Genomic DNA, 67,553 nt, shown 5'->3' on the forward strand with positions numbered 1-67,553 from the left:
ACCCTCCGTGCAGCTGGGAACTGACTTGGCCGGGTGTGGCTGCCTGAGAACAATCCCAGGGGCACTGCTGTGTGGCTCCCACGCCATGGCCAGTGTGTACGTGACCTCAGTGCCCACAACAATAGTCTATAAACCTGTCAATCAACCATGGGAAACAGGGGCCTGGGAGCCGTGGGTCTGAGACCCTTGCGAGTGACCTTGGGCCCCAAAGAGAACAAAACAGAAAGGGGGCAGGGAGGCAGGGGGAGTCACACAGGAGACAGAGAGACGTGGCCAGAAATAAGACAGGACAAGCTCTGGCCTGGCATGTTTGTCCATTCCCAGGATGGGACTGGCCCCTGAGTCCACTAGGATTGATCCCTGAGCATACAGCCATGAGTGTGACCCAAAATCAAAAAAGAAAAAAAAATTCCAAGGGGGGCACCTAAGCTGGGTGCATATTCCCACCCACTCCGCAGGACTGAGGTGGTGACCCTGTCTACCCTCCCGGGTACAACCATGTTATTTCTCGTGGTCCATGAAACCATGGTCCATGTTATTCCTTGTGGAACACTTGTTGAAATTTAGAAGCTAAACCCAACCCCAAGGGTAGGATAAGGAGTGTGTGTGAAGAGCCCTGGAAATGCATATTGCAGAGTGAAATAGAGCCATATTCAGAACGTTGTGAGATCACAACGAGGAGGGTGTTGGCCTTGCACACAGCCAACCTGGGTTCAATCCTTGGCATCCCACAATGATGGGATGATCTCAGAGTGATCCCCAGCACTCCCAGGAGTGATTCCTGAGCAAAGACAGGAGTAACCCCTAAGCGCCAACCTCATCAAAAATGTGTGGTCATCGCCTCAAAGATGTGCCCTTCAAGGAGACAAGCTGGGTGGGGGTATGGGGAACATACCAGCACAGAAGTCAGAGGTCAGAGAGGGGAGAGCTGGGGTCACTGCCAGTCAGATTGGTGCTGGAACACACTATTCAGTGGTCCTCAAACTATGGCCCGAGGGCCACATATTGTATTTGTATCTGTTTTGTTTCTTCATTGCAAAATAAGATCTATGCAGTGTGCATAAGAATTCGTTCCTAAGTTTTGTTTTTACTAGTCAGACCCTCCAATGGTCTGAGGGACAGTGAACTGGCCCCCTGTTTAAAAAGTTTGAGGACCCCTGCATATTCAACTATGAATAACTTAGATTATAGTTATTTAAAAAAAATCATAGGACAGCAGGAAGGCTGTTTAAATTGCCTTGCATGAGGCTGACCCAGGTTCTATCCCTGGTGTCCCCTAGGTTCCCCTGAGCACTGCCAGGAATGATTCTTGAGTGCAGAGCCAAGAGAAACCCTTGAGCACTACCAGATGTGGCTCCCAAACACCCCCCCTCAAATCAGGAAACTTGTGAGCTTTTCCCCCCCTTTTTGTTGTTGGGGGTGGATGGGCCACACCTGGGGTTACTCCTAACTGTGATCTCAGGGATCACTCGTCTGGTGGGGCTCAGGGGGAACATATAGGGACCAGATAGTAACCATATAGGGTGCTGGGATAGAGCCCAGGTCAGCTGGGTGCCCAGCAGTCCTATCTCTGCAGCAAGCGCGTTCCCACCACACCCACTATCTCCCCAGCCCTGACGGAAAAGCTTCTGAGAAAACAGACTCAGAAAACAACTGACCCCCTACCTTGCCCCCAGCACAGGGGGGAGAGTAGAGGACTGTTTTCCCAGCCCAGCTGTCCTCTGGCTGGACATAGAACTTTGAGAGGACCATCCCAGGGTCAGGGAACCCTCCCTCCAGTGTCCCAGGGACCCTGGAATGGATGGGTCTAGGGTCCTGGGTAGGAGAGAGACTGCATGGTTGCAGAAGTGACGGTGCAAGTTTATATGCAACCCCACAGGGAGAAAAAAACTGAGCTGGGGTGCAAGGCAGGCCTGGGGCAAAGTGAAGGCCTGCACCCCAAATTGGCAGGACAGGGCAGGGCCTGGGGGTCAGTCAGCCAGAGGGTGGGCACGCCTGGGCTTCAAGCTGAGCAGAATCGGGGAGTGCAGGAGTCACAGAGGACCGTGCAACAGAACCGAAAGCAGCGCTGCGCCCCGTCTGCGGAGCGGGGAGACCTTCAAACCCCGCAAGCCAAGTAGGGATTCAACCCGCGGCCTCCACGCGGGCTCCCAGGGCCAGCCCGGGCCAGCCCCGCCCCGCTCCGCTCCCTCCCTTCGCTTCGCTTCGCTCTGCGCATGCCCGCGCGCGCGGGGCGCCCTCGCCTCGCTCTGCGCGCGCGCGCGGCTGATCCCGCGCCCGCCTTCTTTGGCCTCTGATTGGCTGCGAGGGCAAGCGTCTACTTGCCATGCGCGCCTCCCGCCCAATCGCGCCGCGCTTTGCTGGCGAGAGGCGGGGCCTCGGGGCGCCAGCCAATGAGACGCCGCGTTGTTGGCGGCCACGGCGGCGCCACCCCGGGCGGAGCGCAGCCACCGCCGCCACTGCCGCAGGAGGCGCGAGGAGCGGACGCGCGGCTCGGCCGGAGGCGGGTAACGGCGCGGGGCGGCGGCGGGGCGGGCCGGGGGTCGGGGCCGGGGCCGGGCCGGGGGGCGCGGGCGGCGCGGCGGGGCGGAGGCGAGGCCGGGCCCTGGCTCGGGGCGGCGCGCGCGGCCTTTTGTTCGCGGCCTCGGCGGGGCGCGCCCCAAGGTTTCGGGCACCCGCGCCCCGAGACGCGAAGCGGCCCCGGAGGTGCCTCCTGCCCGGGGCCCCGCGCCACCCCCTTGCAGCCCGCCTGTTGCAGCGAGTTGCGGGCCGAAGCAGCAGCCGCCGAGGAAGAGGAGAGGATCCCGGAGCTCGCCGGGTGGTGCCAGGCTTCCCAGCACCCTGGGGCTGCTCGCGGCCTGGAGTGGCACCCCATCACACACGACACACGCGTGCAAAACACGCTGTCCACATGCACACATGTACGGGCACACAGGCGCGCACACACACACACGCACACGCACACGCACGCACGACCCTGCAGCCCACCCCCGTTGCTGAGTGTGGCGGGAGAGGCAAAAAGCGATGGTAAAAGAAGCCAGAGACACGGTGTGGAGGTAGGGCGCTAGTTGGCCTGTCACGCATGCAGAAGGACGGTGGTTGGAATCCCAGATGATCCCCCCGAGCCTGCCAGGAGTAACCCCTGAGCGCTGCTGGGTGTGTCAACCCCCCCAAATGATGATGATAAAAAATGTTTTATAGGGTTCGGAGAGATGGCATGGAAGTAGGGCTTTTGTTTGCCTTGCATGCATGCAGAAGGACGATGGTTGGAATCCCATCTGGTCCCCTCTTGAGCCTGCCAGGAGCGGTTTCTGAGCATAGAGCCAGGAGAAACCCCTGAGCGCTGCCGAGTGTGACACCCCCTCCCCAATGATGATGATTAAAAAAGTTTTATAGGGTTCGGAGAGATGGCATGGAAGTAGGGCTTTTGTTTGCCTTGCACGCATGCAGAAGGACGGTGGTTGGAATCCCTGCATCCCAGATGGTCCCCCCGATCCCCCCCGAGCCTGCCAGGAGTAACCCCTGAGTGCTGCTGGGTGTGACACTCCCCCCCCCCAATGATGATGATAAAGTTTTATAGGGTTCGGAGAGATGGCATGGAAGTAGGGCTTTTGTTTGCCTTGCACGCATGCAGGACGGTGGTTGGAATCCCGGCATCCCAGGTGGTGGTCTCCCTCTTGAGCCTGCCAGGAGTGTAGAGTCAGGAGGAACCCCTAAGCGCTGCCAAGTGTGACTCAAAAAAAACAAAACAAAAATGATGGATACAAAGTTTTATGGGAGCCCGAGGGAACAGCACAGCGGAGAGGGCTGTTCGCCTTGCATGAGGCCGACCCGGGTTCGATCCCCCCGACATCCCCATAGGGTTTCTCTCCCCCACCCCTACCCGCCCCAGCCTGTCAGGAGGGATTCCTGAGCGCAGAACCAGGAGGAACCCCTGAGCACCACTAGGTGTGGCTCAAAAATGTTTGAAAGTTCTGTACAAGCTGCTGCTCCTCTTAACAGAGTGACCAGCTGGGGTTTTAAAAAGGAAAAGTGATTTGCCAGGTAAATGACCTTCGGTTGCAGTGTAAAAGGATCCTCCGGTGAACGCTATTGCAGTGCCCGTGTTGCAAGATTCTAGGGCCTTGCCAGTCAGTAAGAACAGGAGCAGCGCGGGAACTCCCCAAGTTTACTACGGTCCGCCTCCCCACTGGCATGTTCTGGCAGCCCCTTGTGGCGCGATTGGGTGTTGTAGGAATAATCTAGAGCACAGTATTGAAGGATTAGTCCTCCAGAGCTGTGGTATTGCATTGTCTGTGCTGGTGTGGACCTGGCCTCCCTACAGCCCTGGCCCAAAGTGGCTTTGAACACCTGGTGGGTTCGAGGTTTATCAGAAACTGAATAGTGATTGAAGAAATAGAATAGCCTTGCATTAGAAAGGATGGAGGTTGGGGGTGGGATCCCATCCTGGATCACTGCTGTTGGTGTCAGCGGGGACTCTGGTGCAGGGCTGGAACCCAGTTCAACTGTGCAAAGCAAGTGCCTTCCCTGCTGAGCTCTCAGTCCCTGAGAGTATTTCTGATCAAGTCCAGAGGCCGAATTCTGGGAAAGGTACTGAGGTGAGGACTGTCCTCCTGGAAAGTGCAGGCATCAGGCCACGGGGGAGCATCGGTCTGGATGGTGTTTGGAGTTTGGTGGGGACCTGTCATTTATTTTTTTTTTTTTAATTTTTGGGTTTGGCCACAACCGATGGTGTCTGTGGAGTCTGCAGATTACTCCTGGCTCTGCTCTTCGGTCATTCCTGGCAGTGTTTGGGGGACCCTGTAGGATGCTAAGATGCCAGGGAACGAACCTGGGCAGGCCATTTGCAAGGCAATGCTGTGCTATCACTCAGGCCCTAAGTGCCTTCCTCTTGTATTTATTTGGTTTATGTTTGGTTTGAGTCCCACCCAGCTGTGCTCAATAGGTACTCCTGGAATCACTCAGCAGTGTGTTGGGTGTGTGTGTGTCTTCATCTCCTGAGAACTTGGAGCCCTTGAGTGGCAATCTTTGCATAGCTCTTCTGACATTTGGACGAGTGGCCTCCAACTCAATGTAGGTGTAAAATGACACGAAGGCCAGGAGGTGGCTCGAGGGTGGAGTGCCTGTTTTGCGGGGTTCAATTCCCAGCACTAAGGTGGAGGGCACACCCACCCTCCAACAATAAATAAATAAATAAATAAATAAATAAATAAATAAATAAATAGAAGGAGCAGCATCATGAAGGAGGTTGAGGATGGCTTTCTTTTAGGGGCCTGGCTGTGTGGAGCTTGCCCAGGAATCTGGTTTTCCTTTCTTCTCATCCAATCACTGAGAGTTACAAAGTTACAGACGCAATCACAAAATCTCAGGTTGTGATTAAGTTTCAAGCAGATTGTTTCAGCTCCTGTCCCTTCCCGCCAACAGTGTCCCCAGGTTCCCTTCAGCCTCTGTTGTAGGCGCTTTTTACTTTATTTTTGGGCCACACCAGCTGTGCTTAGGGTTGCCTCCTGGCTCTGCGCTCAGAAATTAGTCCTGGCAAGTTCACAGGACCGTATGGGATGCTGGAAATCGAACGCTGCTTCCACCCCTTGGATCCTTTCTTTCTCTTTTGTCTTTTTTTTTTTTTTTTTTTTCTTTTAAGACACTGTAGTTTGTAAGAGTTTATTTTAGAATTGTGTTGTCTGTAAACTTTAAAGTGGCTTGAAACCTTTTAAGCTCCTGTTTTACTTGCAAAAGTTTTGCCAATGATACTGTGGGAGTCGGGTGCTTGTCTTGCCCGCAACTGGCCTGAGTTTGATCTCTGGCATCTCTATTATCCCCCACAACAGAACCCAGAGTAGCCCCTGAAGTGTCCGAGTACGGCTCAGAAATGGGGGTGGGTAGGGGCTAGAGAGATGAGTTGGGGGGGGCGTGTTTGCTTGCACATGCTAGCCTGTGTCCAATATCCAAATTCCTGTAAGAATGCTGGAGCCCCCTGGGAGTGAAGTATCCCTGAGCTCAGAGCCAGGAGTGGAATCTACCCCCAGCACCACCATTTGTGGTCCAAAATCCAAAACCAAAAGAAAAAGTTTTTTTTGTGGCCCCAGGAAAGAGGTTTGCGGACTATTGATAGTTCCTGGGCCTGTGAGGTTCTCTCTGCAGAGGGGAAATGCAGCGAGAAGCTGCTGCCACGCAGCCCTGACGCACAAGTGGAAAGTATTTGATAAGACCGGAAGTGGGACAGGAAATGCTCCCTCGGCATTAGCTTACTTTGCAGACTTTTGGGGGGAGGGCGTGCTGTGGAATGCTCTCCCACACCTGGCAGTGCTCTGGGCTCACTCCTGACCAACTCTGGGACAGACACATGGGTGCCGTGCCCTAATTGGCAATGTGTTCAGAATAGACTTTCCTATCCCCAGGATGGTTGGGACTTGTCTCTGGATACCTAGCAATGGGAAAGACCTTATTAAAAGGTGGGTTTTGTTTTTCTTTTTAAATAACTAGTTTTATTTTATTACTTTGTGTGTGTAAAGTGAGATAGGTTTTGGTTCTTGTTATCAGAAGATACCAGCCTGTTCAGGGCTTATTCCTAGCGGTGCTCCAGGGAACCTGTGGGATGCCAGGGATCAAATCTGGGTCAGCCACATGCAAGGCAGTCACCCTACTGTCTCTGGTCCTGGCAAGAGACAAAAATTCTTTTTGTGGGAAGGGTGGTGCACTCCTGGTGGTTCTCAGGGAACCATTTGGGATGTTGGGGATCGAACCTAGGTCGTTAGCTTGTGAGCCAAGCACCCTATCTGCTTCTATGCTTCTGGCCTCACAAGGTGAGTTTATAGAATGAAACTTGCTTAGAGAGGTGTGAGAGTAGAGATTGCTGGGTATAGGACCAGGGATGACCCCTGAGCATCAACAGCTGTTCCCCCCCCCCCCCCCCCCAGAAAATCTTCAAAAACACTTCTGCAAAAGTGGTGGTGGATAGTTTGGTTTCCATTTGACAGCCATTGGGTTCCAGCCCTGCATCCCACAGAGGAAGAGGGGCCTTTTCCCTTGTTTGCCCTGGGTTTGAAAGGTCAGGCAGATTGAGTAACAGGAAAGGCAAGAAAAGACGACAAAGGAGCCCTTGTCACCTGTGCCTTTGATCTTGACCCTGGACTGTCCTGTAGCCTTAAATCTTCTCATCGCTTGTGACTTAAAAAAAAATTTGGGGCCGGGTAGGTGGCGCTGGAGGTAAGGTGTCTGCCTTGCAAGCGCTAGCCAAGGAAGGACCGCGGTTCGATCCCCCGGCGTCCCATATGGTCCCCCCAAGCCAGGGGCGATTTCTGAGCACATAGCCAGGAGTAACCCCTGAGCGTCAAACGGGTGTGGCCCAAAAACCAAAAAAAAAAAAAAAAATTTTTTTTTTGTGACCACACCTAATAATGTTTAGGGCAACATGAGGTGCTGGGAGGGGCCATGTGGACAGAATGTAGGGGCCTCCACAACATGCTTTTCTGTCCCTCTGCACTGCCTTTGGGGGACCCCTTTGCTCGAAATCCGTCTGGGGGTGCTTCCCAAGCGCTTAAGCGCTTGCATGTTGTTCCTACTCCAAGCTTCTGTTGAGAACAAGGTGCTTTCATTGTTTATGGTGGAGGGGTGAGCTGCCTGCTTGTATGCTCTAGTTGTGTCTGGGGGCTGTGCTGCGCTGCAGTCAGGGATCACTCTTGGTGTGGGCTTGGGGGACTCTGTAGGGTCCTGGGAATCTAACCCAGGTCTACCTCTGCACTGCAGCCGCCCTGTCTGAGAATAGGGTCCTGCTGTAAGCAAAAAGATTGCTTTCTCCCAGAATGCTTTGCAGTCCTTCCTGGGCTGGTTTTTCTGTGGCACGTACACTTGTGGGTACTGGGGTGTCTGCGTGGACAGGATCACATAAGAGGCCTTTCCTCTCCATCTTCCCTTTGAACCCCAAAAACAAGGTAGGTGGTAATGCCTTGGTAGGGAGAGTGTAAGAAGGAAGGGGACCTGGTGACAAGGCTGTTAGGTACAGGGTAAGAAACGGGTTTCAGGTGTTGGCCTCACTGGGTCATGTACTGGTAAAGTGGGGGAGGGAGCCGGAGCCGAAGGAACATGGGGCCCCCAGCCAGGAGGGCAGGTTGGGTGTGGACAGGCCTGTGCTTTCTCACTTTCCTGCACCCCAGGACGGGCCTGCTCAAGTTTCTGAGGCCTCTGTGGCGGGGAGAGCCTGGCTTAGCACTTGTCTGCAGAGGTGGGGGAGGCTGAGCATGTGCAGGCCCTTCATGCCACTGTGCAGGCAGGAAGTTGAGGCAGGAACTGGTGACAGTTCCCCAGAGAAGACAAAGGTGTCTTATTCTGATAGTTTGGACATGGTAGTGAAGTTTTCTGCCTGCCTACTAGGCAAACAGGCATCGCCTTCACTCCGGGGCTTGGTTTTAGCTGAGGTCACACCCAGCTGTGCTTAGGGTCGACTCCTGGGTGGACTTGAACGGAATGGGGTGCTTGGGTTTGAGCACTGGTTGGAGGTGGTGTGCCAGGCCAGTGCCCTCCCTGCTGTGCTCTCTGCAGCCCCCGCTCCATCTGTTTTTGATAAGTGACACAGTGAAAGGAAGTGTGCTTGTGTTGCCATTTTGATCTAGTACGTGAATGCAATTGAAATCAGTTGGAGCACAGTTTCAGGACTCCTTGAGTTTAAGACCTAGATGGCTTTTTTTTTTTTTTTTTTTTTGGTGCCCTCTCTGAGGCACGATAGATGACTTTTCATTGCTAAGGGAGTGTACTTTATTAACAAGAATTTTTTCATTGGCTTGCAAATTTCTGGATGTGTGGGCAGAGACTTAGTACAGGGGTTAAGGCCCACGCCTTGCCTGTGGCTCCTGGAGGAGCCCTCCTCCCTATGTGCTTGGTGGTTAGATGGATAGATCATTCCTTACCTTATCTGCTGGCTTACTGAATTCCACCGAATTTCTCAGAACACCTCAATGGCCAAATGAATAAGTACAAACTCTCCTATTCAGGTAGGAGGCGCTATAGACCAGCCCTGTACAGCGCTTTGGCCAGGTCTAGGTGGGACAGGCCTCCTTCTATGGGGTGCCTGGTTCCCTTCAGAGCTCAGAGCAACGCCAGGAGGCCTGGGTTTCCTGTGGGGGGAGGAACCCACCTGACTGGACAGGAGCCAGACTCGGGAAATTGGGCATTTCCGAAAGCTTTGGTTCCGTCCAGCTTTCATTAGTTCTTGACCTCCTGGAAAGGCAGCGAAGCACTTGGGCTTAAGACCCGTAATCAGCATGTACAAGTTGACTGTGCTAAGGATGAGCCTGTTCCCCCACTTAGGCCTCCTGTTGTCTCAAAAGTAGCCCAATTGGGGCCAGAGAGAAAGCACAGCAGTCGGGTGTTTGCCTTGCCTGCAGCTGACCCAGGATGGAAGGTGGTTTGCATCCTGGCATCCCATATGGTCCCCCGAGCCTGCCAGGAGCAATTTCTGAGCACAGAGCCTGAATGACACCGGTGTGACACCCCCCCCCCAAAGTAGCCCCATTTTAAAATTATAACTGGTACTGAATCATAGCAATAGCACACAGATAGGGTGCTCGCCTCGCACGCCCCTGGCTGGGGATTCCATCCTCAACTTTCCAGGGTGATCCCTGAACACAGAGCCAGGAAAGCTCTGAACACTGTGGATGTGGCCCCAAAATCAAAAATGAAATGACAGTTGGATTATATATTAAAAGTGTTCAAGTTGGGGCCGGAGAGATAGCATGTTTGCCTTGCATGCAGAACGACGGTGTTTCGAATCCTGGCCTGCCAGGTCCCTCGAGCCTGCCAGGAGCAATTTCTGAGCATAGAGCCAGGAGTAAGCCCCGAGTGCTACCAGGTGTGAACACCCCCCCCCACAAAAAAAAAGTTTTCAAGCAAAAATTAGGAATTTAAAGATACAGTGGAAAACTTGCTAGAAATGTGAAAACTTGTGAGAACAAATGGGTTAAAAAAACGAGTCTAGAAATAGGATTATGAAGCAGAACATTGATTGACATTGTGATGGGGGTTTTCTGTGGGTCCGAGTTGGTTTGCCTTTGTGCAAGCTGAGAGCTGACGCGAGCTGTGCTTTGTATTTGGCAGGCCTGTGTTCACCAGCACAATGCTGGTGCTCCTGAGCACTGCAGGTGTCACCTCTAAGCCAAGTGGGGGGTCAAACTCAGGGCCCCAGGCTTGATGGGAAACAGGTGCTCAGCTACCATTTACCTCCCACTGCCCAGCTGGGTTAAATGAATTCTGAAATTCTCTGCCCCGTAGCATTCAGTTTGTTCTTTCACTTGCTCGCCCCTTTCGGTTTGGATGTGGCTTCCTCAGATTGAGAAACTGCTAAGAGGAGTTGTAAGTGCAGCTGGCTGAGAGAGGCCCTGGAAAACCAAGACTAATGAGGACCGGGGGACCGACAGTCTGCAGTGCTGGGAGCCTGGTGCGCGCCTGGTGGCACTCAGGCTCTGGCGGCCTCCCTGCCCTTCCTGAGTGCAGCTGTGAAGGAGGGAAGCTTGACCCATCCTGAGGTGTGGGGTGCTGACTGGGTGTGTCTCTTGTTTGTAGGAGCAACAGACATTCAGATGGCAGATAACAGGTGAGTCCAAACGCCCTTTTAAGAAATGGGGGTTGCCCCCCTTGCAGTGCTGGGGGAGGCTTGGGCCATGCCCGGTGATGCTCAAGGATTACTCCTGGCTATGCACTCAGAAGTCGCTCCCGGCTTGGGGGACCATATGGGATGCCAGGGGGTCCAACCGCGGTCAGTCCTGGGTTAGTGCTTGCGAGGCAAACACCCTACCACCTGTGCCACCGCTCTGGCCCCTGGCACTTTTGTCTTATGGTAATTCCTTTTCAGAAATCATTTTAAATATAAAAAATGTCTCAGATAAAGATGCTTAAAACATTTCTGCCCTTTGGTGTCCGCTGGCCCAGCTGCCAGTCTTGCAGGGCCTGCATGTGCCTTGCCCCAAGCCCCGCCCGAACCTAGGGAGGCCGCCTTTGCTTTCTGGTTTTTGGCAGTGTGCTGAGAGGCCACATGGGGGCGCCGTCGAGCCCCCTCCACACGCTCCCCATGATTCTCACCCTGGCGCCATATCCAGCGGGCAGATGCCCCATGCCCTGTGAGGAGTTCACTCTGCTGGGGTCTCGGGCGATCAAACCCTCTCACAGGCTCAGGGCCCCGTGCTGAGACACACCCCCCCACAGCTGTGCCCCACGCGGCCCGGACCCCCTCCCCCTGGGTTTGCTTTGGTTTGCTTTGGTGAAAGGGGCTTTTCTAGGTGTCCTAAGTGCTGCGGCTATTTTGGTGAAACCACGTTGGTTTCTGAGCCTTGGGCACCGGGCAGAGCCACTGTGGGCCTGTGTGGCACAGGAAGAGGAGCTCCCCCGCTTCCCAAGGGCGAAGGTGCCCAGCCCGCCTCAGTCTCTACCCTTGGTTTAGCCTTTCAGACGCTGTTCCTTCAGATTCCGCGGAAGCTGCCAAAAATGCCAGTACAGGTCAGTGCCCTGCAGGTGAGAATGCAATTTGGGGAACCTGTGTGCAGACCAGCCCTGGCTCTGGGAACATTGGCCGAAATGCAGGGAAAGTGGCCCAAGTAGCTCCCTTGCGGGATTCTCGTGAAGAGTGGTTCCTTTGTTTCTCTTTTGGGCCATACCTGGCAGTGCTTGGGGATTCCTCCTGACTGTGAGCTCGGATCACTCCTAGTGGGCTCTGGGACACTTTGGGGTGTCGAGGATCGAATCCTGGCCCACTGTGCAAAGCCAGTGCCCTTCCCATTTCCCTCTGTTGTACTGGACAGTGCAGCCTCAAAAGGGCAGATGGAATGCCCGGGGCCGGCACCCACCACTGCCCCACCCGGTTGACCGTCTGTCCACCAGTGAATGTGGCTCTGCCTTTCTTTCTCCACATTCCGCGTCACTTTGTCTCTGTTGACGGGTTCCCTGCCTGCCTTGAAGTCCTTCTGGAATAGGTTTCCAGTATTTTTTGTTTGTCCTGAGGCCATTCTCTGCAGTGCCCACGGCTGACTCTTGGCAATACGAGGGGACCTTACGGGGTGCCAAGGGTCAGACAGGTCAGCTCTGTGCAAGATAGCATCCTATCTGCTGGACTGTCTCTCTGGCCCTTGGAGGTTTGTATTTTGTGGGGGTATTTTTGTTTGTTTATTTCTGGGGTTTTTTTTTTTTTTTTCGGTGTGGCTTTTTGGGTCACACCCGGCAGTTCTCAGGGGTTAATCCTGGCTCCACGCTCAGAAATTGCCCCTGGCAGGCACGGGGGACCATATGGGATGCTGGGATTCGAACCGATGACCTTCTGCATGAAAGGCAAACGCTTTACCTCCATGCTATCTCTCCGGTCCCTCTGTTTTGTTTTGGGGTCAGACCCTGCAGTGCTCAGCGGTTACTCCTGACTGAGCTCAGGAGTGACTCCTGGCAGGCTTGGGGGACCCAGTGGGATGCCAGAGATTGAACCCGGGTCAACTGCATACAAGGCAAACGCCCTCCCCTCTGTGCTATGGCGCTCTAGCCCTCATGGCCCCTGTGAGTTTAAATTAATTTTGAGATGTGTTTTTTTTGTTTTGTTTTGTTTTGGGCCACACCCGTTTGAAGCTCAGGGGTTACTCCTGGCTAAGTGCTCAGAAATTGCCCCTGGCTTGGGGGGACCATATGGGATGCCGGGGGATCGAACCGCGGTCCGTTCCTTGGCTAGCGCTTACAAGACAGACACCTTATCTCTAGCGCCACCTTCCCGGCCCCTTTTTAAGAGACCACTCACTCATTTTAAATAGAAATTGACGTTGAGCAGGTAGGAGGGCACTAGCTTTGCACATGTTTGACTTGGGTTTGATTCCTGGTATCCTTTAATGGTCCCCTGAGCACTGCTGAGTGGGACCCAGAAAACTAAATATAAAATTAAAAGTTGCTAAGCAGAGCTCACTGGACAAGAATGAGTGGTTTGCCTCGGTGAACCTGGTGCCCTGTTGGAGCGGATCTTGTTTTCTCCCTCCTCTGACTGGCCTGTCTCTCTCCTCAGAGAAGCTCACGGATCAGGTGATGCAGAACCCTCAGGTGCTGGCGGCCCTACAGGAGCGACTGGACACCGTCTCCCACACCCCTTCCAGCTACATTGAGACGTAAGTGTTGGGGATCGGGGGTGTGGTTTCCTGGGCCTGGAGGGACCGGGCGCCATCCTGTGGCAGGAGAGGCAAGTGGCAGTGCTGGCCTACAGGGGCAGCTTTTCTAGCCTTGGAGCCGGGTACACAACCCCACGACAAGACTCCAGTGCAAGGTTTCTTGAGACGGTGGCCATGCAGGGATCCTGCAAAATAGATTTCTGGCGTGGGAGCAGTGTTCCCCAAAAGGGAGGGAACACCTGAGGTGGAGCCTACCCGTTTGCCTGTGGACAGGTTGTCTGAGGGGCCAGCTTGCCTTTCCCTTTTTTTTGGGGGGGGGGCCACACCCGGTAGTGCTCAGGGGTTACTCCTGGCTATCTGCTCAGAAATAGCTCTTGGCTGGCAGGGGGACCATGTGAGACGCTGTGATTCGAACCAACCACATTAGGTCCTGGATCTGCTGCTTGCAAGGCAAACACAGCTGTGCAGATTATCTCTCCGGCCCTACCTTTCCTTTTTGGTTGATGGTTTGGGGCCATGTCCAGTGCTCAGGGATCATCCCTGACAGGGCTCTGGGGATGAGTGTAGGGTGCCAGGAGAGTACTTTCCTGCTTTTTCTTGCTCAGGCCTCTTAAGTATAGTTTTGGAGGTAAACTCTACAAACTCAAACTTTGGGGGTCCAATAGCACCCAAGGGTGTGTGTGGTGAGGGAGTGTTATCTGCCCACTCAGCATGATTTTTTCTATTAGAACAGGTAAAAAAAAAAATCAAAAATACCAGGTAAAATACTTACCTGGCAGGGGAGATACCATGATCACAAAGGTGGTTTTAACCCAGGGTAGGCTTATCCATTGCACTCTGGTGTGCTGACCTCTGCGATTTCCCCAAATGTGGGAAACTCAACTGCATAATTTGTGGTAGTGGGGGACTGCATTCGCGCTCTTCCCTGGAAAAAAAATACCAGGTAAAAAATGTGGGTGCTCCATTGACACGAGCATCTGTGTCCTGCCCACCGAGGCCCTCCTTTGGCACCCTCTGCTCACGCTCCCCAGCCAGATCGTGGTGGGGAGGGTCGAATGGTTTGTGTTTGTGGCCACACATGGTAGGGCTCAGACAGAAAGTTTTTGAGGTCTCATTTCCCTGGAGGAGCGTCACGCTGAAGATGGCTCCATGCTCGGGCCCCACAGGGTGCCTGCCCCAGGCCTACCCCAGTCTCCACTTGGAGCCACTCAGAGGCCTGGGCTCTTGTTTGTCTGATTTTTCTTAATTTTCTGTCCTAATAGGATTCAGTTCTTCAGAGTGAACTGTCTGCTGTAGACAGAATTTATTTAGGGGAGCTAGTGGGGCTCCCCTGGAGGGAGTTGTTGGTGAATTAACATCAACAGGATAAAAGTGGGACTGGACAGGTGTGCCGTGGGCAAGGAAGTACTTGCCTGCATGCCGCTCACCTCAATTCATTTCTGAGCTCCCGGTACGTTCTGAGCCTTGGAGTGCCTCAAAATAATAATAATAATAATAATAATAATAATAATAATAATAATAATAATAATAAGGCCATAGCGGTGGCACAAGCAGTAGTGCGTTTGTCTTGCAAGTGCTAACCCAGGACGGACCGCGGTTCGATCCCCCGGCACCCCATATGATCCCCCAAGCAAGGAGTAACCCCTGAGCGTCACCAGGTATGGCCCAAAACCAAAAGAAAGAAAATGCTGTAGTTTACAGCCAGAGGCTTATTTTGGTTGTGCTTTCCTCTTTAGATTACCCAAAGCAGTAAAAAGAAGAATCAATGCGTTGAAACAACTTCAAGTAAAATGTGCTCACATAGAGGCCAAGTTCTACGAGGAAGTCCACGACCTGGAAAGGAAATACGCGGCCTTGTACCAGCCTCTCTTCGACAAGGTAGGGAGCCGGGTATGCGTTGGATCCGGCTGGGGTCCAGCTGACATTTACCCAGCAAGTTGGTCCATCTTGTTCTGGGTTTATTTGCATTTGGGGGTTCACACCCACCCACGCTCGGGGCTGATGCCTGCCTCTGCTCAGGGATCGCTTCTGGTGTGGCTCAGGATACCATTTGGAGTACTCAAAATCAAAATTAAGTCAGCCACATGCAGGACAAGTGTGATGAAAACCTGACTCTGGACTTGGAGTGAGTGAGTGAGTGAGTGAGTGAGTGAGTGAGTGAGTGAGTGAGTGAGTGAGTGAGTGCATGAGTGCATGAGTAAAGGAACGAACAACCTAGGGTCTCTGTGTGTCCCGCAGAGAAGGGAGTTCATCACCGGGGATGTGGAACCCACGGATGCTGAGTCGGAGTGGCACAGCGAGAACGAAGAGGAGGACAAACTGGCTGTAAGTGGGGTTTTGTCTGTGCTGGAGGGGGGATGGGCTGGGGATCTAACCTGCACCTCCCTGTGCACAGCCTTGCACTTGCCCCTTGAGCTACTTTCCCGGCCCTGTGAGCGTGCCATCCTGTCCTCTGATGGGAAGGAGCCTTTTCTACTGGCTTAGACTTAATTTCCGTTGGGAAGAGCTGCCAGAGGCCAGAGTGAAGGCCAGGACCCATAGGCCTTTTGGGTGGGAGAGAGTTGGGGAGTGGGGTGGGGCACCTCGGCCTTTCCTGCTTCACCACCAGTGAGCACAGGAGGTGCCGAAGTTCGTGTCGGTAGTGGGTTCTGTCTGCACGGAGTGTGCTTAGTTCTCTGTCCTGTAGAAGCCTCCGGAACCATGGGTGTACCAGATCTTGGGGTGCCGGTGGAGAAGGTGGTGCCTCTGGGCAGAATCGGGGATCCTGCTCACCTCAAGGCTCACTTGGGAAGTTGTCGTTGGAACTCTTCTGCTCCCTTTTGTCCTCTCAGAGTGACGTCCAAAGCAAAGTTACCCTAGAGGAGAAAGAACCTGCAGCCGGCGATGAGCCCAGCCCCCGAGGGATCCCAGAGTTCTGGTTTACCATCTTCAGAAACGTGGACATGCTCAGTGAGCTGGTGCAGGTGCGGCCGGCTGGGGAGGGCGCGCTTTCTCTGCTCGGCAGCTTAAATTAGGGCTCTCGGCTTCTTGATTGCGGGGGGGGGGGGGGGGGGGGTAACATGCCTTGGCAAACACACTAGGAATCACTCCTGGCTCAGGGGACCCTGTGGGGTATTGGGAATTGAACCCAAATTGGCCGTGTGTGAGGCAAACACTCTCCCCCGTGTACTGTTGGTTGCTCTGGCCCCCAACAGAGTTTCTGGATTTCAAAGCTTGGCCTTGCCCAAAGTTTTGTGGACATGTTAGCATGGTCACTGCTCAGAAGAGCCATGCCTAGACCTGGACTTCCCAAGAATGGGCTGAACACAGTGTAGACATCCCTGTTGCCTCACTGTCCCTGCCAGACTGAAGAAACTCCTTATAGCACTTCAGTTTGGTCTGGTTTCTGGGCGGTGCTTGGCTGACTCCCGGCTCTGCTCAGGCTCCGTGTGTCCTGCCCAGGCTCACGTAATCCTCTAGGGTGCTGGGAGTAGAGCCCAGGTAGCTGTGTGCGTGGCCCGTGCCTCCCTACGGGGCCAGGACACTGGGCCCAGGCTCATTCCTGTTTGTACTGGTTCAGGAGGAGGGTTTGTTGGGGTTGGAGCCTATTACGGGGGGCAGGGAGGGCTCTTGGCTTACCGGAGCTGCCGGCTTTGGTCCTGGTACCCCGTAGACTCTCCCAGGCTCTGTGCCAGGCTTAGGGTGGGCCTCTTCTCGGCTCAGGTCTCCACTCAGCCTTGATTTAGTGAAGCTCCACTCAGTGGAGACGAAGGTCTGAGGCCTCCGTCACACTGGACTCAGCTCCTCCTGGGCTCCAAGTTCCTAAAGGACCTCTGGTCACGAGCTGTGGGGTGCTCGGGCAGGGCCAGCAGCTTCCATTTGGTCACCGCAGTCAATCTGGGGGCCTTTGACTTGAGGTGCTGCTTCTGCAACCTGTCGGGGTCCCGGGGTGAAGGGCAGGTGGGGCGGTAACCTTGTCTAGGACGTTTGAGGGGACATGTGGCCCTGGGCCCTTGCTCTGTCCCTCAGGAGTATGATGAGCCCATCCTGAAACACCTGCAGGACATCAAAGTGAAGTTTTCAGACCCAGGGCAGCCCATGGTGAGTTCAGGGCGTCACAGCTGTTGGGAGCTTTGGTGTGACTGGTGCAGGGGAGCAGGCCGAGGGCACCCTGCCCCGCACTGTTCGTACCTCGTTGGTCTGCAGTGGCCCACGAGGTCCATTCCGGTGCCACAGCAAACTCCACGCCTGGCTCTGACTCATCGGATGCCCCATCCAGACTCTTGGGCCAAGCTCTGGGGACAGCTCTGGGCAGAGAGGGGCTGGGCCGCTGGAGGTGGGTGTGAGTGGAGGCACCCTTGATGGCCCTAGCAGAGAGCCTGAGGTGGCCTTGCACCTCGTGGGGGGCTCTGGTTGCACCCCAGCTGTGCTTACCCAGCTCCATTCTCCCCTTTGGGCCGCTTCCGGGTTTCTTCTTTGCTGCTCACGAGGCCTGCTCTTGGTTTACCCACTTAGCTTCCATTTTCCTCAATCTCTTCTGGGGTCTCAGACGCCAATGCAGCAGATATGAGCTGTTGCTTCTGCCCCCTCTGCCTCCTCCCCATCCTCCTCCTCCCTTCCACTTGTGAATCTGACTTTGCAACCACCCTGGGAGAAGAGTCAGTGCACGTCTTCATCTGGAAGGGGGCCTGTGGGGCTTTTGGGAGTGTTCTCATCTGTGACCTTAGTGGAAGCCACCTGGTTCCCCTCCTGTCACGATTGACAGCCTGGTTGTTGACTGCACCGCTAATACTGTGCTTCCTGTTCCTCCTGCCAGAGTCCTGGTCTTTGGCTCATTTCTGCTGAGGCCCTGGGTTTGGGTCGCCTTTACTGCGGTCCCAGCTAGGAGAGAACTGGACCTGTATGGCCCTCCTGATCTCCTGGGGATGTGCGGCAGGAAGCCCCAGTGCAGGGTGGAGTGCTGGGGAGAAAGAACACTGTGTGTGGGTTTGGGGATGAGAAGAGCAGAGGATAGAGTACCGACCCTTCCAGAGCAGATTGACCTGGTCCTCAGTCCCGGTAGCTTCCTCTCAGGAACTTGACTCCCTATTGTGGGGGTGTCTTGGGTTTGGTCCTAAAATGGCTCCTGCCTGGAACAGGCCTCTCGTGCCCTGAGCAAACCTTGCCACCAGCGCTGTGCATTCGCCATGTTCCTGGGCTACTGCAAGTCACCTACTATTTGTCCCATCTGGGGGTCAGGAAGGGAAGCCAGAGACCCCTTCACTCAGCCAGCCATGGGGGCCAAGGGAGGCCAGTAATCTGACACCTGGGTGCCTGGAAACGTCCTTCATTTCTCAAGAAATCTGGCTCTGGAAATCGACCGGATGAGCAAAGAATTACCAGTCCCGTTCGTCCTAGTGACCCAAGGGGGCATTTCCTTTTCTTAGTCTTAGCATTTTTCTTTTTTCTTTTAGGCACCATGGTCTGCAGAACTCACTGAGAGGGTCATGCGTGTCACTTCCCTCCTTTCAGCACAGTCCTTGGGTAGAGTGATCATTTCCCACTGTCATTGCCATACGGGCCATGTCCAGATGCACTCCCACCCCCTCCTGGCCTTCATTTCTCTTTGTCTCTGGATATGATCTACTGTGTTTCTTTGTATCCTGCAGATGAGTGGGGTCATTTTCTGTCCTCTCTGGCCCTTCCCTCTGCATGACAGTCTTGCCATCCGTGCACCAGCAGGTCTCACGACTTCATATTTTTTCCCTGTGTAGTATTTCATGTTGTAGATATACAGCTTCTCTCTCCCCCCTCATCTGTTTTCAGTTGGGCTGTTTCTATAGGACTTGTGAATAGTGCTGCAGTGAGGCAGAGGGCTTTTCTGCCTGGTGTTTTGGGGCCTTGGGGGATATTCCCAAGAATGGCAATGATGGGTCTTAGGGGGAGGCTCGATTTATAATTTTTTGAGGAATGTTCAAAAGTGTTTTAATAGACTAGGCCAATCGTCACCCCTCCTCCCCCCAGCAGTGACAGAGGTCCCTGTCTTCCGCCTCTGGTTCTGTTCTGTGTGCTGTGCCTTGTGCCAGTCTCTGTGTGAGGTGGCATCTCACAGTTGCTTTGATTGGTGTCGCCCTAGTGCTTTTCGGCCATCTGGGTTTCTTTGAGAAAGTTTCTGTTTCTCTTTCTTCTTATGGGATTGATAAGTTGCCAAGATTGTGGCTCCATTTTCCCATCCCTTCTTTTCTCCCCACTTATGGAATATGTGTGTGTGTGTGTGTGTGTGTGAAGGATGACATACGTTGTCGTGTGTATGTGTGTGAGTGTGTGAGAGTGAGTGAAGGATAACACACGTTGCCAACATGTGGCTCCATCCTGCCTCCAGGGAAGGGAGAGGAACCCAGTCCTTTCCCCACTCATCTCAGCTTTGGGTTTGGGGTGGGCGGCAGGGAGGGTGCAGGGGCCTCTCGGCCTGCAGGAGGTGGCTTTGTCCTGCTCTGGTCTGCTGTGGTCAGGCTGCCTTGTTCCCTCCTCTCTGGGCCGGTTGAACTTTCTGGTGAGACCAGAAATTGGAATGTTTCTCGGGGATCTGGTCTGGTTATTTTGAAGTTTCAGCAAAACTCGGCAACGTTCACCCTGGTTGTCCTATTTCCAGTCTTTTGTACTAGAGTTCCACTTTGAGCCCAACGAGTACTTCACCAATTCAGTCCTAACAAAAACGTACAAGATGAAGTCCGAGCCAGATAAGACCGACCCCTTCTCCTTTGAGGGCCCTGAGATCGTCGACTGTGACGGGTAAGGATGGGCTATTTTCCTCAGCTTCTCAGGAGCAAAACAGGAAACTTAAGGACTGGGGCGATAGTGAGTGGGGGGCGCACTGGCCCTGCACTCAGTCAACTTGGGTATGATCCTGGCACCCCCTGAGCAGGAGTGCTTCCTGAGCATGATCCAGAAGAAGCCAACCCCTAACCCTAAGCATGGCCAAGTATGACCCCAAAACAAAACTAAAAGACTTCATGTAAGAGATATAAATAAATAAATCAGGGGCTGGAAAGATAGCATGGAGATAGGACGTTTGCCTTTCATGCAGAAGGACGTAGGTGGTTTGAATCCCAGCATCCCATATGGTCCCCCGTGCTTACCAGGGGCCATTTCTGAGCATAGAGCCAGGAGTAACCTCTGAGCGCTGCCGGGTGTGACCCAAAAACCAAAAAAAAGGAAATAAATAAATTTAAGAAAATAAAAATATGGGGGCCGGAGAGACAGCATGGAGATAAGGCGTTTTTGCCTTGCATGCAGAAGAACGGTGGTTCAAATCTCGGCATCCCATTTGGTTCCCTGAGCCTGCCAGGAGTGATTTCTGAGCATAGAGCCAGGAGGAACCTCTGAGCGCTGCCGGTGTGACCCAAACACCAAAAGAAAAAAATCTGGGCCTGTATAAGCTCAGTAGACAGGTTTTGGCTTGTTTGGGCCTTGCTCCATCGTGCTTGGGAGACCATCTAGGTGCCAGGTGAGGATCCAGCCCAGGGAGGCCAAGGGCAAGGCCAGCGTCCTCCCCACTAGACCAGCTCTAGCCCTGCTGGTAGACTAAGGTCGGAGGAAGAGTGTTTCTGTCCTGCTGGTGTTGGCTGCACCAGGAAGCCGCTGTCACCGAAGTGCTGCCTGTGTCTGTGATGGGCCTATGCTTGTGGAATGAAAGGACCCAGTTTTGAATCCTGGTCATTGAGCTGATAGTATGGGGTGGCCGAGCGGCTGGTGTGGTCCGTCTGCTGTGGCTTTGAGGATCGACGAAGCCTTTCTGTGCTATGTGTCTTGGGGTTCCGGGTGCTGCATTCCTACAGCACGAAGGAACTGGGTGGGGAGGCATCCCTTGAGTGATGCGAGGCACCGAGAGGGGGTTCTTTTTGGGGAAGGTCACACACGATGGCACTGAGGTCTTGCTCCTGGCTCTGAGCTCAAGAATCAGTCCTTGCAGGCTTGGTGTGAACCCTATGGGACGCTGGGGATTGAACCTGGGTCAATGTACAAGGCAAAAACCCTGCTATCGCTCCAGCTCTTGTGAGATTTTTCCCCTCCCTTATTTATTTATTTATTTATTTATTTATTTATTTATTTATTTATTTAATTTGTGTGTGTATGTATGTGCTACACCCGCCGGTGTTTGGGGTACTCTTGACTCAGGCTCGGCGGACCATATGGGATGCTGGGAATTGAACCCAGGCCTGTCCCTGGTTGGCCACGTGCAAGGAAATTTCCCTACCACTGTGCTATCTATCACTCTAGCCCCATAATGTGGGGGGTTCTTTTGGTTTGTTTGTTTTTTTTTTTTGGCTCACACCTGGTGATGCTCAGGGATTACTCTTGGCTATGCACTCAGAAATTGCTTCTGGCTTGGGGGACCATATGGGACGACGGGATAGAACCTAGAACTGCGGTCATTCCTAGGTTAGCGCGTGCAGGACAAACGCCCTACTGCTTGTGCCACTGCTCCGGCCTGGGATTGGAGGGTTGGTTTCTTTTTTTTTTTTCTTTCTTTTTTTTTTTTTTTTTGGTTTTTGGGTTTTTGGGTCACACCCAGCAGCTCTCGGGTTACTCCTGGCTCTACGCTCAGAAATTGCTCCCGGCAGGCTCAGGGGACCATATGAGACACCAGAATTCGAACCACCATCCTTCTTCATGCAAGGCAAATGCCCTACCTCCATGCTATGTCTCCGGCCCCTGGGGTTGGATTTTTAAACAGAAATCATTACCCTTTGTCACTGCACCAAATACTGCCGTCCACAGATGTCCCCATCAAGCAGTTGATGTTCATTTAGCACCAAAACATGGCTTGACTGCTCTAGGTCACTTCCTGGGGCAGGCCCCGTGTGGGGAAAGACTGCTGTGCGTGGTGTTAAGGGGTTGCCCAAAATCCATGGGCCCCAGGGTCCTGAGAACCTGGCATGCAGATGCCAAGCTCTGTGTTCTCTTGGCTGCCCTTCACCAGCTGGGAGCAGGCTGGCCACGGAGTTGTTAGTGGCAGAGCCTCACCTCGCATAGGACTGAGGAGCAGAAGAGGCGCAAGTCCAGGCCCAAGGGCTAGATAGACCTTCCCTGCAGGCGTGGTTCGAGGCTCCTCAAAGACACATGACTGATCCTCCACCCTCTGCAGGTGCACCATCGACTGGAAGAAGGGCAAAAACGTGACTGTGAAGACCATCAAGAAGAAGCAGAAGCACAAGGGCCGCGGCACTGTCCGCACCATCACCAAGCAAGTGCCCAGTGACTCCTTCTTCAACTTCTTCAGCCCTCTGAAAGGTGAGCATCTATCTGCTCTGGGGCCCTGGGTCTTGTCTTCTGTTGTGTCTGGTTTTAGGTTCCGTGCCCTAAAACAAAGCCATGTATTTGGTATGGGGGCCACACTCAGCAATGCTCCGGGGCGTACTCCTGGCGAACTCCCGTAACCTTTCAGATTCCTGGGGTTGAACCCAGGTCCCTACTTGCCATGCTCTCACTCGGGCAGCCCCGGGATTTAGGCTTTGGGGACCCACGAGGGCTCTCCCGGGAGTCTGTCCCAGCTCAGTGTTTCCGGATTGGTCAGGGCAGAGTCCCAGTTGGCTCGTCGTTGTCCCTGTGCTGGTTCCTGTTGGGCATCTGACTGACCCACTGCTGTGGTGAGCAGCAGGTTGAGTGAAGAGTTTTGCTGGGGCTGAACGGCCTCAGGGTGGGCATCAGGCAACTTCACTCCTGCCTCTTGCAGCTTAGCAGTGTCCCACTCACGCTCACGTCTCGCTGCTTCCGTGTAAGCTGCTGTTGACCTGTTGGAACCGCTTGGGTCAAGTCCCCAAAGGGGAGGGGAGGAAGAGACTGGCCTTTCCCCCGGAAAAGGACAGGGAAGGCGGAGCCGCGGCCTATAGGGACTAACCAGTGCCACCTCCCCATCACTGGCCTCGTTCCAGTGTTCTCCCAGCCAAGCTTCCGAGGTGCTGAGAGCTCCAGGCAGGTCCAGGCACTGCCTGTGGGGTGACTTCTCTCCTCTTCTTCTCTTCCAGCCTCCGGGGACGGAGAGTCACTGGTAAGATTGTGTGTCCTCGGTGCCCACAGCTCACTGGCCAGCCCCTCCTGGGGGCACCCCCTTCCTTCCTGCCCTTTGGCTGGCTGTGGAACTGTGGGGGTGGTGAGAGCACCAAGCTCGTTCGTGCTGGACTGAGCTGTGGATCTCACAGGACGAAGACTCAGAATTCACACTGGCCTCTGACTTCGAGATCGGCCACTTCTTCCGTGAGCGGATCGTGCCGAGGGCCGTGCTCTACTTTACGGGGGAGGCCATCGAAGACGATGACAACGTACGTCCCGTGGTTCCGGGGCCAGGGAGGGGGGAACACCTCTTGCTGTTGGGAGGCCGCATCCAGCTAGCTCTGGATCAGCCCTAGGTGAGCTACAGTGAGGCAAGTGCCGCCTCCTGGCTCACTGTCTAGCCGACCATTGGCTCGGTTGGGGAGCTCCACACCGAGCAGTTTTCAGGGGACCAACCAGATCAGGGCTTGAGCCCTCGAGCCCAGGTGTAGAATCAAATAATTAAGGATGGGGCTGGATGGTGATGGATGGAGGTGGATTTCTCTCTCTGCCATCCCAGGCCACGTGGCTCCGCAACCCCCATTCAGCCCGCGGGTCCCAGGTTAGGTGAACGGCGGGTATAGAACTCACTCGCAGGTAGGCATCAGGAAGCATCAACTTTATTCATGCCCTAATCACCACATGTGTGTGGCCTACTCATAACCTTTCAAGCACTAGTTATTCTTGGCCCTGCATCTTAACTCCTTTCAGCCATCTTCCCTTTGGGCTCCATGCTGGTCAAAGACCAGAACACAGAAACCCAAAAGCCAGAGATCCCAGCAGGGCAAAAAGCGCTTTAATCCCCTGGCTCAAAGGCTTATATACCTATTCCAAGACCCCTCCCAGGAATGGGCCGGGTCTTGCAGGTAAGGTCACACATAATATCTGGTTCCCAAGACCCCTCCCAGAAATGGGTGGGTCTCAGGTAGCTACACCTAAATCCAGGGTGGAGTAACACCAGGCACCTTCTTCATGCAGAGCTGAGCTTCGGCTCAGTTCTCAGTGTGTCCTGTCCGGACCGGGGAAGGAGTCCCTTCGAGATCCCCGGGCTTCTTTGCTCCATGGCAGGTCTGGGGGTGCACTGGGGCCAGGGGTAGACATGTGTGAGGACCCAGGAAAGGCCCGTGCTGGTGTTTAGAGGCGTATTAGGTAGAGAAGCTCCAACCAGCTGCAGGGCTCTGGGCCCCGTGTGCCTACTTCCCTGCAACTCCATCACAGAATGAACAAAGCCTCTTCCTCAGGGATTCCCGTGACAGTGTTAAGCAGCTGCTCACCTTGCCGGGCCACTGCATTCGCCATGCACTTCCTGCATACCCCTTGAAGTTCTCATTCCAGGTGTTGCCAGGCCTCTCGGCGCAGTGAGGCAGTAGACAGGGGACCTCAGGAAAAGGGACAGTTCAGCTCCCTGTTTGCTGTGGGCCAGCAGGCTCTGGGCCGGGTCCCTTTCCCCTGTCGAGCCTGATCTTGATCCATCTCTTCCTCTTTGCAGTTTGAAGAAGGCGAGGAAGGAGAAGAGGAGGTGAGAAGGCCCTTTCCCTGAGGTTTTTCACCCTCCCTGGAGGGCTGGGGCGGGGTGGGGGCCTCTGTGCATGTACCAGGGCAGTCCCTTGCTGGGACTGGCCCATTCTGACTCCTGACTGTCTCCAGTCCAGGGGTCCTGGCTTGGTGGCCAGGCTGCTCATTGTTCTGGCAATGGGTCCTGTTCGGGGCCCACAGTCAACAGTGCTCCGAATACTGGCTCTGGGTTTTCGGGGATTCATGCTGTTGGGAGCTGAGCACGAGCATGAGCATGGTGCAGCCTTTTGAGCCATCCCCAGTGGCCAGATGGACTTGGAATTGCCTGGAGGCTTCTGGACACGGGTGGTCTCAGGGAGGGGCAGTGAGCTTCCCAGTCGCTGGTCACTGGCTAGTCGCCCTGCAGGGACTCGCTTTTGCCCAGCCATTGCTCACTCTTGTCTTAGGAGCTGGAAGGTGATGAGGAAGGAGAAGAGGAGGAGGACGCAGAGGCAAACACCAAGGTTTGAGGTCGGGCGCGCGGGTAAGGGCGGCAGAGATGCGCTGATGACACTTCTGGGACTGGGCTGGGGTAATGCCACACAGCGCCGCAGCCTGGCCCGAGCTGGTCTCTGTCCCCTGCTGATGGGCGGGCGTGTGTGGCTTCCACCCTGGGGTTGGAAGGGCAGGGCTGCCCCTTCCCCGGCTCTGGCTGCAAAGGGACGCCTCTGTCGTGCCGTTGCAGAAGGAGCCCAGCCAGCCGTCGGAGTGCAAGCAGCAGTGAGGCGCCGCCCGCACCCTCCGTGCATGGTCCACTCCTTCCCCTCCTTGGGTATCTCGCTTAACCTGTACAGTGACGGCTAAAACGCATTTCAGAAAAGAGAGGGAGGGTTGGCCCGGCCCTCAGCGGACTTCCCCAGACCCCACCCCTGGGGACCCCTCGGCCAAGTGGGAGGAGGTTTGCCGAGTCGTCCCCATCCCACCGCCGGACTGGACCCTTTTAGCGAAGAGACCCCACGGGCCTCCCTGAGAGCTCCAGTCCCAGGGGCGAGGGTCACCCATATTTATTTATTCCTTCCTGCTGGTGCGGCTCAGGCCACGTTGGGCTCGTCCCTCCTGTGCTGGACGACCGACCATAGCTTGGGGTGCCCCCTTGCCTGGAGCCTCAGGCTGTGATGGTGGGGACGGGGATGGACGGGGAGAGTGGGCACAAGGGCCCTGTAGTGAGTCCCACTGCCTGGTCCTGAGGCCCCACTCCCCTCCGCCCAGGGAGGTCTGCCCACCTCGTTTGTACCTGACAGCGGTGTTTCCGTTTGTACAGCATAGTTAGAGGATTCTATTAAAGCTGTGGACAAGAGCAGCACTGCTGGACTTTCTCTCGCGGGCGTGGGTCCCCTCCCTGGCGGGGCAGGATGGACTTGCCAATCTCATCTTCCAGGGCTCCTGTAGGTTTTAGGAGATGAATGGTCCCACCATAGAGATGGCCCTTTCTGCCTCTGCCCCCATAAGGGGGCCCCCCTTTGGGGGAGCTGGTGATCTGGGCCCCAGGCCCTGCGCCTGAAGCATCAGTCCGAGTCGCCTGTCCCTGCTGTCCCATCTTCCCAGCCCATGGGGTGAGGGTGGCGGTAATTGGCGGGTAATTGGCAGGAAGTGGGCGGAGGAAGCCTGGGAAGCCGAGGGAGTTGACCTCCTGGGGCCCTGCAGGCCCGAGAGCGTGGGAACCTTAGCTCAGCCTGCCTGCCCACAGTGCTCCTCTCCCACCCGGGGCCTGTGTGAGGATTTGGGGACTGAACAAGGCAAGAGCCCTGCCCACTAAGCTGCGCTATCACCCCTTTGGGGGATCACCCTAGCATCCAGGAGGGAGTCGGCTGCCTGGGGTTGGGGAGCACTGAGGAGGCTTCCGTGTGGTAGGAGGGTCACGCTGCAGCCCATTGCAGTGTTGACGTGTGTATGTCTGTGTCTGGTTGTGCTGGCGTGTGCATGCCCTCACCTACACACACATATCTCAGACCCAAAGTTACCCCACATTCGGATAGTGCCACTTAGAATTTTGGTTTGTCCTTTGTTGGACCAGGCTCCCGTCCACCCCGCCAGCCAGACCCACTGGGCTTGTCCACGGCCCCTCCAGCCATTGCTGGGCAGGGGTAACCTAGGGCCAGCACTCTGCCCAGGCAAGTCCCCTGCCGCTGGACACCCGGCCTTTGACCCTGCCCTTGGCTAGGGAGAGCTGAGCCTCTACCACCAGGGGGCGCAGTGCCCGGGTTGAGCCCAGGTTGACCTGACCAGAGCTGTGGCCTGGACTTGGGCTGCTAGGACTTCCTTCCCCATGCCAGTAGCCACTGGCTCAGGGGGGCTTGAGACCCAGATTCCTGGACCCCCAGGGTGCCCAGCGTCTATTCCCACCCACGGAGCACTGACCCAGAAGTGCAATCCTGCCTGCGGGCCCAGACACCCCGGGGCAAATCTGGATCTGGGTGGGGCTCCCAACCTGCGTGTCACCATGGTGCCAACGCTGCCCTGCCGGTGCCTGACTCAGCTCCCAAGGGCAAGGCCGGTGCCGCTTCCCAGGGCGAGCAGCAGGTCCTGCCTCCCTGGGCGCAGGAAGCGGCCACACCTGCAGGCCGGGCTACCTGGCAGCTCTTCAGGCCCGCTGGTCCCCCGCCAGTGTTGCCTCCTGCTCCTGGAACGGACCTGCACACACGGCCTGTCTGCCGGGCCAGCCCTTGTGGGCAGTGTCGACCGGAAGCTGACCCCTTGCCCACACCTGCCCAGCAGAGTCCCAGATCCCCCTATTCCCCATCCCTGGGACCCTCACCAGCTCTGCCCGGACCATGGAGCGTGGAGTCCGGGCTGGCTCCACAGCCTTTGTTTCGTGAAGACTGTCGTGGGCCTAATTGAGTGCATGCAGCAGCCCTGGCATGTGGGCCACAGGGCAGCTAGAGCTGTGCTGTCCTTTCAGCCTGGGCCAGCGGTGGGGCACTGTCGCTGGTGACATCCAGTGTGCAGGAAGCAGGTGAAAGTACCAGGAGCCATGCCCAGGACAGGCCCTTCCCAGCCACCGAACTGTGGTTCTGTGGTTCCGCACGGTTGGATCAAGTGCCGGAATGGGCCTTTCAGTGTGGAAGGAAACTGGTTTAGAGGCCAGAGGGGAAGGGGGCTGGGATCAGGAGGGTCCCAGCTGAGCGAAGACCAGCAGCCCCTCCAAGGTGGCTCATTTCTGCTAATGACTACAAGCAGTTGGGGGGGGGGGGGCGGGCAGGCAGTCTCTCTGCTGCTTTCTTTCCAAGGGCCCTTTTGGGATCCCTGACGAGGGGCTTCTTTTTCAGGGTGCTGAGATGCCTAGGTGTTCTCACAGCGTGTTCCCAGTTCCGAAGGGTATAGAGAGCCAGGCGGACCAGGAGTGTGGAGGGGTGAAGGGGACCGTCCTGCCTCTGGCCTTGTCTTCCTTTCACTTGAAGGAGGGTCGAGGGCAAGTTTGAGTCAGACCAGAGGGCGCTGGGCTCCCCCACGAATGCTGACTGGGACCCTGGGCGGGCTTCCTGGAGATGAGTGTGTGGGGGACCCCGCATGCCTCCAGGAAGAGTCCCGGGCCTCTGACTGACGCGAGACTGACTCACGCTACCCAGCCGTGCTCAGTACTCAGGGCTGGTTGGGTAAGAGCCTCGGGCCGGGCCTCGTCACCCCGGGGAGTTTCACTGGGCCCCATCTGGGTGTCTGACGAGAGGGGACAGCGAGGCCCCCCTAAGACCTGCTCTGGAGCCCTTGGAGCGTGGCCGGGTGCCTCTTGTTGACGGGTGGGGGCACACCCTGAGGTGCTCGGGGCCAGAAGAGGCTGCCCCCCGCGGTCTCGGCCCCCATCCCGGTCTTCCTGACTTGCCGTGACCTCATTGTTCCCTGGTGGCTGGGAGAAAGACAGGCCCTTGCTGTCACAGCTGGCCCCAACTCCACTACCCCGTGACCTCCGCAGGCACCGTCAGGAGGGGGCGCCCCCCTCGTGCGACGGCACGGCGGCCCAGAGACCATCTCGGAAGCTCCGGGACCCCGAGGGGAGCGGAAGTCAGAATGGGGCTCCGCAGGGATGGGATCCACGGGCCTCTGCCCCTTATTCCCTGCTCGTGACCCCGAACCCTACCGGGGCGCCCCGTGTCCCCCCCCCCAACGCCACGCGGGCTGGTGGCCGCGCTTGACCCGCCGGCCGGCCGGCCCGCCGACCGACCTTGCCCGGGCAGGGGCCCTGGGCGGCCCGCATGGCCCGCAGGCTGTGGGAGGGCCGGGAGGAGGCGCTGGGGCCCCCGCGAACCCACGTCCGCACGTCCCCGCGGCCCGGCCCGGCCCGGCCCTGGGAACCCGGGAGGAGGCGACTCGGGCTTCCCTTCCTGCGCCCGTAAACCTTGAAAGCCGGCGGGAGGCCGAGCCGAGCGGGACGCCCGCGGGAGGGTCGGGGAGCCCCGGGGTGCGCCCGGCCCTCGCGAGCCGCAGGGAGCACGGCGGGTGAGGATGGATGGAACCAGAGGCGAGCACTTTGCGCGGAGCTCCGTCCGACGCGCGATCGCCCGGGGCGGGGACGGGGGGGACCCCAAGAGCCGTGGGCGTCCGACCGGCTGAGTCACCGCGGGCGGGGCCGGCGTCCGGGGCGGGGCGCGGGTTCGGCGCTCCGAGTCACCCCACGGGGCGCGAGAGGGAAGAGTCGGGGGCGTGGCCTCCAGAAAAGCGCCGGGTCTCTGGGGGCGTGGTCAGAGTGGCGCGGCCGCTGTGAAAGCAGAGCCCGCTCCGAGGGGGCGGAAAGTGGGCGTGGTCAGGGCACAGGGGCGTGGCCAGTATAAAAGCCGCGTCCGGTGCCCGGGGAGAGGGCGTGGTCAGGAGCGGCGCGGCCGCTCTGAAAGCAGCGCCCGGGTCCCTCGGGGGCTGCCGTGGGCGTGGTCAGCACGCCAGGGGCGTGGCCTCGAGGGGGCGTGGTCCTCATAAGCCGCGCCGGGTCGCCCGGGAGCCCAGAGCCGCTCCGGCCGCCGTCCCCGCCGCCGCCGCCGCCGCCATGAAGACCCCCGGCGTGGTGCTGCGCGAGGGCGAGCTGGAGAAGCGCAGCGACAGCCTGCTGCAGATGTGGAAGAAGAAGCGCGGCGTGCTGACGCCCGACCGGCTGAGCCTGTTCCCGGCGGGGCCCGGCGCGCGCCCCAAGGAGCTGCGCTTCCACTCCATCCTCAAGGTGGACTGCGTGGAGCGCACCGGCAAGTACGTCTACTTCACCATCGTCACCACCGACCGCAAGGAGATCGACTTCCGCTGCGCCGGCGAGAGCTGCTGGAACGCCGCCATCACCCTGGCGCTCATCGACTTCCAGAACCGCCGCGCGCTGCAGGACTTCCGCGGCCGCCGCGAGCGCCCCGACGCGCCCGAGCCCCGCGCCGCCCGCGCGCCCTGAGCCCTGAGCCCCCGAGCCGGTCAGTGCCCGCGCGCCCTGGGCCCCGCGGACGCCTCCCCGGGAAGGCCAGGTGCAGGGGCGGAGGACGCTCGGCCTCCAAGGGGCGCCGAGTGTGGGGAACGCGAGTGTGGGGAACGCGTGGCCCGCGCGCCCCGAGCCCCTGCGCCTGGCTGGAGATGGCCCGGTGCGGGGAACGCATGGCCCTCGTGTCCAGAACCCCTTAACCACCTCCCCAGGAGTGCCAGATGCTGGTGGGGGAGGACACTCGGCCCGTGCGTCCTGGCCGGGCCTCTCCAAGGAGTGCCAGGTTTGGAGAACGTGTGGCCCGCGAGCCCCGAGCCCCTGACCCTTGCTGGAGATGATGGCCCCATGTGGGGGACGCGTGGCCCGCGTGTCCTGAACCCCTGAGCCACCTCCCCCTCCCCGGGAATGCCAGATGCAGGTGGGGGAGAAGTCCCGTGCGCCCTGAGCCACGTGCGAAAGTTCTGACCACCCCACCCCAGGGCGCGCTCCCCTGACCGCCAGCAGCAGTCCCCTGACCCGCTCTTCTCCCCGCAGGAGCCACGCGCTGGACCAGCCAGGACTTAGGGAACCCGGGAGCCCTCCTCCCCACACCCGGGCTGGAGCTCGATCTGGAGCTCGCCCCACACCTGCCCGCCTGCCCATCGCACCAGGAGCCACCGCAGAGGGGGACCTGCCCGCACCGAGCCGCCCCGCCGCCGCAGAACCTCGCAGAACCTCGCCCCGCTGTGCGGGCGCGATAAGTTATTGGACTGTTCTATTTATTTTTGGTGACTATTTCGCATCAGACTCGTCTATTAATATTGTGTTATTTTTGCATTTGTGTCCCGTCCTCAATAAACCGCAGGACTCCTCTTTTCTAACACGTGGCGTGGCTTGTGACGTTCCTTTGGCACAAGAACTGGGGAGCCTGGAAGGAAGCGGGTCACTGGGTGGGTCACACCTGGACTTGGCCCCGGTGACTTCCTGGGTGTGGCCCCAGGCGTGTCCCCTGGGTCACTGGGGAGCTGGGTGGGGGCAGGCAACCGCCCTGGACCTGGCCACAGAGTTCTCATCAGTGGGGGTGAAGGGAGACGGATTTAGGGGACTCCAGGGCTTCACCCCATAACCCTCCCTGTTGGATGCCGGCTCAGAGCTGGTGCCAGAGACAGTGGGTGTTGGAGGTGGCCCCAGGGGTTTGGCTGGACTAGGGCCACACACCAGTCTGTGGGTGACAAACATCCCAAACCTGCTCCCTCCTGACCTGGGGAGCACCGGGGACTTTCTGACAAGACGGAGATGGGTGCTGGTGGGTGGCACATGCCTGTGGCGAAGAGGGTGCCAGTGGTCCCTTGTTTTTTCTTTTGGTTTTTGGGCCACACCCGGCAGCGCTCAGGCGTTCCTCCTGGCTCTGTGCTCAGGAATCACTCCTGGCAGTGCTCAGGGGCACCAAATGGGATGCTGGGGATCAAACCTGGGTAGGTGGTGTGCAAGGCAAATGCCCTCACCCCTGTGCTCTCGCTCTCACCCTGTGATCAGGGGCTCTGTGAAGGCCTCAGTTCTGAGGACAGGCCATACCAGGAGTCTGTTAGAGGGGTCCAGAGCGGGGTATTCTGGCTCTGATACCTCCGTGCGTATCCGGATCCCACAGAAACTTTCCCTTCAGAGTTTCTCTTAGGAAAGTTGCTGGAGATGAGGGAGGGATGGGGACATCTCCCAGGGTGGAAAAGGAGCCCCCCACCCCAACCCAGCCAGAGAGATAGCAGTGTTAGGGAGCTGGCTTTGCATAGGACTGACCAGGGTTCAATTCCCAAACTCTGACCACTGCTGGGCTGGACGCCTCCTGCCCAGACCATATTGTGGAGATCTGGCGAGGCCAGAGCCAGCTGTCTGTGGGGTCCCACCCAAAGTCGGTCTCTGCTGGGCAGAAAGAGGGGCGCAGCCTTCTGATGGCTCCATAGTTGGGATTATGGAATTCTGAGGGGCAACCCTGAGTTTTAAGGGCTGTGAGGGCAGCTCTTGGTGCTGTGGGGAACCCCTACAGGGGGTAGCTCGAGGTATGTCCCAATCCCTTGTCCCTGCCTCCAGCAGCAGGCTCGGGGGGGACCCTATGAGATGCCGTGTATTGAACCTGGGTCTGCTGCATACGAACTCAACACCCTCCCAACTATGCTGTCGCTCCAGTCCCGTCCCTGTCGACTCTTTCCCAAGCTCGGAATTCCAGATTGTTCCAAACCTTTCAGGAGCGGTGGGCTGGCTTGAGTGCGGGCATGTGGACACCCCCTCTGCCTGAGGCCATGCCCAGAGTCCTGGGCCTCTGTGGGCTGTTGGGGGGAGGGGTCTGTGCTGACTAGCTATGGCTTGGCTGGCATCTATCCACATGGGCTGCCAGGTACATGCTTGCAGGGTCCCTCTTCTCTCTCTGGAGGTCCCCCCTTTCTCCCGGGCCCCTTGGCAGGGACGAGGTGGCTCGACTGACAGCTTTATTATAGGCCTTGGTCACTGTGCTTTGGCGGCCTTCGGGCTCAGGGGCCACCTCCAGAGCACCAGGAGGACCAGGAAGTTGACAGCAAACTTCACATAGCCGAAGACAGGGACTCCCCAGGTCCGGTAGAGGAGGCCCCCGAGAGTGGGGCCCAGGGTGCGGGTCAGAGGCTGGACGGCAGCACAGAGGCCCAGCATGGTACCTGCGGGGGGGGGGGGGGGTGCAGAGGTCAGGTCAGGACAACTGAAACTTTCCTGTAGAGACAGCGACACTGCCAAAAGGGGGTTCCCGGTGCTTCCAACAGATAGGGCTGGGACCTCCCCGCCTTCCCCAGGGGCTGCCCTAGAAAGTCCCAGAGCAAGGAAGTTGCTTGGGAATGAGGTCAGAGGTGAGGGCCAGGTCCTTGTTGGCCTGCCTGACAGCCAACACCCCAACACCGGGAAGGAGGAGGTGGGGGGACTGTGGGATGCCCCAGGGTGCTCGCCCCCAGTGGAGAGGTTGAGGTGAGAGCAGGCCCAGCCCCAGGAGCGGCGTGTGGGCGGCCCCATGTGTGTGGCCAGGCTGGGTTTGGCCTCCGGCCCTGCCCCAGGTTCCAGAGCACCAGCGGGGTTGCTAGGAGCAGCCGGACAGGCCCGCCCGGTCTCGGAGCTGCATGGGGGCAGGGAGGGGCCTCTCCCGCCGCCCACACGCCCCCCCCCCCCCCAGACACCACACCAGGCTGGGGAGAAATTATTACCACCCCCTCAATGCGGCCGAGTTCCCAGGCTGTCCTGGGAACCAGCTCAGGGCCTGCCAACCGCCCTTCCCTTCCCTTCCGGCTACCCGCCCACGCCTCTCTGGCCCTTGGGGTTCCTACTGCAAGACTCTGGGACACTCAGGCTCCTGGGGCTCAGGTCCCACCCAGACAGGGGGACAGAGCCAGGCAGACCTGCTGTTGGGGAAACCCTGCATCACTAGGCGTGCTTTTCAGGAGCCCCAAACCCTGCCTGATCCACACGTCACTCCCAGGCCCCTGCCTGTGTGTCCGGCTCCTTTCCTGGGCCCCTTAAGGGTTCTGGGGGTTTCCCAGGCATTCCTGGCTTTAGGGGTTACTCCTGGCTCTGTGTTCAGAAATCGTTCCTGGCAGGCTCATATGAGATGCCGGGAATCGGGGGCAGATAGATAGCACAGCAGTAGGGCACAGCTGATCCTAACAGATGGTGGTTCGAATTCCGGCATCCCATAAGTCCCCTGTGCTTGTTAGGAGCGACTTCTGAGCCAGGAGTAACCCATGAGTTTCTCTGGTCACGTGCAAGGCAAATGTCCTGCCACTGTGCTATTGCTCCGGCCCTAGCTTTGGTGTTTTGCTTCCCCTTAGGTGACTTTCTGGAAGTCCCCAGCCAGACTAGCCCCCCACTCACTCTGCACCCCGGTGACTTTCCTTCCCAGGAACTGATGCAGACACTCATCCATGCTACCTGGTTAGGAATGCCTGTTTGTGTTTCAGAGCTGAGCCTGAAACATTCACCTCCTCATCCTGCCGACACGGGCAGGTCTGCTGGGCAGCCTGATCTGACTGGCTAACTTGCAGGGCAGCCCCAACTTCCTCGAAGCCTCTTAGGGTTCATCCCTACCTGGTCCACTCCGACCCCCCATCCATGCACCCTACACTATACCCCTTTCTGCCCTGCCACCCCCGTCCTGCTGTGGGCAGCCGCTGACCTGTGTCCATGGCTGACACGGCCTGTGTGAGCAGACTGTCCGTGACCACGTTGAGGGCGCACAGGCCGAAGACCATGCCAGGCATCAGGAAGCAAAAGTGGGTGATGTTGGACATCAGCGCCTGGCATAGAATAAGAAGCTGAGGGTTCTGAGGGTGCTGAGCCATCTCAGGGCCACTGAGGGGTCCCTCCCTGGCCCCAGGGAGCTGTGAGGGGGCCTATCCGTGGGGCCCTGAGCCTCCCCAGGCTGGTAGCTGAGTGGATCCTGGAGCCTGAGGTCTTTGGGGTCCTGAGCAGCTCGTTGGGGCTCACCATGCCCAGCCCCACCAGGCAGAAGACCAGCACGCTGGCCCGCAGCAGCGCCACCTCCGAGAAGCGCCGGCTTAGCCGCCCCAGGACCAGGCCCTGGATGACCTGCGGGAGAAGAGGGTGGGCTGGAGGGTGAAGGTCATAGGTGCTGGGGAGACCCAGGGAGACGGCAGCACTCAGACCCTCACACGGGTGCAAGGTCTGTGCATGCCACAGACATGGGGTCCTGAGGGCACCGGGGGTCAGGGCTCACTCCTGGCTCTACGCAGGGCTCCTTCCTGGTTTTGTGCTCAGGGGTCACTCCTGCCTCTGCTAAGGGATCACCCCTGACTCTGTCTCGAGGCTCACTTACTATCTCTCCAGCCCCCAGCCCATCCCCATCTGGGTCATTATCCTGTGGATCCTGTCCAGCACCCCCTGAGGGCGCTCTGCTTCCCGCAGCCACCCAACCTCCACTAGCTAGTCCAGGAGAGCAGGGGTGCAGAGGGGCAGTGAGAAAGGGCCCATTTTGGGGGGTGCAGCCCCCCTGCAGCCGGCCCATTTCCCCAGCTATATGTATGGAGGCACCCAGAGTCCCTCTGAGCAGAGCCAGAGAGCGGAGTTGGGAGCCCAGATGGACACATGAGGGGGGCCATGACTCCAACAGACCACACTGAGGCCCAGGGGGAGATGCACATCCGGAGGGGCCCCCGGAGGTGACCCAGAGTTCAGGTGGGGCAGGTATGAGGCCCTGAGTGGGGGGGGGGAGGTGCCCACTCACCATCTGGAGGACCCCAAAGAAGGACATGAGGTAGCCAGCCTGGGCGGCCTCCAGCTCGAAGAAGTCCATGGAGATGATGGAGAACATGACCATGAAGAGGCCTTGATGGGGTAGGGGTGGCGGGGGCAGGGTCAGTCTGTTTGGAAGCCCTCGCCTGCCCTGTTCCGGCCACCCTCCGGAGAGTCAGAAATGGGGTCCACTGCCCCTCAGTCCAGGAGGGAGCAGGGACACTGGGGTGGCAGACAACAGGGGGTATAGGGTCTTGGGAGTCACCTGAGGGGAAGCCGGAGACAACCTTGACCATGAACAGCGGGAGGACTCCGGGCAGCAGCAGCAAGCGGGTGATGGCCTGGAGGTCAAACACGGCTGCCGGAGGCTTCCCTGCAACATGGCGGGGGTTCTGATCAGCACCCCAACCCAGCCACGGCCCTTCACTGACCTGCCAGAGTCACCAAATCTCCTCGTGGCTCACCCCGGCCTCCCCACTGCCTGGCTCCTTCTGGATAGTTCTATGCAGGAGGCTAACAGGGTCTCCCTGAGCCTGAGCTCTGTGGGGGTGGGGAATGGGAGCCTGCCACCAGATCCTGGGGTGTCCCGGCCCTGACCTTGGCCTGCTCTGCTCCCCAGCGCAACAACACCCCAGGGTGGCCCAGCCTGGCCTTCCACGGAAGTCAAAGCTGCTTCACAGGGTCCCTCCCCGGGATGCCGCCCCCTGCCTGTCTGAGGGTCCCAGGGGCTCACCGGGCAGGGGCCCCTGGGCATGGGTGCCTCCTTCCTTCGTGCTCACGGGGATGCCAATGGCGCTCAGGATGGCACCCAGCATGTTGGCCACGAGACCCACCAGCGCTGGACACTGGATCCTGCAGGAGAGAGCCTGGTTGGATGGCGAGGGGGCCCCCCGGGGCCATGCACCGACATGTCCCACATCTCCCCCCTGCCACCCACCATCCACCACCCCTGCCATGTTCCGCCATACTCAGGTAGTGCGGGTGGTAACTGACTCCCCTAGCTGCAGCTGGGCAGAAAAGACCCCCCAAAGGACAGGGCTGGTGTACCTGTGTGTGAACAACACACAACACATATCATGAGCACACATGTGGCACATGGAGGCATGAGCGACAGACATACAAGCACAGACATGCATGTATGATGCCACGTGCACCTTTTGGTTTGGTTTTGGGGCCACACCCGGTGGCTCCGTGCTCATAAATCACTCGTGGCAGGTTTGGGGGACTCAATGGGATGCCGGGGATCGAACCCGGGTAGGCCGTGTGCAAGGCAAACACGCTCCCCATTGTGCTCTTGCTCCAGCCATGCCACACGCATCCCTTTGTGGCACAGTCCATGTGCATTTATGAGTATACATGTTCTCACAACAGTGGGGTGTATGTTTCCATGGGTGACCTGTGCTGTACATTCATGCATGTATGAGGGCATCTGTGTGCCTCTGTGCACCTCATTGTTCCCAGTCCCCATAAGGGCAGAGGCCTGAGGAGAGGGGTTTGGGGTCTGAGGTCTGTCTCATCGCACAATACCTTTGGAGAAACTGAGTCCACACGGCGACACCCCCCTGCTCCCCAGCTGAATCTAAATATGCTTCCCCTTCAGCTAGGCCATGGGGGACCCTGACCTGAGTCCCTCTCACTTCCTGGATAGCAGGAGCTGGGCATGGATGGACTCTGGGGCTTGGGTCACTCCACCCCTTACCCACAGTGACGCAGGAACTGCTGGCTGCACTTTTCCCTCAGTCACTGTGGGGGCCAAGACAGGATGCAGGAGGTCCTAGGACTCGCCAAGCAGGGCCTGAACAGGGCTGAGGTTGGGGTTGCCCCAAGAGCCCACAGGGCACTGGAGGAGGGTAGAGCAGGAGCAGAAGGGAGCTGACCCAGGGACCACCCTATCCCCGGCACCCCCAGGTTCCCTGAGAGACCCCCGGGCAGCACCTCAAGACACAGGACAAATGTCAGGAAGTCCCTACCCTACCAGCCACTGACCACACACACAGAGCGAGCTACTCACACAGGTTCACATGTAGACAACATGACACACATCCAACACACACCATGCAGACACACCAGGTATCCATGTGAACAGACACATGTGAGACGCACACATGTACACACCCGTGACACAGGCAGGTACGTGGCACAGCACAGAGTGAAGACACGCACACATTCGATAACTTGGATACGGCCGTATACCATGAGACATGTACCATGATACTGCACATACCATGAGACATGTACAAAGTATGTCCATAGATGTGTGTGCGAGGACTATACATGAGGACACATGCATGTGCCAAGTCCATGCACATGCTCACACATATGCATCAGCAGGAGTGCACACCAGGCACAGGCCCATACATGCTAGGTACATACATGCAGGGGACAGGGAGAGCAGTGAGGAGTAGAGGGGTTCCACTTCCCAGCCAGCAGAAGGGCCCTGGCAGACTACCCCCAGCAGACCAGCGGGTTAGGGGCTCTGTTCCGAGCCCAAACCCCCCCCCCCCAGCCCCCAGGACTGCTCTGACGTGCGCAGGGTGTGGGTTTCAGAGAAAGGCCCTTTCTTCAGAACCGGGGCCCACGTCACTGCCCGGGGCAGGGCGCGCAGGGACAAAACCCCCTTTCTCTGCCACAGCCCCGGAAACGAGGCAGGGAGGAGGCCTTCGGGTGTATTTGGGAAGGCTGGTGGTATAGGGGAGGCGGTGGTGGAGGCCGGGTCACTTCTGGAGGCCTGTGAATGGGGGGCGGGACAGAGAAGGCCCCAGGATGCAGTCTGTCCTTCCCCCCAGGGGACCAAGAGCCTGCCTACTTTTGAGAAAAAGAGTCCTGGACATGTATGTTGGGGCCGCCTGTACAAGAAACATGGGTGCAGGAGCCCGTGCGGGACCCGCCACTTTCATCCTCCAGGGCTGGATCTGCTTCCTGCCAGCCACACCCTGCTCTGGTCCCCATCCCTGGTCCCCACCCCTGTTCCTGGGTCAAGGGGCCACGCGGGGTCTCAGGGCTTGGGCACCGCCTCGTCCAACCAGGACAGGCCCGAGGCAGATCCAGCCTGTGTGAATCTAACCCTAACCCTCAGGAAGCGGGTGTGTGTGTGTGTCTCTAGGGTGGCCGCTGACTCCACCTCCCACTGGCTCCAGGGCCCCCCCACAAAGCCTCGGGGAATTTGGCTCACTGTACCCCATCACTCATCACCCCTAGGGTTGCCCTGGCTCCTTCCAGCCTCCCGACCTTTGTCCCAGCTGCTTCCTGCTCTGGTGCCACTCATTAACGCACAGAGGAAGTCAGGGTGCCACCGGGTGCCACACCCGAAAGCTCTGAAGAGGGAAAGGCCCCCTGGTTCTCTGATTCTCCGATCATCCGGCCCAGCCCTACTGGCTCCTGATAAGGGACAGAAAGGCAGGTGCTGAGTCACGTTCCGGGCAGGACTCATGGGCTGGCCCGGCCCAGTCCCCGGCGGCCACCTGCAGTGTCCAGCTCTGGGGGAGGGTGTGACTGGGCAGCTGTCCCCCTCCCAGCTGAGTCAGGACCCAGTGCACCCCTCAATCCCCCCCCACCCCCCCCCCCCCCCGTGGGAGCCTGAGCTCCAGGAAGGGCCCGAACCAGTTCTGCAGGTGCCCTGGGTCTGTACTTCCTGGGGACTGGGCTATTGGGGGAGGCAGCACAGGGAGGGGCCCAGATTCAGCTCAGGAAGTTCGAGGAAGGTGGGAGAAGCCCCCACACACCCCCAGGGGAGGGCTGGAGCTCAGCACAAGGGACAGCGCTCGGTGCCTCAGTTTCCCTGCCCATCAGTGTGGGAGGCAGGAAAACAGATCCTAGGATGAAAGAAAGTGTAGGAGCCATGGAAGGCTCCGAAAGGTGAGGGCAGAGACTGATGTTTTGGAAGGGCAGGGATGGAAAAGGCAGGCCTGAGGCTGCTGTAAGTGTGTGAGCATCTGGGTGTGTGAGTCTGTGTATTTGTGTGTTCATGTGTCTGTGTGTATCCATATGCCCATGTTTCTGTACCTTAGTGTGTCCACGTGTGTGTGGACTCGTGCTTGTGTGTATCCGTGTGTATCCATCTGTCTGTGTCTAAGTGTCCATGTACAAGTTTGTTCATGTGTCTCTAAGTATTCATGTATGTCTGTGTATCCATGTGTATATCATGTGTTTGTGTGTCTGTGTGTGTCCATGTATGGCTCTGTATTTGTGTGTCTGAGTGTCTGTGTGTTTGTCCACGTGTGTTTCTGTATCTGAGTGTGTCCACATGTGTGTGAGTGTCTGTGTGTACAGTGCTCAGATGTATCCATGTGTATTGATGTGTCTGTGTTTTCATGTGTCACTCGCTCGGTCCTGCCCCTGCCCCGTGTCCCTCTGGGATGCGGAGTGTGGTGGCTGGTGCCAGGGGGTCACACCTGTGCTCCGTGGCAGGTGGGGCTTGCTCCGGGGATGAACTTCGTCTCTGGGGGTCTCCTACCCTACCCGGGCCCCAAAGCCCCAACACTCCCCACCCCTTCTCCCTGTATCAGTCTCCCTGAGCCAGTCTCCCCTGCCCTGTACTGGTCAGGGGCTCCTCTTCCCTGTCCCTCCTCAGGGACACCATGTCCCTTCTCCAACCGCAAACTTGCTCCCCAGATCGAGAGCCCGTCCAGGCAAGGACTGTCCCCCAGGCCTGCAGTTCCACGTGGCAAACACCCTAGTCCATGGGCACCTTAGATCCAGAGAGGCCCCGGGTCCTGGAGCTCAGGGCCGCCCTGCCCCCTGCCTCTGCCCTGTGTGTGGGCAGTGGGGCCCAGTGAGCTCCCGGCTTCTGGCTCTGTGAAAACTTGGGGCAGAGCGTGTATCCCGAGACAGGCCCAGGCCCGGCCATGCTGCCTGCCTCATCTCTGGGGGATTGAGGGGCATTGGGAGCCTAGCCAGGGCCACCCCCCCATGTCCTCAGACCCGCCAAGTGTCTAGCAGGGGTGTAGGCCCCATCCCCACTGCACAGCCCCTGGCCCCTAGACAAGCCAAAGGTTTGGGCAGACATATGCATATACGGCTCAAGGTCCATGCTATGGAGAAAACGGCCTCTGGGGGGGCCCTTCAGAACCAGGGCAGTGCTGGGCCCACCGTCTGCACCCCTGCAGGCCTGGGAGCCTCAGTGAACCTCAATTGTCTGGCAAACAGGGCAAGAAAGGCCCCGAACTTGGGATCTCCTGCATGCACGAGCGTCACAGAACGTGCAGAGCATCCCGGGGGTCTCCCAAACTTGCAGTCTGGGCCTCTCGGGGTCCACCTCTAATTGCATGGCCCAAGTGGGGAAACCCGAGGCTGCACATCCGCGCTGCGCGGGCGCCCCCTGCCGGACACGCCCGGGAGACGCCGCAAGGCCGAAGCGCCCTGCCGGCCACGCCCACTCTCCCAGGCGGGTCCCGCCCCGTCCGGGTCCGCGCACCTCCCGCTCTGACCACGCCCCCACGGCCCTGACCCTTAAGCCACGCCCACACACCGCCCTCGTTGGCCACGCCCCCGCCGGGCCCGACTCACCCGCACGCGGTGCTCAGGGTCCCGCCCAGCAAGGAGCCCAGGATGACGCCGACCCCGAAACACAGGCCCAGCCGGCCCAGGGCCGCAGGCCGCTCCTCGGGCGCTGTCAGGTCCGTGATGACCATCTGGGCGGCTGCCGGGTGTTGAGGGGCCACGCTGAGAATGGCCATCGCTGCTTCCCCTACTGCAGGATCCCCATCCCCAGGCGCCCCGAGATCCCCATCCCCAGGCCCTCCTAGATTCCCATCCCCAGGCACCCCGAGATCCCCATCCCCAAGCCCCCTTGAGCCCCCATCCCTAGGACCCCCTAGATCCCCATTCCCAGGGCCCCTTGGGTCCCCATCCCCAGGCCCCCCTAGATTCCCCATCCCCAGGCCCCCTGGGTCCCCATCTTCAGGCCCCCCTAGATTCCCCATCCCCAGGCCCCCCTGAGTCCCCATCCCCAGGCCCCCCTGAGTCCCCATCCCCAGGCCCCCCTGAGTCCCCATCCCTAGGACCCCCTAGGTCCCCATCCCCAGGCCCCCCTAGGTCCCCATTCCCAGGGCCCCCTGGGTCCCCATCCCCAGGCCCCCCTAGATTCCCCATCCCCAGGACCCCCTGAGTCCCCATCCCCAGGCCTCCCCTAGATTCCCCATCCCCAGGACCCCCTGAGTCCCCATCCCTAGGACCCCCTAGATCCCCATTCCCCGGCCCCTCTGGGTCTCCATCCCCAAGCCTTCCCGGATCTCCATCCCCAGGCACCCCTAGATCCCCATTCCCACCTACCTGGCAGCGTGTGCATGAACACGGAGGGCAGGCGGGAGGCGAAGAGCAGGGCCACTCCAGGCAAGGCCGGGCTGCAGGCGGCTGCCAGGAGCAGGTAGAGCACAGAGGCAGCCAGGAAGGACAGCATGAAGGCAACGCGGGCCCCCCGCTGGTCTGCCAACCTGGGGGTGGCACCCATGACCCTCAGGAGTCCAGACAGACAGGCAGGCAGGGCCCCCTCTTTGCAGGGGCTGCCCAGGGGGTCTGAGGAGCGAGTGTGCTGCAGGCAGGATTCCCGCACCTCACACCAGCTCACTGTGGGACCACTAGTGACCCCTACACCAGGGGTTCCGCCACCCTGTTCATCCTGGGGTTGGGTGAGTGCTGTCGTGTCTTCAGACTGGTGTGGGGCCTTGAGGGATCCCCACAGACCATGTGGTGCCAGACTTGTCCTGGGAGGAAAACCCTGCACCCCCAGGTCCTGAGCCATAACAGCTATGCTCCCGGCTGCAACAGGTCCGGGGTCCAGTGTGACGTGGGTGCCCTGGCCCGAGATTCCCCCACCCCACACCTACCTTCCAAATACAGGTCCGCCAAGCAGCTGGAGCACCCCAAAGGTGGTCTGCAGGTACCCGAAGGCCACCGGGTCCAACCCCAGACTCCGGGACAGATACTAAGAAGGGAGAGGTGCTGTGAGGGGGGCCATTTTGGGGAGCACCAGCCAGGAAGCAGCGAGGCTCACTGTCCCTTCCTGGACTCTCAGGAGCTCCTGTCCAAACCTCTATGTCCCCGACCCTCCTTCTATGGGGCACCCCCGAAAGTAAGGGAAGTCAGGACTGCAGCCCCAAGGAAATAGCATCTTTGGAGAGAAATGACTTTAGGGGGTGTCAGAGGACAGCTTCAGGGGCCAGCATGTGCAGTGCGGAGGGAGAGGGGTGTCCCCCTTGTAGACGTGACCCCTGCTTAAAGATCACCCCTGGCTTCTGCCCCAAGAGGGGGTGGTCCTCCTCTGAGCTGGGCCCTGTGTCTATGCACCATGGTGTCCCCACCAAGGGCTCTGCAGGGCCAGAGGTTCCTGCACTGCCTCCTCAGTCCCTGTTGCCCCAGGCCCTTTGCACAGTCTTGGGCAATGCTGCTCCCACACCTGCCTCTGAGCTGTCCTCCCCTCCCCTCCCTACAGCACCTCTGCACTTTCTCTGCTCCCTCCTAGAGCTCTTCTAGGAGGTTTTACATATAGCATACATGAAATACCTTTTTTTTTTGAAATTCACAATGGTCTCAATAAAAATTATATATAAAAAAAAGAAATACTTATTATTCTGTATTTTGGTTTTGGGGTTGGCCACACCTGGAGGCACTCCGGTTCCTCCTGGCTCTGCTCTCAGAAACCACTTCAAACAGGCTTGGGGGACCCTATGAGCTGCCCGAGGGAGATTGAGCCTGGGCCAGCTGCACACAATACAAACACCCTACCTGCTGTGCTATCCCTTTGGCCTCAAAATAAACTATTCTTGGGACTGGAGAGATAGTATGGAGGTGGGGCGTTTGCCTTGCACGCAGAAGGACGGTGGTTCGAATCCCGGCATCCCATATGGTCCCCCGAACCTGCCAGGAACGATTTCTGAGCACAGAGCCAGGAATAACCCCTGAGCGCTGCCGGGTGTGACCCCTCCAAAATAAACTATTCTTTTTTGGGGTCCCCACCTTGCAGTGCTGAGGCATCACTCCAGGTGGGGCTCGGGAGCTATGGATGATACTGAGGATGGAGCCTGGTATGAGCTGTGTGGAGGGGCCCCAACACCCCAACACTCTTCAGTGTCTCTCCAGCATCCAGAGTTCATTTTATTTTTTATTTTTTTTATTTTTTTTTGGTTTTTGGGCCACACCCGGAGGTGCTCAGGGGTTACTCCTGGCTGTCTGCTCAGAAATAGCTCCTGGCAGGCACGGGGGACCATATGGGACACCGGGATTCGAACCAACCACCTTTGGTCCTGGATCGGCTGCTTGCAAGGCAAACGCCGCTGTGCTATCTCTCCAGGCCCTCATTTTATTTTTTAAATTTTTGTTTGTTTGGGGGCCACACCTGGAGGCACACAGGAGTTAATCCTGGCTCTGTGCTCAGGAATCACTCCTGGCTGGTTCAGAGAACCCTATGAGTTGCAGGAGATCAAACCCGGGGTCAGCCATGTGCAAGGCAAATGCCCTCCCTGCTGTGCTGTTGCTCCAGCACATGAGTAGGTTTTTACGGTTGTTGCTGTTCTTTAAACTGTAATGGGGGCCGGAGTGATAGCACAGTGGTAGGGCATTTGCCTTGCATGCAGCTGACCTGGGTCAGGCCCAGGTTTGATCCCCAACATCCCATATGATCCCCTGAGTCTGCCAGGGACGATTTCTGAGTGCAGAGTCAGGAGTAACAACCCCTGAGCATTTCTGGGTGTGGCCCAAAAACCAAAACCAAAACCAAACCAAACCAAAACAAAAAACAGTAATGGGCTGAGCTCTTTCCCTGCTTCTTCTACTCCAGAAACCCGTGGCCAGAGTCCCATGGCTCAGGGTGAAGGGGACACTGGCCTCTAAGGGGAAACTGAGGCACTGTGTTTTCTGCTTGATTTTGGGCCCAAAGAGCCCGCCAGGCCACCCGGCTTCCCAGGAGAACACTGGGTATTGGAGCCTGGACAGGGGGGATAGAGCTTGGTTTGGGATCAGAGGGGTGTGGGAGTCCCATCACATCCAGAATGGTGACCAAGGTGATAGTCTCCCTGGAGAACCCCAGTCTGCTCATAGCAATGCAGAGGGGAAACTTTTAAAAATGTTTAAGAGGGGCTGGAGTGATAGTACAATGGGGAAGGGCATTTGCTTTGCATACAGCAGATCTGGGTTAGATCCTTGTATCCCATAGGGTCCCCTGAACCTGCCAGAAGTGAACCCGGAGTGCCAACAGGTGTGACCCCTAAGCAATCAAATAAAAAAGTGGTTAAGAGTCAGACACAGTGGGCCCGGAGAGATAGCACAGTGGCGTTTGCCTTGCAAGCAGCTGATCCAGGACCAAAGGTGGTTGGTTCAAATCCCGGTGTCCCATATGGTCCCCTGTGCTTACCAGGAGCTATTTCTGAGCACACAGCCAGGAGTAACCCCTGAGCACCACCAGGTGTGACCCACAAACCAAAAAAAAAAAAAAAAAAAAAAGAGTCAGACACAGTAAGAAGGTCAGGGGCTTGCTTTGCATGTACATGTGGCCAAGCCCAATTCCGTCCCTGACACCCCATATGGTCCTCAGAGCACTGCCATGAATGATTCCTGAGCTCAGAACCAGGGGTAACCCCTGAGCATCACCGACTGTGGCCAAGAACCAAAGTAAGGGTCAGAGTGATAGGACAGTGGGAAGGGCGTTTGCCTTGCACGCAACCAACCTGGGTTCAATCCCGGCATCGCTTCCTGAGCCTGAGCTAGGAGGAACCCCAGAGCACGGCCGGGTGTGTCCCCAGAAAAGAACCAAATAAATAAAGATTTAAGCAGCCGGCTGGCTGGGGGTCTGGGAGCAATCCCAGGAGCTGGTTGCTGCCAGCTGAGACTCAGTCCTGAGGCTCATCCCAGGCACTTTTCTGGGTCCCGGCAATAATCCATAAGAATACTGCTGCATGTGTCCCCAAGACCTCCATCCCAAAGGCGGGGGTCACCATTTCCCTGGGATGGGGAGACCCTGGGAACCAGGCTCAGCTGACCCCTCAGTAAGCATGGGGGGAGCTGGGGGAGCAGGTGGAGAGAGATGTGAGCATCAGGATGTGGACTGCTGCTGGCACCAAGCAGCGCCGGCTGGAGATTCTCCTAGCTTAGGTTTTGTTTGTGTTTTTTGGGCCATTCCTGGTAGTATTCAAGAGTTACTTCTGGCTCTGTGCTCAGTGATCACGTCTGGCCAGTGCTCGGGGTTACTCCTGGCTCAGTGCTCGGGGGTTACTCCTGGCTCTATGCTCAAGGAACCCTAGGGGGTGTTGGGGATAGAACCCAGGTTGGTCCAATACAAGGCAAAGCCCTTCCTGCTGTGCTGTTACCTTTCTCTTTTTCATATTTTATTTTATTTTATTTTTATTTATTTATTTATTTATTTATTTTTGGTTTTTGGGCCACACCCGATAACGCTCAGGGGTTACTCCTGGCTTTGTGCTCAGAAGTTGCTCCTGGCTTGGGGGACCATATGGGACACCGGGGGATCGAACCGCGGTCCGTCCAAGGCTAGCGCAGGCAAGGCAGGCACCTTACCTTTAGCGCCACCACCCGGCCCCTCTTTTTCATATTTTAACTGGGGGTCACATGGAGCAGTGTAGGGTGTGGGGAGGGTTGCCCTGACATCACTCTTACTGCTCCTTGTCCCAGTGGTGCTGCCTGGAGGGTTTAAAGCTCACAGCCAGGCCTGCAGCAGTTGCACTGGGCCCAGCAGTTTGTACCCCAGGGCTGAGTCCACACTGGAGCTTTGTGCATTCTGGACACATGATCCAGCCCCTTGACCCAGAGATACGTCTAGGTACCAGGTAGCTGTAGGACACTTTGGGGGGAGAGTGTGCCTAGCGGGGTGAGCTCAGCTGGCGCTTTGGTGGGTTGTGGGTGGGCAGAAGTGCAAGGCATGTGTGTGTTCTGAGTGAGGCAGGAGCTGGGCAGGCCAGGCAGCCCAGTGGGTACTCACAGGCACTACAGAGAATTGCATGAAGAGGCAGGTGAGCTCCACAGTGGCCAGAACATAGGTGAGCAGGATGACCCGGGACCGACCTGGGCCTGTGCCCCCGGGGGCCCGGGCTCCCCGCATGGTGGGCAGGCGCCGGGGGAGGACTCCCAGAATGCAGGAGCTGGAGGCTGGTTCAAAGGCAAAGGTCTGGAGTCCAATGTCACCACCTGACTGGAGCTGTGGGCTGGGCCTGTGGAGGGAGAGTCAAGAGGGCAGCTGCAGGCAGGGCCTGGGGCCAGGTAGGCAGGTCCCTGCGCCACCCCATCCTGAACCCCTAATCCAGACCAGCACCCCCCCTGCAATCAGGCTGCGGCCCTGTGCATGGGGGACCCCGTTCTTTCCACGCCTGACTGTCCACAGCAAGGACCCTGCACCCCAGTGGTTTTTTTGCATTTCCAAGAATGCTGCTATTGGGCATCTTGGCTTTGGATGGTCCCTTGCCTGAGTGTTCCCCCCCACCCCCCAGCTAGGAAGCTGCCCTGGAATGGGAATCCACCTGGCTGGCTGGGCCCCTGCCCGCCTTCACAGGGGTCAGCCTGAGCACGGGCCCCGGAGGCGCAAGCCCCGCTGCAGGAGACCTGGCCCCGGGCCGGGCCTGTGCAGGGCTGCGGGTGCCCGCAGGACCAGCTCGGAGCTTCCCAGGCCGGCTCCAGCCACGCCCCCTGGGAATTTCCCGCCCTGGCCTCGCCCCGCGGCCTCCGAGAGCTTTCATTGGCCGGCCTCGCGGGATCCGCGCTTTCATTGGGTAATCTTGCCAAGATCCCGCCCTCGCAGCTTCCGCGTTCTCATTGGCCGATTCCGCTCGCCCTCCCACGTTTTCATTGGCCAGTTCCGCTTAAATCCCGCCCTCGCGGCTTCCGCGCTCTCCCAGGCCGGTTTCTCTCCGCCCCCCGAGGCTTCCTCGCTTTCATTGGTCCATCCCCCACGGTTTCCGCGCTTTCATTGGCCAATTTTGCTTGGATCCCGCCTCTCGCGGCTTCCGCGTTCTCCCAGGCCGTTTTCGCTCCGCCCCTGCGACCTCCGCGTTCTGATTGGTCTATCCCGTCCTAGTCCCGGAATCTCCGCGTTTTCATTGGTGATCTGGCCCCACCCCTCCAGAGTCTTTTTCCTGCTTTGCTCCCAGGCCCACGTGGGGGCGGGGCCTCTGATGTCTCTCTCTCTCTCCAGGGGCGCCCAGCTTTGCTTGGGGATTTGGGTGGGTTTGCAGGGTGAGGCAGGGGAAGGGGCTGGGAAGGAGGGAGAGGAAGACAGCTGTAGGGCAGCATGCACCCCCAACCTACAGGTGCATCAACACCCCCAGAGGTCTCACTCTGCTTCTCTTGTGCTGACATCTTCTCCCCTCCAGGACCCCCATCAGGACCCCACATCCCTGCCCCCTTCTCACTCTGCTTCCACCCTCATTTGGGGTCCAGCCTATCTTGAGCTGTCTCTGGGGAAGGGTGCATGGTACCAGCAGACCCCCAGCCTGCAAACCAGCTGCATCCATCGCCCATGCACCCTGCCCCAGTATCCGCTGCCAGGTGCTCCCAGAGAAAAATTTCCTGCAGGGCATGGGAGAAGTGGTCAAAGACCAAAGTTCAGGGCCAGCCTGCAGAGGCGAGTCAGACTGGGGGGGCGGTGGTGTTCTGGGTGGGAGTGTTAGGCCCCAGCCAGGAGAGCACCCAAGGGCCTGGCCCTAGCAGGGGTAGGAACAGGCCCTGGTGCTTTGGATAGAAGGACTGATGAATGGATTTAGGGGGCTGGAGAGCAAAGAAGGCTCCCCACATCCTAGACTCATCATGGCCGGGCTCCTGAGTTTTACATGACTGCTGGGGCTGGAGACTGTCCTCCAGAGGTCCCTACTCCTAGGTCCTTTCAGGTTTTGGAATGGGTCAGAGTCAAAGTGTCCTGGGTCCTCGGGGCAAAGGCTGGGGGTAGGGTGGGGGTGTTGGATCAGGGTGTTTTGGCTAGGGGGGCCTGTAGGGGTGCTCACTCACCTCCCCTTCCTCCTGGTTCTGCAGGGCCTGTGGGTAGAGGAACTGGTTCAAGCAGCCGCAATTGGATCCGGTTGTTTGTTGTGAACAGGTTGGGGCTGGGCAAGTGCTTTCATTTCCTTTGGTAAGCCAACCCTTGGGGTGGCCCAGGAGAGGGAACGCCCTGAGCCCCAGAGATAGAGTTCTGTGCCAGCCTGGGTTGCCCATAGCCTTATCTATCTTTAAGTTGTGTCATGGGATAGGGTTATGATAGCACAGCAGGGAAGGTGTTTGCCTTTCATGTGGCAGACCTGGGTTCAATCCTCAACATCCTATAAGGTCCCCCGAGCTTGCCAGGAGTGGTTCCCGAGTGCAGAGCCAGGAGTAACCCCTGAGCATAGCTTGGTGTGGCCAAAAATACCAACCAATCAAAAAACTGTGCTGCTTGGAGCCCTCTTACAGAGCCTGGAACCCCTGCCTGGGGTCTGTTGACCTCTATGCCTTCGCCTGGAGTGCGGGGAGATGCTCTATCTGCAGGGACCCTGGCAGAGTAGACAGAGCCCAAGCCTGGGTGTCAGGATCCAGAACCTGAACTGTGACAATGAGTCAAATTTGCAGGGGTGGTGGCAGGTGAGGTGGAGCCTGAGGGCACCCAGTATCACAGAGGGTCCCTGGGGGAGAGAATAGGAAGTTTGGGGACCGAGTGAGACAAGGCTTGAGAGAGGGTCAGTTCAGCCCTCTCCGTTCTAGAAGGATTGTCCCCAGATCTTGCCGTGACAAGTCCCTCACACATCATACCCCTCCCTTCTAACGGAGGGTGAGAGCTGAGACAGGCCCGGAGGCATCCCCAACATTAGAGGGGGGTGAGCTGAGCTCCTGCCAGGCCCCTGGCTCTCAGTTACGCAACTAATGGCCCTGGTACAGCTGGTGAGTGTGCAGATCTGTGCTCATGTGTGCCGCGCCATATGCAAGCATGTATGTGCACGTATGCAGGCCTGCCTGCCTTTCACATGTGTGCAAGCGTGTATGACCATACCAGCACCCTGTGTAAGCCTATGCATGCCTGTGAAAATGGCATTCTTACTCACCTCTATACATACATCCATGCAAACATATGTGCTAGTGCGTATGCTAGTTCATGTTATATATTCAGTATGCAACCATGTGAACCATGTAGAAACACATGTGAAGGCACGCGAACATGTGTGTGTGTGTCTGTACACATGTATACATGTATGTATACCCCACATATGCAAGTGTGTCCTGCTGTGTGTGCAAGAGTGTCTGTGATCATCTGGCCTTGTGTGTGTGTGATGGAGCTGTTTCATAAAGGGCCAGCACTCCAGGGGAATCTTCTGCTTGATGGTGTGTTCAGGGGGACTGGGCCAGGGAGGGGAGCCCAGCAGTGTTGCCTGTGGGAGGGAACAGGACATGGCATCGGGGTGAGGGGCATCGGGGTGAGGGGCCTGCAGCGCTGGGCGGAGGCATATGCAGGTAGCTCGGGTGCGGTGATGTGGGGTTCGGGGCTGAAGCTGGAGTCAGAGATTTGAGCGAGGGGGGTGCCCACATCCAGAATGGATGTTTAAGTCCCGATTCTGATGTGCTCAGGCCTTGTTGGCACAGTGCCCATCGCCCCACAGGCAACCCTGGTGTCGTCCCTGGTGGTGGGAGGACCAGGATTGGCCAGGAGGGAGAGATGCAGTTTCTTTTTTCTTTTTTTTTTTTTTTTTTGGTTTTTGGATCACACCCGGCATTGCTCAGGGGTTACTCCTGGCTGTCTGCTCAGAAATAGCTCCTGGCAGGCACGGGGGACCATATGGGACACCGGGATTTGAACCAACCACCTTTGGTCCTGGATCGGCTGCTTGCAAGGCAAACACCGCTGTGCTATCTCTCCGGGCCCGAGATGCAGTTTCTGACCGTGCCCACCAGAGGGCAGCCCCACTGTCTTGGGGGGCAGGAACTGGAGGACCCTTCCCCTTCCCAGATAGCACCAGACACAGCCCCCAGACCCTTTATTTCAGAGGCATCTGGGAGGGTGAGTTCAGAGCGCCCGAGGAACCTTCCAGAAGTAGGGTGTCATCTTGGGGGTGAGTCTGAGATGGCTTCCTGGAAGAAGGGCTGAGCTGGACACTGATGCTCTCAGTGACGGTTTGAAGGACTGACCCGTGCCCTGGGGAGGCTCTGACAGCCAGGAGGCTTCTCAGTGTTTGGGGGGTATTCATCCCTCCCTAGGGGTCCCCCAGTCTGGGCTGTTCAAGCAGGAGGACATGAGCTGGCTTGGTTGGGGTTTTTCTGTGGATGTAGATGCGGCCCCCAGAGTAGGCACAGAGGCCACTCCGTCCCGGCATAAAGCACACAGCCAGCACAGGGGATACCTGGGGTACTAGCCCCACCCCATCACACCAGACCCCTCTCTACAGCCTCTCCCCTCCCTCACTACCAGCAACACTGCCTTCCCTGCACTCTCATTTCTTCTCTGTACCCCATGCTGGAACCTTCTGGGGTTCCCCAGCCTGGGCCCCTCTAGAATCTTTTTTTGGGGGGGTCACACTAGGTGCTGCTCAGAGGTTCCTCCTGGCTCTGCACTCAGAAATCTCTCCTGGCAGTCTCAGGGGACCATATGGGATGCTGGGATTTGAACCACTGTCTGTCCTGGGTTGGCTGCATGGAAGGCAAACACCCTACCGCTGTGCTATCTCTTTAGGCCCCCCTCTGTGCCTTCTGACCGGAGGTTTGGGGGTTTGGAAGAGAGTTTTTCCACCTCCAGCCCTGACCGCATGGGATGAATCCCCTGATTTATATTCTACAAGACTTGGGGTCCCAGAAGGCAGGTCTAGGTGTGAGAAGGAGGCATGACAAGAGGGGGAGGTCCAGGCCATTCGCAGGAGTCGGGGTTGGGGTTGGGGTGGTGTGTATGTGGGGTGGTGGGTAGTGGTGGGTAGGTGGTAGGTGGGTGTCCCCAACTATCTGCAGTGCGATCTGCGGCCACCAGGCGTCAGCAGAAGCCAAGCCGAGCCTCAGTACGTCAGCTGCGTGGCACTGGGGTCCAGGGGTCTGGGGCTGGCTGGGCCCAGCTCTGTGCTCCATGGGTGCTGCCCTTGCCTTGTGTCCTGCCTGGCTCCTCCCCGACTATGACCACGGCGGTGTGGGAAGGGGACAGCTGGGTCCAGGAGGGAGGGAAGCCGTAACGGTGCCTGACAGCCCTGTGGGAGCAGGTCCCATTCTGACTTGTGCCTCAATTCCTGAGAAATCTGCTTCTCTTCTCTTCTCTTCGTCCCTGGAGCACTCCTTCCATTGTGTGTGGGACTGTCCTGCCTCCACGGTGTGTGTGCGCTTCTGTGGGAATGTGGGGTGCAGGTGGGGGCCTGGTGGACCCACTCACTGCCAGAGGTGGTGACGACCCTGAAAGCCAGGCTGGGAGTTGTCAGGGGCTCAGGTGTCCCAAAGAGGACCCCCAACAGGCCAAGCCTGTTCAGTGCTTGTCTGCTTTGGGGGCTTCTCCCTTTCCCAGTGACCCCCAGGGAAGCAGCCTGGCTGCCCCCCACTTCCCTTTTCACAGAGCCAGGGAATCCAGAGTCCAGAGAGAGAGAGAGTACAGACTGGATAGAAAGCACGGACTCCAGAGGAGCCAGTTACTGAGGTTTCTCTACAGAGGAGTGACGTGCCTGCAGCCAGGCCTGCGTGGACTGGTGGGCAGGGGCCCCCTGAGTGCAGGAAAGGCCCCCAATCCCACCATCATGATTAGGTGCTGCCTGTGGGACTGTCCATAGGCCACCTCAGGCCATGTTAAGGGGCCGCAGCTGCTTGGCTCGGAGTGGTCTCCAAAGTGTCCAGTGCCAATGAACTGTAGCTGCGTGAGATCTGGGGTGACCTTCCTGGATGCAGACACCCACAAAGTGGTGAGTCTGCTGAGGTTTAGGGGACTTGTTCCTCTGCTGGAGCCTGTTCAGCTGGATGGGCAGGAGTCAGGAGAGGGACCCCAGCTTCCTCTGGCTTTTGTGCCCACAGGTCCCACGCAGGTGTCTAGGATTGGGGTGGGACCAGGGAGACACCTCAGGGCCAGTGCGTACTAGGAAACTCTGAGCCCTTCTGTCTCCTCCCTGGGACAACAGGCCTCAAAGGCTTCTGAGTGTTTGAGGGTAGCAAGGGACTGTTTGCAGGGGTGCAGGGAGCGGAGTGGGCTGCTGTCTGTGTAGGGGGACAGGGATGTGGCAGGTCTCCAGAGCCCCCTGGCCTGGTCCCTGCTGGAACCTTCTGCCTGGGCCTGGGCAGCGGGTCCACGTGGACAGGGAGGCGGTGCAGTGTGGGGTTCCGGCCACCAGGGGCCAGCCTGGGCCTGAGGACCGCGCCCTGCGCCTTCCTGCCTGCCCAGCCGAACTGCAAAACAGTCCCAAGATTTTAGCCCGAACTACAAAACAGCCCCAAGATTTTAGCTCGAACTGCAAAACAGCCCCATGTTTTTCAGGGGCTTGGGGAGGGGGGCGGCTGGGCCTGGGGCTGAGCTGGATGGGGGCCACAGCCAGCCGCACCCCTTAACTGAAGCAAGTTCTCAATTTCTTCCTCTTCTCTGCGAGAAAGACGTGCAGAGAGGAGCCAGTCTACACCGGGGTGTGGACACGGCGCCAGGGACAGGGACACAAACCCAGCGTGTTGCCGGAGTGCGGTGGGGAGTGCGAGGGCCTTTGGAGTGCTAGCCCTGTCCGGCCACCTGCAAGCAGGGCTGGCCCTAGACGCAGGGGTAGCTGTTCTGTGGGGGTCCCTTGGCACTCTCTTTTCACCAGTGATGTGGCCCAGCTCAGGGCTCCCCCTACACCCACCTACACCCCAAACTCCAAGTGCTTCGGGGAAAGACAGGCTTGGAGTCCAGTTTCTCTGCAGTTCCCTTGGGGTGGGGAAAACCAGGTGCTGCAACCCCCCCTGCAACTCTCTCTCTCTCTCTCTCTCTCTCTCTCTCTCTCTCTCTCTCTCTCTCTCTCTCTCTCTCACTCTCTCTCTCTCACTCTCTCTCTCATTCTCTCTCTCTCTCTCTCTCTCTCTCTCTCTCTCTCTCTCTCTCTCTCTCTCCCTCCCCAAACCACAGCATGTGGGGCCCACCAGCCCGGACAGGGGGGTACTGAGGGCCCCCCTCCCCGTCTGCTCAGCTGTCCTCAGCCTCTCGCAGAAAAGCAAACATTACTTCTTTTGTTTCCTTTCTTCCTCTGATATATTTTTAATTAAAAAGTAGCATCTACACTGATGGTCGTGTGCAGGCTGGGGGTGGTGGTGCAGGATTGGACCTGGGACCCTCACTGTCCCTCCTGGGTGAAGAAGGGTGGTGGTGGGGCCTGTGGCTGGGGTTCGAGTAGCCGCCCAGCACCATCCTTGCTCCAGCCCAGGGTCATGGGCTAGCAGGCTTGGAGAAAGTGGCACAGCCGCGATGTGTCTCAGCCCTGGAGAAAAGGGCCAGGGTGGGGCCACTGCTGCCGAGGACAGGACAGGCAAGGACAGTCAGAAAAGTTTGGGGACGAGGGTGTCACCTCCACTCGGGGGGTACCATGTCTTGACCTTGGCTTTGTAGGGACCCCGCCCGGACCCTCTCCTGAATCCTGTGCCCAAAGGGAAAAGTCACATTCTTGGGGGTGTCCCTAACAGAGCCAGCATGGAGAGGGGAGGTTCGGATCTGCGCTCCCGGCGCTTGGACACCCAGCCGGCAGCTCTAGGGTGCGGTGGGTTGGGGCAATCCCTTCCCAGGCTGTGTCCGCTCCGACTGCGGCCCAGGGTCCGAAATTTCTGCAGTTGTGTGTGTGTGTGATTAGGACCCGCTGTAGGCACGATCTTCCCAGATGATGTCAGGCACGGGGAGAAGGGGGGTCCCCTGAGATACCCTGAGATCCGAAACTGAACCCCCTCCCCCTTGCTCGGCCAGAACTCTGGCTACTCCAGTGCGGGCAGGAAACCAAGAGCCGGACCCCCGACTCAGCCAGCCAGCAACCAGGGGCCACCGCCCTGCGCCTCCGTGCCTGGCCTGGGGTCCGCTGCGCCCCTAACCCACCCCAAGGGGCCGGGCCCGCCTGTCTCTTCCCTTCCCGGTCCGTTCAGGGGGCCCCCGCCGGCAGGCCCTGGCAAGCTCCCAGCTCTCGCCCTGACACCCCGCACGATCCCGAGGGACCCCCACCCTCCCGCGATCGGTGCGCAAAGCAAAGCGCAGGGTGCGGGTGGGGGGGACGTGTCCAGTTTCTGGGGTTCCAGGAGCGCGCGGGTGGGGGGCCACCTGCCCGGGGGGGGGGAGGTCTCCCCATCGAGGGAGCCGAACTGGGGGGGGGGTGGCTGCCAAAGCAGGCAGGGGCAGCGAAGACCCGAACTCTTAGGTCCCCCCTGGAAAAAGGGGGTGCGCCCTGCACCCCGCACCCCGCAGGTGGGCGAGGCCCCAGGTGCTGGCGGTGCCTCCGCCGGGGCAGGCAGGCAGGCAGGCACGAGCCGGGGTCCCCAGCCCCATCAGCTGTCGCGGGGGCCCCCCGGGGTGCGGGTGGGCGATGGGGATTTTTTGGGGGGTGGCGTGGAGTTGCGGGGTGCACTGTGCTAAGGGGATCCCGGCCTTGCCGGCGGGTGGCAAACTCCAGGGCGGGCGCAGGGGCCGTGCAGGGGCTGCGGCGGGGCGCGGCGGGGTTTGGGGGGCCCCGAGGGGGCGTCGGGGGGCGCCCGCGCCGTCGCCGCCCAAGCCCCCGCCGGCAGACAAAGGAGGCGGCGGGGGGCGGGCGGGGACCATGGGCCGAGGGGGCGGGGCGGCGCGGTGTCACGTTACCGCCCGCAGCGCCCTTTAACTCGGGCCACGCCCCCCGGCCACGCCCCCGGCGGGGCGCAGCCAATCGGCGCCCGCCCCGGCCGCGCGCGCCAGCCCCGCCTCCCCGGGTGGGTGTGCGCGGCGGGCCAATGGGCGGCGCGCGGGGGCGGCGCCGGCCAATGGGCGCGGTGTTGTCGCCGCCGCGGCCACGCCCCGTATGCCAAGCGGGCGGGCGCCGCGCCTATAAAAGGGGGCGGCGCGCCGGGCTGGGCGGTCGATCCAGAGGCCCAGTGCGCTGCGCTCCGGTGGGTTTCCGAACCCACCCGAGCCAGGCCCGGCGCAGACGCAACCACGGCAGGCACGGAGGGGGCGCGGCCGGACGAGGCGACCGAGCAGCCCGCGGCGGGCCGGATCGCCAGGTAGAGGGAGAGGGAGCCCCGGGACTGGCGCGGGGTCGGGGGACTTGGGCGCCACTGGGGACCTTTGGGCAGCGCGCGCCCCCTCTCCAAGCGTGGCGCGCAGCCTCCCGCTCCTCCCGCAACTCGCGTCCTCTCTCGCCCCCTCTCCCCCCGTCTCTCCCTTCGCCCTCCCCTGCAGGTCGCCGGTCATGCCCGCCGCGTGTCCTCGCAGCTCCTCGCCCAGGGAACGCCTGGCGTCGCGGCGCCCCGGCTTCCCCGCCCTGGCGCGCTCCAGCGCCTGCCGCAGCCTCTTCGGGCCGGTGGACCACGAGGAGCTGAGCCGCGAGCTGCAGATCCGCCTGGCCGAGCTCAACGCCGAGGACCAGCGCCGCTGGGACTACAACTTCCAGCAGGACATGCCGCTGCGGGGCCCCGGGCGGCTGCAGTGGACCGAGGTGGACAGCGAGTCGGTGCCCGCCTTCTACCGCGAGACGGTGCAGGTGGGCCGCTGCCGCCTGCTGCTGGCGCCCCGGCCCCGCCCGCCCGGCGGCGCGGACGACGACAGCGCGCTCCCCGCCGCCGCCTCCCCCGACGCTCCCCCCGAGGTCTTCCCCGAAGCCGAGGCCGAAGCCGAGGCCGAAGACGCCCCCGAAGACGCCCCCGAAGACGCTCCCGAAGTCGTCCCCGAAGACGCCCCCGAAGATGCCCTCGAAGACGCCCCCGAAGACGTCCCCGAAGTCGTCCCCGAAGTCGTTCCCGAGGTGCCCGTCCTGGAGCCGGAGCCCGAGGAGGAGCCCGAGGAGGAGGAGCCCGCCACTCTGCCGCTCATCGACGAGGTTGTGGCCCCGGAGCCCGAGCCGATCGTGGTGCAGCCCGAGCCCGAGCCCGAGCCTGAGCCCGAGCCTGAGCCCGAGCCTGAAGCCGAGCCCGAGCCCGAGCCCGAGCCCGAGCCCGAGCCCGAGTCCGAGCCCGAGGAGTCTGAGGACGAGGCGCTGCTGCCCAGCGCCCCGGAGTCTCCCGCCGAGCAGCAACTCCAGCTGCTGCTCCCCGTGTGCCCTGCGCCGGCCCCGGGCCCGGCTCCTGCTCTGGTCGCCCCTGTGGCCTCCTGCGCCGCCCCCGCGGCCACCAGCGCTCCCGTCGCCTCTGCCAGCACCGCAGGAGGCGCCGCCGCCGTCAAGAAGCTCCCCGGGGCGCTCCTCTCTGGTGAGAGCGGCTGGGAGGGGCTTGAGGGGCTCAGGGGGGTCTTGGGGGGCGTCCCGGGGTCCCCGATCCCCGTCCCGTGACGTTCAAGGGCCCTAGGAGTCGGGGGGGGGGCGCGCGCGCTCTGCGTGGAGAGGGTCCCCCGCCTGGTGATTGCGCGCGCCAGAGCGCACGGAGATGGGGGTGTGTTTGGGGGCCGCCCTGGCGCGCGCTCAAAGACTTGGCACCGACAGGGTTAAGCGCAGAGGAGGGGCCACCCCCCCTTAACTCTGGAGGTGGGAGGGGGCTCGGCCTGAGGCTTTCTTTAGGGGGGTGTGTATGTTGGAGATGGACCAGGGCTGCTGGGGTTGGAAACGCTTACGCAGCACCTCGCCGGCTGGCTTCGGAGTGGACCAAGCTAGCTGGCCGGTGCGTGGGGCACCTCCAAGGCGCCCTTCGCACCTACCGCCTCCCGCGACGTCCCTCCCTTCCTTCCCGTGCCCGCAGGGATCCCCGGCGCACCGCGCCCTGACCGGCTGCTCGCGCTGTCGCCCTCAGATTTCTTCGCCAAGCGCAAGAGACCCGCGTCTGACAACAAGGCCGCCAACGAGGTGCCCGCCGGCTGCCCTGCCGCGCCTTCTGCTCCCTCGGTGGGCTCGGGGGAGCAGACGCCGCGCAAACGCCTGCGATGAGGAGGTGAGCGCAGGACCACCCCGGGGTGGCCATTTGGAGAGGGTGCGCGCGCGCCCCTTTGCGCTCAACGCCATCCCCGTTTTCTCTGCTTTTCTTGCAGTTTTCGGCCCCGAGAGAGCCCGGGAAGATCGCGCCGGGCAGCGGTGAGGAGAGAGAGAGGGAGAGAGAGAAAGAGAAAGAGAGAAAGAGAGAGAGAGAGAGGAAAAAAGAGAAAGGAAAGGAGAGTGAGACAGACAGACACATCCACACACACGCGCGCGCGCAGGGCCTCGGCTGGCAGCGTCCCTGTCGCAAGTGACCACCGACCACAGACAGATTCGACTTCAGCTGCTCCCCCCCCCCCACCCCCACGATCAGATCAGCAGTAGCAGCTCCTGGAGTCGCCCTCGGTCCCCTCCCACCTGTCTGTCTGTCTGTCTGTCTCTCAGAGACGCACACTGGTCCCAAAGAGTTAAAGGTTTAAAGAGTCTTTGATCTGAAATGTGGAATCTCAGTGCACAGAAGTTAGAGATAGAAAGAGAGAAAAACCACACACTCACACACTCACGCACGCACGCACACACGCACACATGCACACACACACACACACACACACACACACACACACGGACAAAAATAAAGGAAGGACATTTTTTTTAAAAAGGAGAAAAGAGAAAACCCTGTATATTTGTACAAAAATTTTTTTAAAGTTATACTAAGTTATATTTTCTATTTATGTGGAGGCGTGGGCCACTCTTTCACGCCCCCAGCTGGGTTATTGGTTATGCCAAAGGCTCTTCACCTGATCTGGCCTTCAATCTTGTCAATTGGTTTGAAACAAATAGTCCCCCCACACCCCTCGCCCCACACCCACGGCCCCACAAGCCCATCTAGTCAGACTCCGCCTTCTTGCACTCTAGATTCTTCTCTTGCCTTCTGCTAGCGTCAGCCCATGCCCATTTGATGCCCATTTGATGCCCATTTGATGCCCATTCGATACCCAATCGACCCCCCATTTGAAGCCCCTTGTCATGCCTAAGATTTTGAACTTGAAGACACATCTGTCCCCATGTCCCTGTTCTGATGTGACCCTTGCCAGCCCTTCCTCCATCAGATTCTGAATAAAAAAAAAAGGGACGGAAAAAAGTTTGTGTTCGGGTCTTGTGTTTCACAGCGTCGCCAGCACCCCCAGACTTACCTAGCACTTGGAAAGCAAATGGCTGGGTGGCTGGGGCTCATGGGACAGACACAGACTTGTACATGCTTGGGAACCAGGGTGGGAAGAGCCAAGACGCAGAAAATATACAAGAGTCTGGGTGTATACACAAGGCCTGGCTAGAGCCTTAAGTTCAGGGGCACCCCTGGAGAAACCCTCCATCCTGGACCTCAAATTCCTCAACTCTTCCCCCTCTCATCAACCCAGCTGCTCTTGGGTCCCCCAGGTTGAGGGGGGACAGACTCCCTGATGTGTACAAGACCCAGAGGAGGGTGGTGGGGGGAAGGCCACTCCCTGAGGTACGGGGGGATGGGAGGGAGAACTCCCCACGTTTACCCACGCCCCACTCAGATCTCATTTCAGAAAGGAGAAAGTCATAAACTTATAAAATGTGGGAAAGGAGAATTCATAAACTTATAAAATGAGGGTCCAGGATGCCACAGAACAGCAAAATGGGGTTGAGAACAAAGTGGGGGGAAGCCTTGCTGGTCCTTCCCAGGTTTCACATGAGGAAGGTTGAGGGGTGCTGAGCGTGGCTCAGGGCCAGGGAGCACCGGAGCCCAGTTTTCCAAGATGTCAACTCGCCTCCCCCACTGCTGGCCTGAGGATGAGAGGGGGATGGCAGAAATGTCCTTGGGAAATGAGCCCCCCCACTCACCCCACTTTAAAGCTGTCATATCAGCCCTCTTCTGGGGAGGGGCCCCCTATCTGCTGGGGGGAGGGTCAGCTCCTGGTATAGCCCTGAGTCAGGGAAAATTTCATCCTCAGGAGAAGTTGGGGCTGGACAACTCCGAACACACACTTGGGGCCTTGTGGGGGGCCCTCCGGAGCTCACAGACCAGCTTGCTGCACCCCAGACCTCTGAGTTCCCCAAAGGGCTCCCGCCAGGCACGTGTGTCATTCTTTCCTGGGGTTCAGCACACGTCGGGGTCCAGCTCAGCCTCAGTGCCCTCCCTTGCCTTTTCACTGCCTTGGGGACAGCAGTGTCTGGTTTCTGGTGGCGAGTGGGGTGTATTTGTGACACTGTCAGGAAACAAGGGGTTAGAGCCAGCCTGGGCTCACCCCGGGCAGTGTCCCCCATGTCTTTCCCAGGGCTGCTCCTGAGATGGGCTGTGTTCAAAGTCAGGGTCACTCGGATGATTGTCACTTGGCCAATATGCCAGCCACACCCATAGCTGCCACTGTTGTGCGGATATTGGGGTGTTTCTCAGCCCTCCAAGCTCCCCTGTCCCCTCTGATCCCCACTTCTCAGCCCCTAGCACTCAGGGTGTTTCCTGCCCTCGTGTTTGGTTCTGGACTGGGACACCCATGTTGTGGGGCCTCGCCACCATTTCAGTGCCCTAAGCTCTCCCTCTTGACCATGAAGCCCTGGTCCCAGAGGGCTGGACCTGCCCGGTTATGCCCTCAGCACCCTGAGTCCCCTTTGGGGGCTTCCAAGACAGAGCTTATGAGAAGGAATCTGCCGTGAACACTGGGTGTGGGTGTGGGCTTGGGGTGTGGGTCTGAATGTTCAGTTTCTTGGGGTTGATGCCCAGGACCTGCCTGCGGGGGGGGGGGGGGGATGCATATGGCCCTGGGATCTGGAGGGAACTCAGGAGCTGTAGCTGCTGGGGGTGTGTGCCCCGGATCTGAGTGGTCCCCTGGGCCCCAGGTTTCTGGTGAAGACAGGAAGAGGTTTGACTGACAGGGGTCTCTGGCAGGGACAAGATGGGTCCAGAGTCACACGAGAGCCGGCCGGGCAGAGCGGGGCATGAGGGCACAGCCGGACACAACACACAGGCCACCTCAGTTCTGCAGGGGTGTGATTTGCCCAAGCACTTGTCCCCTGCCCTGCCCTGATGACACCCCGAAACCTACAGGGCTGGTGAGACCAGGCAGAGTCTAGGGGAGGTTGGGGGGCCCAACACCTCAGTTTCATTTCCCTCTAGAGGCCAGCAGGCCCGGGGGGCCATCAGAGACAATGGGGGTAGGGTTGGGGGTGCAGGTCCCCACTGCTGTGGTTGTGCTAAGATTTCAGTGACACACGGGGGGGGGGGGAGAGAGAGAGGGAGAAGAAGAGAGAGAGTGGGGGAGGAAGAAAAGAGAGGAAAGAGGAAAAGAGGTGGGGGAGAGTGAGTTCACACACCACAGCCCTGAGAGGGTCTGGACTCCTACAGCCAAGCAGGGGTTCGGGACCCAGAAACAGGCCTGCTGGTTAGTGGAGTGCGTCATCTATCCTTCTGTGGGCTGGGGGGGGCAGGGAGAGGTTATCGGGTGGGACAGGACCTTGGGGCCTTCACGGTGACCGGTGACCGGTGCTCAGCACATCCGAGAGGGCCCCATCTGTCCCCACCCCAACCATTGTCCCTGTTTCCTGAGCAGGACCGACAACAACAGTCACGGAGCTTACCCAGGGCCGCGCTGCTGGGGACCAGCACAGAAGGGGCAGGGAGAGTGGGGAGGGGCAGGGCTGCTCACCACATACAACAGACACACGTGAAACAAGACCCTGTGTAGACACACATCATAAGGACACACACACCTGTGCAGATCACAGTGAGCACATATGATAAAACACTAAGATATGTAATATGCATGTATGATACACACCTCTTTGCAGGGAACACACAGAGAAGTGTACAGGGAAGTGTCTCTTGTCAGCCATGTTGCTGGATGAATGCCCCAAGCATTGGCACTGGGATGGTATCTACCCATTGGGGTGGGGGGCTGAGTGCTGTTGGCATGTCTGGCCCAGCCCACCCTGTGCCAGTCTAGCTGGACAATGACTCCTATCCCATGCGCAGCTGAGCCTGGCCAAGGGGATGTCGAAGGCCACCCAATCTTTCTTGTCCCAGTTTATTTTATTTTATTTTGGGACCACAACCAGGGACACTCAAGGGTTCCTCCTGGCTCTATGCTTGCTTCTGGCAGGCTTGGGAGACCGTATGGGATACTGGGGATTGAATCTGGGTTGGCCGCCTGCAAGGCGAATGTCCTCCTCGCTGTGTTTTCATTTGACCCTTCTCATCCCAGCTTTTAAATTTTCTTTTCTTTTTAAACTTTATTTATTGATTGATTGGTTGGTTGGTTGGTTGCTGGGCCACACCCAGCAGTGCTTAGGGGTCACTCCTGGCTCTGCACTCATAAATTGCCCCTGGCAGGCTGGGGGACCATATGGGATGCCAGGAATCAGGTAGGCCACATACAAGGCAAACGCTCTACCGCTGCACTAGCTCTCTGGCTCCAGCTTTTAATTTTTCATGTCTCTGTTTTTCATAGAAAAAGGTATCAGTGTCACCAGGATCTTGACCATGCCTGTGTGGGACGGTGCCCACAGGGCTGCAGCCTGCCATGCTGATGGATTTCCCCCAGTGCTCTGCAGTCTCTGCTGTGTCCCTGACTTCCTGCTGGCCTGCCTGGCCCCTGAGAAGGGGCCCTCCTCCTGGGCCCAGTGGCACTCACCATGGCCCCTCTGGCCCCACATGGACACTATGGGAAACTCTCAGGCCTGCACATGACCTGCTTCCTGCTTCCTGCTCTTGGTGGCCAGTCCCCACCAGAGGACACGTGGGTGCCGGAACACGTGGGTGCGGGAGCTTTGGAGACTTCTTGGGGACTTCTTGGGGACTTCCATACTGGAAGGTCGGGGTTGGGGCCTCCCCAGAAGTGCTCTAGGGCTGCTCCTGCCTCTGTGCTCTGGAGTGAGCCCTGGCTGAGGGGGCCCCATAAGGTGCGGGGCTGGGACCTGGGAGGCTGCAGGCAGGGCTGGAGCCTTTCCAAACTGCACAAGTCTGTTTGCAGTGGTGGGGACAACAGGTCAGGTCCTGAAGTGTGTCATGGTGGTTGGGTGTCGCCCCGCCCCCAACTTCCTGTCTCTTTTACCTGGATGGGAGGGGTCTGTGGTGGGTCACTTGAGGGGTTGCCTGGGGGAGGGAGAGACAGAATCAGCAAGATGCAGCAGCTGAGAGGGATCAGAGACAGCATGGACACAGAGGCTGTTTAGCCTTATAGAACTGGATCACTCCTAAAACTTCAGGACTGCTGTGGGTCATTTCCTCGCCGTTATCTTGAACCCTCAGACCCGCTAGTCTAAAGGTGCTGCAGGCGCCAGGCGACTCCACGCACTGCCAAGGTCTTTACAATTAATATTTAATACAACAGGTGGGCGGGTCACTGTGAGGCCCCGAGACACAGCATGTGGGCCCAATGAGCTCTTTGGTGCAGCCCCGACGCCAGGCACAGGGACTGGGCAGAGATTAGGGAGAGTGGTAGAGGAGGGGCTTGGCCAGGCCCATGGACATGGGGTCCATGGGACAGGGAACTCGCAGGCTGTGGGAGTTCATGGAACAGGAAGCCCATAGTCCACAGTCCACAGGCCACGGACAATGAGAGTCCACAAGCCATGGACTCCGCTGGACACTGGTTCCATGTACCATAGAAAATCCTAGACCACTGGAGTTCACAGGCCACAGGACCTTAAGACCCCACAGAGACCCGGGGTCCCACGAAACACGGCTGAGTCCAGAACACCCTGGTCCCACTGTTCCTGCCTCCCTCCTCTGCCCATGTCCTAGCTAACGCAGCTCCAAGTGCTCAAAGGCAGTGGTTGAGGAATCAGAGCATGAAGCTGCAGAGGTGGGTGAGCCCAGGGGGGTTTGGCCCCCTCACAGGCCTCTTATGGAGGAGCCACAGAACACCCCCAGCATCTGGAAAGTTCCTCGGCTCAGGTAGTGGGGTCTCCCGTGTCCCTGCTGGGCTCCATGCTGACCTTCCCCACTGCCCTCACCACGGTCAGACTTGGGGTGTCCACAAGACAGGGCCTGAGAGGGGTGCGGGGCTCAGGGTTCAGCCCTCCTGCAGGACAGGGCCATGGTGGACCCTCAACCTGTGTTACTGCTTTTGAGAACCTGGGGAGTCCTTTCTGGGGAGCTTGGCGCAGAAGTGGGCTTAGGCATCAGGTGCATTCCATGTCCCCAGGCCACTTGGTCTGACATAAAGGGTCATAAAGGGACCTTGACTCCAGGCCCAGAATTCCCAGCATTCCCTAGTCCTCTACCCCAAGTCCCTGTCCCCAGACCCAACTCCCAGCCTTTTGCTCTCCCCAGGCCTCCTGGCCCCCTGGCCCCCAACCCCACTCTGAAGCCTGCCCGTAGGGTCTGAGATGTTCAGAGCCCAGAGCCAGAGCTGAGTAAGGTGGGGGGAGGTTTAAAGTCTGACTAGGGACTTGCTTCTCCTCTGCCTTTTCCTGCTCTTTGGGGCCCATTAAGCTGGATGCGGAGAGAAGACCCCAGTCCCCAGCTCTGTGGGTGCCTGACTGCCGTAGCCATGCGCAGGAATATGGGCACTGTGGTGGGTTCTCTTGGGGCTCACAGAGGCAGAAGAGGAAAGGGGGTGCTTGTTCTTGGGAGAAGGTGGGGGCATGAAGTGGAGGAGCTGCACCAGGGGTGGGACTTTCCCCAGACGGGACCATAGGGGAAGGCTTCAGTTCTGGGGATACAAGCCTGGGGAGTCAAAAGTACCCCCCAAAATGGGATGTAACTCAGAGCAAGGGAGCTCCATGTCAGGGAAGGGTCCCCAAGTCTGAGCTGAGCCCCTGAGAGATGAGGCAGGTAGTGTGGGGACCCCCTCCCCAGGCCAGTGTCTCCTCCCTTCACACTCCAGCAGGTGTTCAGGTTCCATTGGGACCTTCTGCCCTGGGCCTGGCATGGGAGAAGGCGGCAGGGTGGCACAGCCGGGGTGGGCAGAGGCCACAGCTTGTAGGAGGAACCCAGTGGCTGGGGCAAGTCCTGAGAGGTGCAGGGAGTACCCCGCCCCCAGGCCAGAGTCAGTCAAGGGGGATTGAAGGCCTCTTTCCAGGCTTTCCTGGCCCCTCTGTGCTAGTAGGGTGAGTTCCCCATGATAGGTAGCTCCCACAGGCCTGGTGCACCCATGGGTCTGACCCACGTCACTAGCCTGACCTTCCCTGTCCCCGCTGTCACCAGCTCTCCCCTCCCCGTTACTGTCCCTTCCCTGCCCTCCTGCCCTCTGACCTACCCACAAGGCCCCTGTGGTCACCCGACCACTTCCTGCCCGTTAGAACCAGGTTCTCCCAACCCCCAGCAGCGAGAGAGGTTTGTGGTCACCAGAGGGGACCCTGGAGGGGCTGTGGTCAGTGTCTCCCCGTCCTGCCCTGCCCCACCCCAGTCCTCAGCGGTGACCAAAGGGTCACCACGACTTCCCTTATTTCTGCTTGATTCTTATTGGGGGCTCAGAGCGTGGGGAAACCTGTAGTGCCAGAAGCAGACACCCTCTTCCTGCAAAGCCAGTGTGTGTGCCCCAGCCCCTTCTGGTTCTAAAGGGGGAAATTGGGATAAGGGGCACCCCTCAGGGTTCTGGGGGAGCTAGGACCCAGGTTCCTGAGTAGGAGTGGCAGATAGCCCTGCCTCAAAAATTGGAGCTCCTGTGGGAAGGGTGAGAAGGGCTTCAGAATTGGAACCCCACTTTATTATTTAAAAACATCTATTTATTTGTTTGTTTATCTAGGTTTTTGGGTCACACCCGGCAGCACTCAGGGGTTACTCCTGGTTCTGTGCTCAGAAATCGTTCCTGGCAACTCGGGGGACCATGTGGGATGTTGGGAATTGAACCCAGGTCCATCCCGGGTCTGCCACATGCAAGGCAAATGCCCTACCGCTTTGCTATCACTCCGGCCCTGGAACTCACACTAAAGGGGGGGGGCAGGTAGCTTTAGTGCAAGACCCCACAAGGCTGGGGGCCCAGTAGCAAAAGGGGCAGGGTGGGTTGTTTCCCCAGAGGCCCAGGGGAGCTGTGGGGTGTGACACTGGGCAGCGAGGGGTTCAGCCTCTAGGCAACTGCTTTAACTCCAGAACCGGGTTCGAAGGAGGCACCGTGGCATTCTAGACAGGGGACAATAAGCCCGTCCAGTGTGTGCGCCCTTCAGGAGTGGTGGTGGACACGGGCCTCCGAGGGGGCAGCAGCAGCTCCGAGGGGGCCTGGCAAATGGGACCCACCCTCAGGCCCGGCCAGGCCAGGCCAGGCCGGCCTGATGCGCGCGCTGTGCTGGCCGGTCCGCACGCAGGGAGGGGCGGGAAGGCAGCTGGACTGGGGCGATTTATGGGCCTTTCAGGCGAGCAGGTGTCTCCTCGGCCGCCCATTGTCTCCGGGGCCTCACAATGGGGCAAGTACAGCCGCCTCGCCGTTCCCCGCAGTGCCCAGGCCTGCATGGGCCGGCGTGCGCCACGGCCGTCGGGGCGCGCGTTGCAAGCGCGCTCGGCTTCCAGGCAGGAGGGGGGTGGCACCGCGGGCCCCTGCCCGTGCCCCGCGGCCTCGGCGTCCGCGCCTGCCCTGCCGAAGGGCACCCGGGCGCCTGAGGAAGAGACTGGCACGGCCTGGGCGCGCGCACACTGGGGCCCTTTCTTTCCAGGCTGCGCGCAACCATATGGCGACTCCGCGTCCACACAGCAGTCTCCGAGCGCATTCAGGCGCAGAATGTCCCGCAGCAGGAAACAATCACAAGGCTTGTTCTGGTCTCTTGTGGGTTGGAGCCGAGGGAGGACACACGCACACGCACACACAAACTCACACACGCGCGCGCACGCACAGTTCACTCCCAGAGATATTCAGCTAATTACCAACCATATGGGAGCCCATTCAAAGGGGGCCCGGAGTTCATTCTTCAGCGGGGACTTTATTAGGCGGCGGAGACAGATGTCCCCACGCACAGAGAACCATGTCCTCGGAGCTCTTTAAATATTAAAGGCGCAGCCCACTCCCGACGCCCCATCCTCTGGGGAGCCCATCCTCTGGGCCAGTCAGGCGCAGCAGACCCGGGTCAGTCTGAGTCCTGCCTGGGGAGCGGAGTTGTCGCCTTCCTTCCCACACCCCCGACCCTGGTGTCAGGTGCCAGGGACCTCGGGGAGTCCGGAGGGAGTGGGCAGCTGAAAAGCCGCTCTCAAGACAAGGGGGTGTCCTCTGTGCAGGTCCCTACAGGAGCTGGAAGGGAGCGGAGTCCCTAGATTCAGTAGAACTGGCTGAGGGGTTCGTGGGGGCTCGGGCAGAGGCACCCCTGGAAAATCCCGTTGGTGGGGTGGGTGTGGGGGAATAGGGCAGGAAAAGGGGTGAATTTTTTTACCAAGAAAATTGCCTCTGGACAAGAGCCCAAAAGGGGGGGATAGAGAGAGACAGAGAGACCGAGAAACAGAGAGCAAGAGATAGAGAGATAGAGACAGACAGAGAGACAGAGAAACAGAAACAGAGAGAGCAAGAGACAGAGAGAGGGCCAGAAAGATAGCATGGAGATAGGGCGTTTGCCTTGCATGCAGAAGGATGGTGGTTCGAATCCCGGCATCCTATATGGTCCCCCGAGCCTACAAGGAGCGATTTCTGAGCATAGAGCCAGGAGGAACTCCTGAGCACTGCCGGATGTGATCCAAAAACCAAAAAAAAAAATAAAAAATAAAAAAGAGTAAGAGAGACAGAAACAGAGGGAGACAGAGATATAGAGAGAAGGAGAAACAGAGAGCAAGAGATAGATAGAGACAGACAGAGACAGAGAAACAGAAACAGAGAGAAACAGAGAGAGCAAGAGACAGAGAAACAGAGAGCAAGAGAGAGATCGAGACAGACATAGAGACAGAGAAACAGAAACAGAGAGAGAAAGAGCTAGAGATAGACAGAGAGATAGAGAAACAGAGAGAGCACAAGAGACAGAGATAGAGACAGAAAAACAGAAACAGAGAGAGCAAGAGACAAAGAGAGAGGAGAGAGAGAGACAGAGATAGAGACAGAAAAACAGAAACAGAGAGAGCAAGAGACAAAGAGAGAGGAGAGAGAGAGACAGAGATAGAGACAGAAAAACAGAAACAGAGAGAGCAAGAGACAAAGAGAGAGGAGAGAGAGAGACAGAGATAGAGACAGAAAAACAGAAACAGAGAGAGCAAGAGACAAAGAGAGAGGAGAGAGAGAGACAGATAGAGACAGAAAAACAGAAACAGAGAGAGCAAGAGACAAAGAGAGAGGAGAGAGAGAGACAGAGATAGAGACAGAAAAACAGAAACAGAGAGAGCAAGAGACAAAGAGAGAGGAG

At 58.6% G+C, this 67,553-nt stretch overlaps 4 protein-coding genes and 1 non-coding gene across 8 annotated transcripts; 4 read left to right on the forward strand and 1 right to left on the reverse strand.

Moving 5' to 3' along the window:
- The first annotated feature begins 2,419 nt into the window (after window positions 1–2,419).
- Window positions 2,420–25,673, forward strand: NAP1L4 (nucleosome assembly protein 1 like 4). Of its 4 annotated transcripts, none has more exons than XM_049781226.1 (14): window positions 2,420–2,507; window positions 10,555–10,585; window positions 13,019–13,118; window positions 14,855–14,996; window positions 15,357–15,443; window positions 15,950–16,081; window positions 17,127–17,198; window positions 19,729–19,868; window positions 22,225–22,370; window positions 23,105–23,127; window positions 23,279–23,398; window positions 24,658–24,687; window positions 25,130–25,206; window positions 25,408–25,673. In XM_049781226.1, exons 3-13 carry the CDS (start codon window positions 13,039–13,041, stop codon window positions 25,190–25,192), a joined length of 1,035 nt encoding a protein of 344 aa, XP_049637183.1. In that variant the 5' UTR covers window positions 2,420–2,507; window positions 10,555–10,585; window positions 13,019–13,038; the 3' UTR covers window positions 25,193–25,206; window positions 25,408–25,673. The 4 variants fall into 4 exon arrangements, with proteins under 4 accessions (XP_049637183.1, XP_049637184.1, XP_049637182.1 ...); XM_049781227.1 differs by having other exon boundaries at window positions 25,130–25,193; XM_049781225.1 differs by having other exon boundaries at window positions 25,130–25,186.
- LOC126019276 (U1 spliceosomal RNA) lies at window positions 13,883–14,046 on the forward strand. The gene has a single exon (XR_007499007.1). It is a non-coding gene; the product is annotated as a U1 spliceosomal RNA (small nuclear RNA).
- A 3,997-nt stretch (window positions 25,674–29,670) lies between the features above and the next one.
- Window positions 29,671–30,081, forward strand: PHLDA2 (pleckstrin homology like domain family A member 2). Its single transcript, XM_049780911.1, has one exon. It carries the CDS (start codon window positions 29,695–29,697, stop codon window positions 30,079–30,081), a length of 387 nt encoding a protein of 128 aa, XP_049636868.1. The 5' UTR covers window positions 29,671–29,694.
- Window positions 30,082–32,576: 2,495 nt separating this feature from the next.
- SLC22A18 (solute carrier family 22 member 18) lies at window positions 32,577–46,481 on the reverse strand. The gene is made up of 10 exons (XM_049781298.1): window positions 46,271–46,481; window positions 42,168–42,265; window positions 41,614–41,774; window positions 40,849–40,981; window positions 36,077–36,195; window positions 35,609–35,716; window positions 35,336–35,436; window positions 34,579–34,680; window positions 34,268–34,388; window positions 32,577–32,768 (listed from the first exon to the last, which is right to left on the reverse strand). The coding sequence occupies exons 1-10, from the start codon at window positions 46,388–46,390 to the stop codon at window positions 32,581–32,583; spliced, it is 1,251 nt and encodes a 416-aa protein (XP_049637255.1). The 5' UTR covers window positions 46,391–46,481; the 3' UTR covers window positions 32,577–32,580.
- Window positions 46,482–53,680: 7,199 nt separating this feature from the next.
- Window positions 53,681–57,410, forward strand: CDKN1C (cyclin dependent kinase inhibitor 1C). The gene is made up of 6 exons (XM_049780912.1): window positions 53,681–53,750; window positions 54,170–54,431; window positions 54,659–54,769; window positions 54,886–55,443; window positions 55,622–56,625; window positions 57,109–57,410. The coding sequence occupies exons 1-6, from the start codon at window positions 53,681–53,683 to the stop codon at window positions 57,291–57,293; spliced, it is 2,190 nt and encodes a 729-aa protein (XP_049636869.1). The 3' UTR covers window positions 57,294–57,410.
- Window positions 57,411–67,553: the final 10,143 nt, after the last annotated feature.

Source organism: Suncus etruscus, chromosome 9 (assembly GCF_024139225.1).
Source record: "Suncus etruscus isolate mSunEtr1 chromosome 9, mSunEtr1.pri.cur, whole genome shotgun sequence".
In the NCBI taxonomy this organism is placed as follows: Eukaryota; Metazoa; Chordata; class Mammalia; order Eulipotyphla; family Soricidae; genus Suncus; species Suncus etruscus.

Coding starts and splice junctions, on each gene's coding strand:
- CDKN1C (XM_049780912.1), top strand. CDS start 53,681: ATGTGTCTCAGCCCTGGAGAAAAGGGCCAGGGTGGGGCCACTGCTGCC. Junction 53,751..54,169: donor GGACAGGACAGGCAAGGACA/GTCAGAAAAGTT, acceptor TTGCTCGGCCAG/AACTCTGGCTACTCCAGTGC. Junction 56,626..57,108: donor CCCCGGGGCGCTCCTCTCTG/GTGAGAGCGGCT, acceptor CCGTGCCCGCAG/GGATCCCCGGCGCACCGCGC.
- SLC22A18 (XM_049781298.1), bottom strand. CDS start 46,390: ATGCGGGGAGCCCGGGCCCCCGGGGGCACAGGCCCAGGTCGGTCCCGG. Junction 35,437..35,608: donor TGTCTCCGGCTTCCCCTCAG/GTGACTCCCAAG, acceptor TACCCCATCAAG/GCCTCTTCATGGTCATGTTC. Junction 34,389..34,578: donor GCCTGGTGGGGCTGGGCATG/GTGAGCCCCAAC, acceptor ATTCTATGCCAG/GCGCTGATGTCCAACATCAC.
- PHLDA2 (XM_049780911.1), top strand. CDS start 29,695: ATGAAGACCCCCGGCGTGGTGCTGCGCGAGGGCGAGCTGGAGAAGCGC.
- NAP1L4 (XM_049781229.1), top strand. Junction 15,444..15,949: donor AAGAGGAGGACAAACTGGCT/GTAAGTGGGGTT, acceptor TTGTCCTCTCAG/AGTGACGTCCAAAGCAAAGT. Junction 23,399..24,657: donor CCATCGAAGACGATGACAAC/GTACGTCCCGTG, acceptor TCCTCTTTGCAG/TTTGAAGAAGGCGAGGAAGG.